The following is a 72,089-nucleotide window of genomic DNA, read 5'->3' as shown; positions in this document are numbered from 1 at the left end:
AAGTATTACAAATTTCCACAAGGCATTATGAGCAAAGACTACTTTGAATCCTTCTTCAACGAAGAACACAAACAATACCCCAACCCAAGTCCAATCTACCATCTCAACAACACCCCACATGAAGAATACCAACCCCCAAGACACTATCCGAACGTCCCCTATAACCCACCGAAGTCAAGTGTTGAGGCACCAAGGCACTCGAGCTATCATCCACCGACTATGCCAGTGTACCAGCCATCAAAAATACCAACATACCACCCATCAGAGATCCCTACCTATCAACCCACGGAGATACCACAATATTTCCCAACTGGTTATGTACCGCCAAATCCTCACCCATCGTATGCTTTCCTCTCCAACTTACCAATCAAGGAGGAACCCAAATCTCCCTCATCCGATTGGATGCAATGCCACTCCAACCACCGAAGGTGGCATACCGGCACATCAATCATGGATACCGCCAGCTCACAACACAACAATGAAGGACCCTCTCGAAAACCCAAAAATGAGGGTAATGATGCCATATGAAAAGATCCATGTGCCCGCAATGACTGAGGAGGAACTGGAAGAGAACCAAGAAGAAGAACCGGAAGAAGAAACCGAACCCGAGGAAGAATAGGAAGAGGAACCTGAGGAGGAGGCTAATCCTGAGGAAGAAGAATACCCGGACAACCCAAATGAAGTAACCACACCAGAGGAAGAACAACACTCCACCCCAAGCTATGGATCCGTTGACCCATACATGAAATTTCTCCAGGAACTCAAGGGTAAGGCTTCGTCAAGCTTCCCGCCATACCAAGGCGAAATCCCGTCCATTGAAGAACAAGCAAAGGAAATCCAAGAACAGAATGAGGCTGGTGATGCATTCTTCAACTACCAATCTGATGAGGCAGCAACTCCATACCCCGATCCTAAGAACCACTACGATGTTGTAATGATGGGTTACCTCGACCCACCTCCAAGATATGGGTATCTTACCGACATGCCTCAGTCCCACGAGGAGCATTTGGACCGAGCCCTGCAAGAGACGGACGAGTTGAGGAAGAAGATTCATGTGGATGAGAAAAGAAAGAAGATAGGAGATAAGCTTCTTCGCAAATGCAACAAGCTCATCAAAGTTGTAAAGAAGTTTATGAAGGATTAAGGAGAGAAAGTTTATGTGTGTAAAATAGTTGTATGATATGTGTATGATATGTATCATATGTATAGTAAGGATAGGATCTTATATGTCGTTACAAACGGTATATAAAGTATGTTGTAAAAATGATATACATATCGTTTATGATATGTATATGAATGTGAAATAAATAAAACTTGTATAATAAGAAAAGAAATGTGTTAATTTCAGATTTAAAAGAATAAAAAGATAAAAGAATGTCTAGACAAAGCGATAACCGTGAGATTTCACGAAAGTAAGTCGAAAGACGTGAAGTTAAAGGGAAAGGTCCTGAACAAGAGGAACCGATTCCCGACAAATACATGAATCAAATACAACAAATGATAAGAAAAGCCGTTCAAGAATAATCTGAAAATAGATCCCGATCTAGACAAACAAAACATACGCGTTCTGAAAATCCTTCCCACAAATCTGTTTCCAAACCTCGTACTCGACCTTCACGGGAGGAAGAGAGTGAACATGATTCAAACGCCGATGAGGGTGTTAGGAAAGAATTTAAGAAACTGAAAATAAGTGGATGCTCGTTCAAAGACTTTTAAGTACTACGGGCCGAAAGAATTTCACGGTGACAAGGGAGCCATCAATATCGTAAGGTGGCTTGAAGAAATGGAGACAATCGTCCTCACGAGCAAATGTTCAAAGGAAGAAAAGATCCAATACTCTGCTTTAATGTTTAAAGGCGAAGCGCTCGAATGGTGGAACGCATTACTGATGAGTAGAGGAAGGGAGGTGATGTACAAGTTGACCTGGAATGAATTCAAGGAGTTGATGTTGTCGAAGTTCTGTCCGATGCACGAAACGGACCAAATTCAAACCAAATTCTTGGCTCACAAGGTTGTTGGAACAAACCTTCGTGAGTACAATACAAATTTCCACGAATACTGTTGTTTGGTACCCCAGCTAGTCACACCCGAGTCTAGCAAAGTCACTCGTTATATATGGGGACTGCCTCGTGAAATTCGTGACATGGTGAGATCTCACCTGCCATAAACTGCCGACTCCGCGATGGAGTTGGCTGGATACTTGATGGGCAGAATGATCCGCAACAAGGAGGATAGAAAGGTTGTACCAGCACATGACTCAAGGAAAGGGGGAGATACCCGCTTCAAGGGTAAAGGAATTGACCAACGAAGGCCCAGCTCCAATTTTTGCGCCCCTCAATGCAAAACTTGCAAGAAATATCATCGGGGTAGATGCCATCTAGCTCCACGACTTTGTGAGTCATGTCACAAACCCGGCCACGCGGCGGCCGACTGTTGGAAAAAGAAAATGACCTGCTACAACTGTAAGGAAATGGGGCATCTTAGCTTTGAGTGTCCCAAGAATAAGCCCGCGACTGGTGGTGATGGTGGTAGCGGTCAAAAGAATGAGCCCAAGAAGGGCAATGCAAGAGTCTTCGTTCTCGACACGAAGAAAGCGGCCGACATGCCGGAAACCATCACCGGTTCGTTCCTTGTTAACAACGCTTATGCTAAAGTCTTGTTTGATTCAGGTGCCAACTTAAGTTTCATAGATTATAAGTTTTGTAGTCTATTAAACGAACCTTTAATCAAACTCAATAAAACTCTAAGCGTCGAGACCACTAATGGCGAAACAGTTAAAATTACCGAAGCCTTAGAAAATGGAAAGATCTTGTTAGCTGGTTATGTTTTGCCTATCCTATTATTACCTATGACTCTTGCGGGTTTTGATGTTGTATTGGGTATGGATTGGTTATCTAACAACCATGATCGTATCCTTTGCAATACCAAGACTGTTGAACTTCAAGCCCCTGATAAACGTACTATACGAATTGAAGGGGATAAAGACGCCGGCCAAGTTAGCCTAATCTCCATGATGAGAGCTAACAAATGTTTAAATCAAGGATGCTTAGCATTCATAGCCTACGTCACCGAGGAATCAAAACCCAAAGAAATCAAAGACGTTCCTGTTGTTTCTGATTATGCCGATGTATTTCCCGACGAACTCCCCGGCATTCCTCCCGATCGTGAAGTAGAGTTTAAGATCGATCTTATTCCCGGTACTGCTCCGATCGCTAAAGCGCCTTACCGCCTCGCGCCAACCGAGATGAAAGAACTGAAGAAACAATTGGACGAGCTTCTCAAGAAATGCTTTATTCGACCTAGTTCATCACCGTGGGGAGCGCCGATACTATTCGTAAAGAAGAAAGATGGATCCATGCGGATGTGCATCGACTACCGAGCTCTTAACAAAGTTACCATCAAGAATCGCTATCCACTTCCGCGTATCGATGACTTGTTCGATCAGCTTCAAGATGCTAGCTACTTTTCCAAAATCGATATTCGTTCCAGCTATCACCAACTTAAAGTTCAATCCAAAGACATACCGAAAACTGCTTTCCGAACAAGGTATGGACATTATGAGTTCACGGTCATGCCGTTTGGACTTACTAATGCCCCAGCTGCGTTTATGGATATGATGAACCGAATATGTAAGTCTTACTTGGATAAATTTTTTATCGTTTTCATCGACGACATACTTATTTATTCTTAGTCTAAGGACGATCATGAAAATCATCTTCGAACGTTACTTGAAATTTTAAGAACCGAGAAGTTGTACGCCAAGTTCTCAAAATGCGAGTTCTGGTTGCACGATGTGCAATTTCTTGGTCACATCATAAATGTTAACGGTATACAAGTGGACCCCGCTAAGATAGAAGCTATCTCTAAGTGGGAGGTCCCAAAGTCGCCAACCGAGATTCAAAGTTTCTTGGGATTGGCCGGCTACTACCGTAGATTCATCGAGAACTTTTCTCGAATCGCTGTTCCTCTAACTTCTCTAACTCGTAAGAATATCAAATATGAATGGGGAACAAAGCAACAAGAGGCGTTTGATATACTAAAGCAAAAGCTTACCCAAGCTCCAATACTGGCTTTGCCAGAAGGTGACGAAGATTTCGTTGTCTTTAGTGATGCATCCCATTCTGGTTTGGGATGTGTGCTAATGCAACGAAAGAAAGTAATCGCCTACGCCTCTCGTCAACTTAAGGTGCACGAAAAGAACTATACAACTCACGATCTAGAGTTAGGCGCCATAATCTTTGCACTTAAGATATGGAGGCACTACCTCTATGGAGTAAGATTCATCGTGTACACTGATCACAAAAGCTTGAAACACATCTTTGAGCAAAAAGAGCTTAATATGCGCCAACGACGCTGGATGGTAACTCTTAACGACTACGACTGCGAAATCATTTATCACGAAGGTAAGGCCAACGTTGTGGTCGATGCTTTAAGTCGTAAAGAGCACGAAAAGCCAAAAAGAGTCCGAGCGTTAAGGCTAGAACTCCAAATTGATCTTATCGACCAAATCAAATCCGCTCAAACTCAAGCGATCAATGAAAACAAGATCTCCAACGAAAAACGTAACGGCACCATTGACTCGTTAGTCAAGGGTGACGATGGTATCAAAGAATGGGGAACCGGATTTGGGTACCGATCATTGGAGACTTGCGAGAGAAAATCATGAACGAAGCTCACAAGTCTAAGTATATGATGCACCCCGGTAGCGATAAAATGTATCAAAATCTTAAGTCGAACTACTGGTGGAATGGTATGAAAAAGGACATCGCTTCGCATGTTGTGAAATGTTTAACTTGTTTAAAAGTCAAGTCTGAACACCAAAAGTCTTCGGGATTGCTTCAGCAACCCGAACTTCCTGTATGGAAGTGGGAGTTAATAACCATGGACTTCATAACCAAACTCCCGAAAACGACTCGACATCATAATGCTATATGGGTGATTGTGGATCGTTTAACAAAATCCGCACACTTTATTCCTATCAATGAGTCATATTCAATGGATAGATTAGCACGTATTTATGTGAACAACATTGTTGCTTTGCATGGAGTACCGCTATCTATAATCTTTGATCGAGATAGTCGCTTTACGTCTCACTTTTGGAAAAGCTTCCAACAAGCTCTCGGCACCAAGTTAAACCTTAGCACCGCCTATCACCCACAAACTGATGGGCAAAGCGAAAGGACAATCCAAACGTTGGAAGATATACTCCAAGCTTGTGTGATAGACTTAGGAGGAAGTTGGGATGACCACTTACCTCTAATGGAATTTTCGTATAATAATAGCTATCACTCGAGCATTCAAACCGCACCATTCGAGGCGTTATATGGTCGTAAGTGTAGAACGCCCGTGTGCTGGTCTGAAACCGGAGATAATCAATTATCTGGACCTGAAATAGTCCAAGAAACTACCGACAAGGTTCTTCAAATCCGCGAACGACTTAAGACGGCGCGTGAACGCCAAAAGAGTTACGTGGATGTCCGTCGTAAGCCGCTAGAGTTTAGTATCGGTGACAAAGTTCTTTTGAAAGTCTCGCCATGGAAAGGCGTAGTCCGATTCGGCAAAAAAGGCAAACTATGTCCTCGATTCGTTGGACCCTTCGAGGTACTCGAACGAATTGGTACCGTCGCATACCGTTTGCGACTACCCGAGGAAATGCAAGGGATACACAACGTATTCCATGTTTCGAACTTACGAAAATGCCTAGCCGACGAATCTCTTTCGATGCCCCTAAAGACGTAGAAATTAATGAAAACTTAAAATTTGTTGCACGTCCAATTCAAATAGAAGATTCGAAAATCAAGAAGCTTAAAATACGAACCTTGAAAATCGTGAAAGTACGATGGGATTCCCGAAGAGGACCCGAATATACTTGGGAACTCGAGTCCAAGACGAAAAAGAAAATACCCCCACTTATTCTCGTAAGAAATTTCGAGGACGAGATTTATTTCAAGGTGGGGAGGATGTAACATCACATAAAATTCGGGCAAAAAATGTCAAGTTTCCAAAGTCAAGGGAAAAATTCTGCCAAATTTCAAACCCCAAGGACTAAATTGCAATTTATGAAAATACTGACCCATCGCGCTACGCGATGGATCAGGGGATCACACCATCGCGTACCGCGATGGGGTAGCTGACACGCAGTGACACGTATGCCACGTGGCACACGGTGGCAACGCCTGCCGCCACGTGGCTCGGCGCCTGCCACGTGTCACCACGTGGCAGGTCTACGCTGTGACTCAGCAAGCCTACATCGCGCTACGCGATGGGCTTGCCAAGGGACCCATCGCGTAGCGCGATAGGGTCCAAAATTTTCTCTATAAATAGCAGCCACGGGTTCTTCACTTCCCTCACACCAAATCACACACTTTACTCTCTCTCTAACCTATCTCTAGACCTCGAAGTGCGTGCCATCGATCCTCCTCGATAAACGTGCCCGAAACCTCGTTTTCCGAACCCGTCACCTCGAATTCCGTGCCATCCTGAAGTGCTGCCTGACGACCCGGAGTTTACCTCGAAGTACGTGCCAAGTGTGTCTCGAAGTCCGTGCCAAGGTTATCTCGAGAAACGTGCCAAGTGTGGAAAGGAGTGTTGATCCAGTGAACGTTGAGAAGCGAGTAACGTCGAAGTGCTGCCCGAGTGTCAAGGGTATTCTAAGCCAAACAAGGTAGGCATAATGCCCGACTAAAATAATAATAAAATATTATAACGGCTTAATACCCAAGTCGAAGTTATGCTCGATGATAAACAAAGAAAGATATAACAAAGAAAATAAAGGAAAGAAAGATAATATATATATATATATATATATATATATATATATATATTCTTTGTTATGAAATATATTATTTAAGTATAATGAGTATACTTAAATAATAATAAAGAAAGAATACGTTTCTTAATTAAGAAGAAACGTCGGGTTTTATAAACTAAAGGTTTTAAAGTAAGATAATGAACTAAAGGTTCATCGAGATTAATAAGACTAGAGGTCTTAAAGCCGGATCGTGTATCCGACAAATGAATGTTATACTCGTACTATAGGTGCGAGATAGCAAAGGAGAACTAACGGACGGTGTTGGAAGCCGATCCTATTGAAAGGTGAATACGCCCCACTTTTACAAACTTGTTTTCAAACAAACAAACGTGTTATGTGTAAAACTTTACATGAGGCTACGTGTCTCTAAAACCATTATAAATAAGAGTATAAACCTAGCCCTCAGGCTGTGGTATACGTTTGTCTGGATCCTTACATATGTGGTATGCGGTGGTCACGACCTCCAGCCACGATGGGCCGGACCCAAGTATGTCCAAGTGAGAATGACCTTGTGTATATTTATGGTACCCAAGTATGTCGGAACGCTGCGGTGTTCTGCTAAGGTGACCTAGAGTAGAGACTCAAGTTTATGATGATTATTCCTAAGCCAAGATGGGCCGAGGCTTACGTGGCCTCGAGGGGTAATTAAGTAAATAAAATATTTTTGCGTCAGCATATTCACCAGCATTCGTTGCTGATGTATTTTAATAACATTTTGCAGGTAATCAAGATTAGAGCTTGCAAGACGAAGAAGCTCAAGAATCCGGTGGCTCGGATTATTTTGTGTAAATATAAAAATATGATGGTTTTGTAAAACTTATAAACAAGTAAACTTATATCGAGACTTTCGTCTCGATCTTTTGTAATGTAAATATATATAAATCGATCCTTATGTTTTATAAAGACTTTCGCTAATAACCCGCTACTCTGATTTATTCACAAATACGATACCAACTATGGATCACGCCCCTAGGCCTAGATTGGGGGTGTGACAGGTTGGTATCATAGCCATCGATCTTAGCGAATTGGGTCTTATAAAACAATACCCAAGCTTCGATTTAAGCATAGGAAATAATTACTTGTTTATTTGAATAGGGATAAGATTGGTTGGTAACCCTTTCTTTTCCCTCTCTACAATCTATACCACCCAAAAGATGTCTTATGAAGAATTGATGAAATATTATGACAAGGAAGCAAGAAGAGCAAATAAGTATTACAAATTTCCACAAGGCATTATGAGCAAATAGTCGATTAATTAAATGATATAACCAGAATAAACAACTTGTAATCTTAATGAAAAAGGAAGAAACTGAGTTAACCTGCACATACATGTGGATGAGGAGGCGTTGATGGTAATTGAACTCATCGATTGAATTGAATGAATCGATCCGGAACCGATTGTTCATTTACTATATGAACCTTGGATTATTCGAAACGGCCAGATAAAGAAAAAAACCCTAATTTATGAACATAGCAGCTAGCGCGAAGACGAACCTTAATTCTGAATAAGGTTTTCTATAGAAAGGGAATTTTGTTAATATTAATATTAATCACCCGTGGAATAGGAAATAGGAAAAACCCTAATAAAGAATGAGCGGGAAAATAAAAATCTGGGTGATTATTAAGGTGACAGCTGTCCCATAATGGTTTCCTTTATTATATATGTTAGATTATATATAAGAAGTTAAAGCCTGAAACTTACATAAAATAAATTATATATAAGAAACTTTACCAGAATTGGAGACAGCTTTCCAGCAGCCTTTGCAGCTATTAAAAAGACTATACTATTGCTAGGTGACTTTGTCTAAACACATAAATAGACTTAAAAAAATGCTTCTAACATATCTAACAATATTTGTAATGTTATTGATTTGCATTTTGCTCCCACTGATAAATTAGCGAGTTTTTTCATTGCCAACAACCATCATTCTTACAAAAGTGCAATATGATTATTTGGCAAAAAAACAAAAATTTGGATTAGCCATTTAATGAGCATAATGGGTCTTTATGCATTAGCAATCCCACAGTTTGTATAATATTATAAATTAATTCAATAAAGTGGCTTTTGACATCTTCACAAGAACAAATGTTGCTTGCAATGAAAAGTCTTTAATGACATATTAGATCCACCAAGCATATTGATTACTATTACATCATTTTAAAAAGTATTAAATAGTACCTTCAAGTTTGTATTCATAGTGCATCTTATTGCTAGAGAATACTTATTGTTAAAAGTAAACACGACCATCCATAGAAAATAATTCAGACAAAAGTTATGGTGATTGCTAAATCAATATACAGAGGACTGGGTCTTAGGAGCCGCGGGTGTATATAAACAAAGATTTTATATGAAATAATAACCTTATCAAGGCTCAAGCAAATCTTACTAAACTAAAAACAGAGATACTCATACAACCATAGTTGATTGTTGAGAAAATTGACTCCAATGCCAATGCAATGTTAAACCTTAAGGATTGGTTGTGTTGAGAAAAACATTGCCACATACCATAATTTTCTTCATCAAGTCCATAGGCGACTCCTAATTCAGTAAAAGTCAATGCTACCAGAAGGATGAAAGAACAAAGAATACGAAATAAACAATTTCAATGCAAAATGATGTACAATAAACATAAATAACACTTACCATATTCCAAAGTCATAAAACTTCTCAAAAAAACCAAACAAAAATTATAATAATGATTAATTGACTGATATGATGTTACCAAAATATGTCTCTCATGATTAAAGCAGGAAACCTGAATTAGGTCTCAAATAGTCGATTAATTAAACGATATAAACAGAATAACACAACTTGTAATCTTAATGAAAAAAGAAGAAACTGAGTTAACCTGCACATACATGTAGATGAGGAGGCGTTGATGGTAATTGAACTCATCGATTGAATTGAATGAATCGATCCGGAACCGATTGTTCATTTACTATATGAACCTTGGATTATTCGGAACGACCAGATAAAGAAAAAAACCCTAATTTTTGAACATAGCAGCTAGCGTGAAGACGAACCTTAATTCTGAATAAGGTTTTTCTATAGAAAGGGAATTTTGTTAATATTAATATTAATCACCTGTGGAATAGGAAATAAGAAAAACCCTAATAAAGAATGAGTGGGAAAAAAAAAATCTGGGTGATTATTAAGGTGACAGCTGTCCTATAATGGTTTCCTTTATTATATAGGTTAGATTTAATTAAAAGTAGAGGTGTGCAGATTCGGGTCTGACCCGAAATTACCTGAAGAACCGGACCGAAAAATGAGTTAACCGAACCGACCCTAAAGTACAGCAGAGAATTTCGGTCCTGGTTATTTTCACTTTCGGTTATTGGGTCGGTCTTCGGATCTGAACTAAGGGTAACCGAATTTTTCAAGACCGGACCGAATGAGATTAAACCAACAATCAGTTTGCAACCCAAGATAGGATATTTACATATGTAGGTTCAAGGAAATTCTAAACCTGTGAAACCGTGATAGCTTCCTCTTCCATGGAGATTGAAGACCATGTTCAAAGAGACGAAGAAAGTAACCAAAAGAAGACAAAAGAGTATGAAGTTAATATTTACTATATATTAAAAAAAATTATTTTAGTCTAGAAGTTTTGGCTTTTCTATGCGTTAGTAAACCATGGTTTTACTTTTTACCCATGGTTTTTACCAAACTTTTTATTTATAAAACTTAATAACACCTAAACATATCACTTGCCTTATTTGAATTGCTATAACGCTATAACTTTATATTACTTTCTAACAAATAAAATTTAGCATGATATTAAAAAATGGCTCAGTTAGTACATTTTCTTAGTAATTATATATTACTATCTGCGTGCCCGTGCGATGCAGCGAGGTATGCACGCAAACATGACATCAGATGCGTAACCGGTGTTACTGTCTCTATATGTGCGTGACTTCACAATAGTACGCGCGTAACCCGACGATAGTATGCTCGTATTGCGGCATTGGAATCTTAACTGATGTTAGTAAGCACGTCACACAAGGACTGTGGACGCTCAGTCAGGTGTTGGTGCGCACGTAACGCTACATTGAACTCGTCTTGTCCCGCAACTCGTTCCGCTTGATAATGTTCTGACCAAAATTTGTTATGACTTGACCCATTTCTACCCAAACCCATCCCGACTCAAACCAAATTAACCTTTTTGTATCAACTCACTCCAACCTTAAATTTTTAGACCCATGATCCAAATGGCCGAACCCGCCCGATTCGTTTTCCGTCTTTAATGGCAATCACGTAACACGTTAAGTTTATAAAATGAAAAAATTATAGCAATACCATACTCAAATAAAAAGAGAATAAAATACTCATTTTTATGGTATAATGTTTTAAAAAATATTAGCGTGTAAAAATGTTTTAAACGTTTAAACGCCGTCGGGGTAGTTGGTTTAGAATAAGGGGTATATATGTAACTATTATATAAATTAACAAAATGTGATTAAAGTTATGGTACCAAACTTGTAATTATATTTTAATAAATTAAAAATAAACCGTAACATGATTTTGCTTTTGCTAAAAGACAAAATTGTCCCTAAAATGTCTTAATTTTATGCATTATAGTTTGTACTAAAAACAAGAAGTTTGGTACCTATTAAAATTTAAGAGGTCCCTCACTCATGCTTTATATATAGTATAGATACATATATTTATGTACTTCAAAAAAATTACATTATTTAAAAATATAATTTTTATTATTGCTGTTATCTAACTTAACCATTACTTAGATTAAATACAATTATAATTAGTCAATATATTTTTAAATGTTTTAATGTTTACATACAAATAAAGAAAAGTTTGATTTAATAGCCGTTCAAAATTAAAGAAAAAAAACTTTTGATAAATCTTTACATTGAAAAGGTAAAATAATAAACCATTAACTTGGAAAGATAAAACAGAATTATTTAAATGGGGTGAACTTTTGTCTTCATTCTCAAGACCGTCTCCATCCTCAATGCCTTGTAATTTCCACCCTGTAAAAAAAATAGCAGCCGCAAATGCAAGGAATTCAAGTAAAACGTGCTTCACAGTTTGCATATGTTTCACACTCAAATTTACCTTCAAAGTAGGTCTCGGTTAGACACCAAAACCGAAGAACCGAACTCGAAAAAGACCGATACCCGAAATATACACCGGTCCGGTGCTCGGTCCTGGATTTTGTTATAATCTCGGTCTCGGGTCGGGTTTAACCCGGTTCGGTCCGGTCTTTGCTGTTTGTGCAGCCCTAATTAAAAGTATATTTTTTTAAAAATTTTATTTAACTTTTAAAAAACCTCTCACATCTAGCTTTTTATCTTTATCTGTATCTTACACATAAATACTTATTTTATTATTATTGTTTTTTTATACACTCATAACAAAATATAAAGAGTTGATTACTCTTTAAATTGTTCTCTATTATCAAAATTCCATTACAGTATATAGTGTTTTTTCTGTTTACTTCTATATATCATATAAAAAGTGTGGAGATATGGTTTTAATGTGAATGTAATGTGTGCATGTTAATATATATTTTTAGTGATTATTTTTAACACGATTTACCAAGGTTTTAAATTTAGGAAAATTGGTATCCTTATTGGTAAATGTCAATCCTAGCTTCACACTTGGCTAGTAGCGTGCTATTCCGGACACGTAAACCAGCCCACACTAGACTGTACTAGGCCCGTCACGTGAGAGGTAAATCATCCTCACTCAACGATAAGGTGATTGGCGCTTAGCTAAAGGTGTATTTGTTTTCAGCAGTTCGTGACTAACGGATGGTTAACGTCGTTAGTCTATTGCTTAGGTGGCACACCCAGCTATAAAAAATCTTATGTTGCACGATTATGTGGCATCGACTCTTTATAACCATCTTTTAAGCATTATAAAAACAAAAAATTGAACTCCATCTCTCCATAGAGTTCATGCCATGTAATCATGCCATATAAGATTTTTTTTTGACAGTTGACCGTGCTACGTAAGCAATAGACTAACAGAGTTAACCATTCGTTAGTCACGGACCGTTGAAAACATATACAACTTTAGTTCGGACCGCCAGGTGCCAAATGAAGTTGGGAGTGTTATTTGCCAATAGGAAATGGTTTTAGACTCGGCCCGCATATCGACCCGGACGCTTTACCGGGTCAAAGGTCAGACCAACCTGGGAGGACGGACCGGGTTTTGACCATATATATTGTCACACCCCAGCTTAGGGCCTAGGTGTGTGACCACAAGTTGGTACCTGTTTTGTAAATATATCAGAATTTTGGATTGTTTTTAGCGGAAGACGTTTAGGTTTGAATATAATATTAATTTACATTGAAAACTTACTCGGGAATTAAACACCCGAGTATGTGTTTACAAAATATATGTTCATATTACAAGGATTATTAGTTATAAAAAACGGAGCCATCCGATACGCGCATCTATCTTCATTATGACTCCAATCATTGCTATTGCTATTAATACTTAATTACCTGCAATGGGTTGAAAAATACGTCAGCTATATGCTGGTGAATACGTATGACTCGATAAAACATTTTGAATGACATTAGAATACAATTATAGTTTTTTGTACACTCAGCAGATGCACGGCCACATCTGGGATTTGTACCACTAACCTACACACACAAATGTTCTCCGGAGCTATGATGCCCCTGCAAGGAGAACTAGTCATGACTGTTAGCCCACGGCCACCTGGCCTTTGACTGATTAGGCTGAACAGTTATGTTTGGATCCAGACACATGTGTACTCGGTCTGAGTTGCTTTTATTTTCTATATTGTATTATAACGTTTTAGAGATCAAATGACCCCATGTAAACATTGATTGACTCGTTAAGAAAAACACCCGTTCGTCTCATTGAGTATAAATATGTTTTGACTGACTGAAAAGGTTAACGTATTCACCTGTACCGTTGGTGTTGAAAACCTTGACTGATTGATTGATTGTGAATACTTAACCTATACATAAATAGGTTCGTATGAATGTTTTGAATGATGTTAAGCTATGATTGTAAGCTTAACCTTGAAATCGTTTATCTTTGATTGTGAATGAAAACACTTGTTTTATGTGACGTTTGATATAGCATATCATATTAGAGGTTACTACGTTGGGTAAGTTTCTCCAGGAAAGTAATGGGTCCCTCGGTTGATTGGGGTTTATGCGAATACTTTCCTTAGGCAAGAAATAGACTACTAATGGTATTCCCTGACATGCCTTGTCAAAATATATCTTTCGTTTAACATTACTTCATCATGAAGTAACGTTTATGAAAACATGATTGTGATTGAATGTTTGTAAAATATGATCAAGGTTAAAGGCCATAGCCTCGATTGATAGTCTAAGCTATAATTCAAATAACTTAAACGTAACCCCTACCTTAATTCGGATGCTTAGATTGCTAATACGAAAAAGGCAAGATCTTGATCTACTCGCTTATATGATTGCTAGCTTGATTATGACCTTGTTTCTTGTACGAATATCGAGAAAACAGCACGTTGGCTCGTCACGGCTATCGGGCACGCTTCCCTAGGTTATGTGTGTGCATATGAAGGTGTTTCTGGGATGAATGAATCCTATGCCCGTCACCACCCTTTTATAGCCGATTTTTAACCCTATCGTGGTACGCGATGGGTTTCCTTTGCGGCCTGTCGCGTACCGCGACACCGCCTTATGCGGTGTTGACACGTGGCATGTCATATTGCGCCACGTGTCATCACGATACGACACGTGTCTGGCTGACTCACCAACCCTATCGCGGTACGCGATGGGTTGATTTTGTCACTCTGTCGCGTAGCGCGATGGGAGGAAATTTTCAGAATTTGCATTTTGGTCCTGTACTTTCTAAGTTAGTACATTTAAGCCTAAATTAAAAGGGCTAGGGACGTGGTGTTACATCCTCCCCACCTTTTGAATAATCTCGTCCTCGAGATTTTATGGAATAGATTGGGATACTTTTTCTTCATTTCTGACACGAGTTCCCACGTATACTCGAGTCTACGTCTTGAATCCCATTTGACTTTCACGAGCTTGTGTCATTTGTGTTTGAGAAACTTAATCATGCTATCCTCTATTTGTATTGGTTGTTCAACAAACTTGAGTTTCTCATTGATCTTGACATCTTTCAATGGCATAGAAAGAGTTTCATCGGCTAAACACTTGCGTAGATTGGATACGTGAAACACGTCATGAATGCCTTTCATCTCATCGGGTAACTCTAGCCGATAAGCAACTGCTCCGATTCTTTCGAGTATCTTGAATGGTCCAACGAACCTTGGACTTAACTTTCCTTTCTTTCCAAATCGGACAACACCTTTCCAAGGCGATACTTTTAGTAACACTTTGTCGCCTTCTTTGAATTCTAAAGGCTTGCGGCGAATGTCCGCATAATTCTTTTGTCTATCTCTGGCCGTTTTCAGTCGTTCTCGGATTTGTATAACTTGGTCAGTAGTTCTTTGAACAATTTCAGGTCCGGACAACTGACTATCACCTGTTTCTGACCAACATACAGGTGTTCTACATTTGCGTCCATACAATGCTTCGAATGGTGTTGCTTGGATACTCGTATGATAACTATTGTTGTACGAGAATTCCATCAGTGCTAGATGAGTGTCTCAACTTCCTCCTAAGTCAATAACACAAGCACGAAGCATATCTTCCAAGGTTTGAATTGTGCGTTCACATTGGCAATCAGTTTGGGGATGGTATGCAGTACTTAGATTTAGTCGAGTCCCCATAGCCTTTTGAAAACTTGACCAAAAATTTGAAGTGAAACGACTATCTCTATCGGATATGATGGATAGCGGCACACCATGTAAGGATACAATGTTTTCGACGTATAAGTGCGCTAACTTATCCATGCTAAATGTTTCTTGAATTGGAATGAAATGAGTGGACTTGGTAAGTCTATCTACAATAACCCAGATTGCATCATTTTGGCGTGAAGTCTTTGGTAATTTCATGATGAAATCCATTGTTATCATATCCCACTTCCATATCAGGATTTCCGGTTGTTGTAGTAATCCTAACGGCTTTTGATGTTTAGCTTTCACTTTTGAACACGTCAGGCACTTAGCTACATATAAGGCAAGGTCTTTCTTCATCCCGATCCACCAGTAATCATCCTTTAGATTGTGATACATCTTGTCACTACCTGGATGCATCATGTACTTTGACTTGTGTGCTTCTTCGAGAATCTTGTCTCTTAGATTTCCGACCATTGGTACCCAAATTCTTGTACCTAATCCAAGAATTTCATCATTTCCTTTGACTAGTTGATCGATTGTACCATTCTCTTTTTCGGTTTTAATGTTTCCTTCATCTAATGCCAACTTCTGAGCTTCTTTGATTTGACTTGCTAAATCAACTTTAAGTTCCAATCTAAGAGCTCGGACTCTCTTTGGCTTCTCATGTTCTTTCCTACTTAAGGCGTCAGCCACTACATTGGCTTTTCCTTCATGATATACGATCTCATAGTCGTAATCATTAAGTGTTTCCATCCAACGCCTTTGTCTCATATTCAACTCTTTTTGATCGAATATATGCTTCAAGCTTTTGTGGTCAGTGTATATTGTGAACCTTACACCATATAAATAGTGTCGCCATAACTTCAATGCGAAAATTATAGCGCCTAATTCAAGATCATGTGTGGTGTAATTCTTTTCATGAACTTTCAATTGTCTCGAAGCGTAAGCAATCACTTTCTTTCCTTGCATCAAAACACATCCCATTCCCGTGTGCAAAGCATCACAGTAAATGGTAAAGTTTTCCAATCCATCTGGCAAGGCCAGAATAGGTGCGTTAGTTAACTTTTGTTTGAGTGTTTCGAATGCTTCATCTTGTTTCTGTCCACATTCAAACTTAATTGCTTTTCTTGTGAGTGAAGTTAATGGAATAACTATTCGGGAGAAATTTTGAATGAATCTTCGGTAGTAACCGGCTAAGCCTAGAAAACTTCGGACTTGAGTCGGTGTCTTGGGTTTCTCCCACTTGGTTATGGCCTCAATCTTTGTTGGGTCTACTTGAATACCCTTCTTATTTATAACATGTCCAAGACAATGTACTTCGGATAACCAAAATTCACATTTGGAGAACTTGGCGCATAATTTCTCGTTTCTTAGGGTTTCAAGTATGATTTTAAGATGAACTTGATGATCGTCTTTGGATTTTGAATAAACAAGGATGTCATCAATGAACACGATAACAAACTTGTCCAAGTACGGCTTACAAATCCGATTCATCATGTCCATAAAAGCTGCTGGAACATTAGTGAGTCCAAAAGGCATAACGGTGAACTCATAATGTCCATATCGGGTTCTAAATGTTGTTTTAGGTATATCTTCTTCTTGCACTTTCAATTGATGATAACCCGATCTAAGATCAATCTTTGAAAAACAACTGGCTCCTTGGAGCTGATCAAATAAGTCGTCAATTCTAGGTAATGGGTATTTATTCTTGATTGTGACTTTATTTAGCTCTCGGTAATCTATACACATCCTCATTGATCCGCCCTTCTTCTTTACAAACAGTATTGGAGCTCCCCAAGGTGATGAACTTGGTCGTATGAATCCTTTCTCCAATAACTCGTCCAACTGCTTCTTCAATTCCTTCATTTCCGTAGGTGCTAGGCGATAAGGTGATTTTGCTATTGGTGATGTTCCTGGAACGAGGTCGATTTTAAATTCTACTTCTCTGTTAGGAGGGGCTCCTGGTAGTTCATCAGGAAATACATCTTGAAATTCAGACATGATCGGCACTTCCTCCATCTTCTTGGGTTCGGGTTCCTTGGTTACATAGGCCATAAATGCGAGGCATCCTTTACCTATGCAATGACTTGCTTTGATCTTGAAAATAATTCCTACCTTTCCTCCTTCTTTATCGCCGATTATACGAATAGTTTTGTTATTGGGTGTTTGAATGTCAATGGCTTTGTCATTACATATGATATGGGCTTGATTAAATGATAACCAGTCCATACTTAATACTACATCAAAACCTGTTAATGTCATGGGTAACAATCATACAGGTATGACGTGATTGGTTAAAGATATTATGGCATTTTCTAAAGCCTCGGTTATTCTACTTATACTTCCATCAGCAGTTTCTACTTCAAAATGTTTATCTAGTTTAACTAAGGGCTCATTTGATAGATTACAAAATTTATAATCTATAAAACTTTGGTTTGCACCCGAGTCAAATAAAATTCTAGCATAAACATTATTTATAGGAAACGTACCGTTGATCACGTCCGGTATATCTGCTGCTTTCTGGGTGTCTAGCATAAAGACACGAGCATTTCCTTTCTTGGCATCTGTCTGCACCCCGCTGCCACTTGCGCCAACTGTTGCTGCCGTTTGCCTCTTCTTTGGACACTCCGTACTAAAATGCCCCTTTTCACCACATTCAAAACACACTACTGCTTTCTTTTTGCAGTCTGCTTCGATATGACCCGGCCTTTTGCAAAAATTACATATAATGGTACTTAAGGGTCGTTGACATCTCCCGAAATGTCTTCTGCCACATGTCTTACAAACAGGGCGAGTATACACGAACGCTCCTTCCCTTTTCTTCTCATTTTTCTTAATCTTTCCTCCAACTGGCCTCTTGCCATCATCTCTCTTTTTCTCGTCTCGATTTCTTATCATCCCATCCATTAGATATCCGGCCAACTCCATGGCTGATTTCGTCGAAGACGGCATATGTGAACTTACTAAATCACGGATCTCAATGGGTAGTCCGTAAATATATCGTGTCACCTTATTGATTTCTGGAGTGACCAGATGAGGCACAATCCTACAGTACTCAAGGAACTTGGTGTTGTATTCCTTGAGATTTGTTCCCACAACTTTGTGGTTCCATAGCTTGGTTTGAATCTGATCCATTTCATTGATTGGACAGAATTTCTTCAATACCATAGCCTTGAATGTTTCCCAATCCAAATTGTATAGGTTATCTCTACCCTTGATTCCGATCAGGGTATTCCACCATTCCAACGCTTCTCCCTTGAACATCTGGGAGGTATACTGCACCTTCTCGCTTTCCGTACACTTGCTTATTAGCACAATCGATTCCATTTCCTCCAACCATCGGAGGGTATGTATTGCTCCCTTGTCCCCGTGAAATTCTTTGGGGTTGTAAACCTTGAACACTTTGAAATCACAACCTTCATGTATCTTAAGTTTCTTTGTTTTAATATGAAGATTGTTTTCAGCAGTCGAGCTTTCATCACTTGTTTCTTTCTTTTTCGGTTCTTTCTCTTTCTTACTTTCTTTCTTTTCTGATTCCTTCTTAGATTCTTTTTTAGATTCTCTCTTTGAAGTAGCAGTTTCACTTCTACTTGCTCTTTTGTTAGATTGAGAGGCAGTACGACTTTGATCATGTTTCAAGATTTCATAAATAGGACCTACAGCCTCTTTTATTAGATCGCGGATACCAAGCACATAATTTTGTGGTATGGCTTGTATGTTTTCCACGGTCGCTTTTTCTTGTAAAATTTACTCGATTGTCTTTCCTTTATTGTTAACTTGAGTTTCTTGATTACTATTTGCTTTAGACATGCTGTTACATGAATAAAACAAGATTTCAGAAAAGACATACTTTATATTACATTATTTATCTTACAAGAAAAGATCATAACAACAAACAACTGTACATAACAACGATTCCTAATCCTTAATCCACTTTGTAACAAGATTTTTCATCTTGTCACATTTCTTAGCTATTGTCCTTCCTATTTTCTTCTTGTCCACTTTCTCGTTCCTCAGCTCGTCCATCACTGAATTTGGTGGGTTCGGATATCCCGTTGGTGCGGATGCGGCTGGAAAGAGATAAGCGTTCTCTTGGGGATATAGATGTGGGTTAGCAACGTATGCATGCATTTCTTCATCGGGAATGTTGTTGGTATAAAATTCCTCGACGAGATTTGCTTCTTCTCGAATCTCTCTTGCTTGTTGTGAAATCGAAGGTCTTGATCCTAGATATGAAGGGAAATAAGGATTTTCATTCTCTTCATCCTCTTCGTCTGGATCCTCCTCGGATTCATAAGGGTTCTTGATTGGTGAATTAAACCTCTTTTTGTATGGCATGCTAACCCTCATTTTTGGTTTGTGACTGAGTTCTACAGATGCTGGTGGAGTCTCGTATTGATAGTTCAATGGTGGCGATCCAAATTGCCATCTCCTTTTATCAGAGTGACAATTCATCCAGCTTGATGACTCTGATTCAGTCCCCTGCTTGATTTTGTTTTGCACTTCCTGTTCTTCGGAAGGATGGTATGTTGGAATGTCGGATGGGAAATACTGGGGAACGTTGTCCTCGGTATTATCAGAGATTTCGATTGGACATTGTTGACTGCCTGGGAGATACACGGGTTGGCTCCCATAGGGTATTGCCGGATTGATTGGTTGATTATGATTAAAAAAGCTGGTATAATAACTATTGCTACTCTCCATATCAGATGGTTCGTAGTTGATTGTTGGTTTTGATCGATTGGCTACTCGGTGTCTATGACCAAAGTAGTTAATATAAGACATCTGCACTTTTAGTTAGATTAGGGATATGAGGTTTACCAATCCTATCTTATCCCTATGAATAGTAATAACAATAATAATAATAATGGTTAAAGCCTAGGTACTAATGTTTTAATACCTAATTCGCTAAAACCGATGGCTCTGATACCAACCTGTCACACCCCAGCTTAGGGCCTAGGTGTGTGACCACAAGTTGGTACATGTTTTGTAAATATATCAGAGTTTTGGATTGTTTTTAGCGGAAGACGTTTAGGTTTGAATATAATATTAATTTATATTGAAAACTTACGCGGGAATTAAACACCCTAGTATGTGTTTACAAAATATATGTTCATATTACAAGGATTATTAGTTATCAAAAAACGGAGCCATCCGATACGCGCATCTATCTTCATTATGACTACAATCCTTGCTATTGCTATTAATACTTAATTACCTGCAATGGGTTGAAAAATACGTCAGCTATATGCTGGTGAATACGTATGACTCGATAAAACATTTTGAATGACATTAGAATACAATTATAGTTTTTTGTACACTCAGCAGATGCACGGCCACATCTGGGATTTGTACCACTACCCTACACACACAAATGTTCTCCCGAGCTATGATGCCCCTGCAAGGAGAACTAGTCATGACCGTTAGCCCACGGCCACCTGGCCTTTGACTGATTAGGCTGAACAGTTATGTTTGGATCCAGACACATGTGTACTCGGTCTGAGTTGCTTTTATTTTCTATATTGTATTATAACGTTTTAGAGATCAAATGACCCCATGTAAACATTGATTGACTCGTTAAAAAAAACACCCGTTCGTCTCATTGAGTATAAATATGTTTTGACTGACTGAAAAGGTTAACGTATTCACCTGTACCGTCGGTGTTGAAAACCTTGACTGATTGATTGATTGTGAATACTTAACCTATACATAAATAGGTTCGTATGAATGTTTTGAATGATGTTAAGCTATGATTGTAAGCTTAACCTTGAAATCGTTTATCTTTGATTGTGAATGAAAACACTTGTTTTATGTGACGTTTGATATAGCATATCATATTAGAGGTTACCACGTTGGGTAAGTTTCTCCAGGAAAGTAATGGGTCCCTCGGTTTAGAGGTTACCACGTTGGGTAAGTTTCTCCAGGAAAGTAATGGGTCCCTCGGTTGATTGGGGTTTATGCGAATACTTTCCTTAGGCAAGAAATAGACTACTAATGGTATTCCCCGACATGCCCGTCAAAATATATCTTTCGTTTAACATTACTTCATCATGAAGTAACGTTTATGAAAACATGATTGTGATTGAATGTTTGTAAAATACGATCAAGGTTAAAGGCCATAGCCTCGATTGATAGTCTAAGCTATAATTCAAATAACTTAAATGTAACCCCTACCTTAATTCGAATGCTTAGATTGCTAATACGAAAAAGGCAAGATCTTCATCTACTCGCTTATATGATTGTTAGCTTGATTATGACCTTGTTTCTTGTACGAACATCGAGAAAACAGCACGTCGGCTCGTCACGGCTATCGGGCACGCTTCCCTAGGTTATGTGTGTGCATATGAAGGTGTTTCTCGGATGAATGAAGCCTATGCCCGTCACCACCCTTTTATAGCCGATTTTTAACCCCATCGCGGTACGCGATGGATTTCCTTTGCGGCCTGTCGCGTACCGCGCCGCCGCCTTATGTGGTGTTGACACGTGGCATGTCATATTGCGCCACGTGTCATCACGATACGACACGTGTCTGGATGACTTACCAACCCTATCGCGGTACGCGATGGGTTGATTTTGTCACCCTGTCGCGTAGCGCGATGGGAGGAAATTTTCAGAATTTGCATTTTGGTCCATGTACTTTCTAAGTTAGTACATTTAATCCTAAATTAAAAGGGCTAGGGACGTGGTGTTACATATATATAGGGGATGAATCTTGCGAGAAGTGATATTACAGCGAGAAATGCGAGAAGTGATGTATAACTCCATTAATCCCTAATTTCACTCTCTTTCATATGATGTTACATACATATATGAAGGTTGGTTGTATTTATATCTTAATTATACATTCAAACCTACCTACAAACATATAAATGCACCGAGTCACATTCAAACCTATGTACCTACATACATACAAACATACATACACATATACAAACATACGTACCTATACACATACATATGCACCTACACATAAGAAAGAGAGTGAAATTAGGGATTAATGGAGTTACACCTTCACTTCTTGTTGTAAAAAAACTTCTGAAGTGATCCAATATCTATATATATAGAGCAAGGTTAAAATAAAAAAACACTTTTTCCTAAAAAATGTAAGAAGAAATCTGAACTGTTAGATGCAGTATAACACATAGGGTAGATGCAGTATAACACATAGGGGCATGATAGTAATTGATCAAATATTTTAATTATGGATTTAAAATCACAATTGTTAGTGTGATCCCTAATTGTTTGCTAATATACCGGACATTATGGAAGAATTTTATTATTTGAAATGGTTACCACTTTTAATCAAGATATTTCTCCAATATAATCCTAAACAATCATATCGAAACAACCAAAAAAATCAAAAAAATAAAAATAAACACTTCAAATAAAACAACATATAAAAAATCTACACACATAAACCAAAACAACATTGTACACAGACCATCCAAGCATCCTACTAGCAAACAACATAACACACCATCTCAATACAACAACTCAATATAACACAATCATCCACACAAAATCCAACTTCAATGCCATATACTCTTTTGGTGTGTTTTTGTATCACACATCCTTTCACCGGTGTTTGTTTTGCTGGGGCAAACACACCGTCCGCCATCCTCCGTTCAACACACAAAATCTTAGAAATTGGGGATTCTTCAATTGAAGCCTAATTAAGAACATTAACACTAGAACACACCTTGATTCTTCATAACGCATTACTCGGTGTCTTCTTCTCCATTCTTTCCGACTACAAAATCAACATAACAGAGGTACTTAATCACACCGGATAATTGACCGGAATAACACTCCGACGATACCAAACAACGAATATGTTGAAGACCTTCAACCAAAAATTGCTTAAGAAGACTAACAATTTCTCGGTTTCTGATCTCTTACGTTGTGTGTCTCTGAACAACTTCAGCCAATCTTCAAAACAATGAAATAGAACACTTTGTAAATCACGCTACAAACTAGAGAGAGACTTATAAATTATAATGATTGCATAAAAATAGGACTTTCCATTGATATTCGGTTGACTAATCTGCATGTTCAAAAAACTACATGACTATTTTACCCCTTAATGCATACTATTAAACCATTATATTAAAACACACCCATAAAAATCTCAATAATTGGATCACCACATCCAACGCTCTAGATACCTTCCTATGCTTTTTAGACACACTGTCCTTTTTAGAATAACCTAACCATATATATATATATATAGAGAGAGAGAGAGAGAGCAAGGTTAAAATAAGAAGTAAAACTATCCTAAGAAGTGTAAGAAGTGTTGTTTACCCTTAAAAAAATAAAACACACCGAACTAACAAAATAAAACACACCGCACAAAAAACACACTAACAATATCCACCATCAGATGATCACATCAAACGCCCGATGTTACTTCTTACACTTCATACAAATAACTCACTTCTTATTCTAACCTCACCCTATATATATATAACGATAATCACGGGGTAAAGTCTAAACATTCGTTAAAAATTTAATTGATTATTGAACACATAGTTATTGTTATATTCTATATCAAGCATGGAGATATTCTCTCCTAAAGTCACAGTTAATGAGCATCTATAATGCTTGTTTGATTTTATTGCAGTTTCAAAAACATCACTAAGGCTTGGTGGGTTGGTTGTTGGTTGTGTGTTAAGCTACAAACTAGGCAGTTGGCCTGGGTTTGATTCCCTTAATGAAATTAGTGAACACTGTTTTTGATTTAATAAAAACCAAGGTTTTACCGGTTGAGCAATGGCTCACCGGTTTCGGTCGGACCACAAACCGTTAAGCAAGGCCGAATTATGTAAGGCCCTGGTCCCGGTGCTCTACGATGGTGTTGGATTTACTCATAAACACAGTTCTAAATATCATAGTTAATTAAAACATTTCGCGGAATATAAAACCTCAAACATATATTACATAATCAATTAAATCTTTCCAAAATAACAACTTTTGTCTTTAAACATAATTTAATAAGTCATATAGAAACATCACAACATTCTTTTAAAGATACCAGCCTTTTGAATCCAATGTCATATGTCTTCACTCAAGCCTGCTGCCTTAGCCTATTTACCTGCGTGCAGACTAAAAGTCAGCTACGCTGAGTGAGTTCTAGTTAATAAGGCAACATACAATACGTTCATATATTACATACTTATCATACTTTACTTTCTTTGGTACATACATAAGTATATACCTTCATTCGTACTTTCATATTTTATCTTACTTTACATACATACTCATACGTTTTAAAGAGCATTTCGCCCTACTTTCCTCGAGTATTATTAGGGCCTGGTTCCCTCTTGCCTCAGATATTATTAGGGTCCGGTTCCCTCTTGCCTTGAATATTATTAGGGTCTGGTTCCCTTGTTCGGCGACTATCCATACAACCATACCATAACCATACATGAATCCATATACCTTTACTTGTTTACCTTTAATTCTTTTACCTTCAACATCATTCAAATTTCATTCATAAAACATTCATATAGTATATATACAACATCACAACTTTCATATATCATACACTTACCACTTAAGGTAAGTGTATTAACTAAACACATCGAGTATGCACATAACTCCGAAACATAGCAATGAAGTGGGACTAGAAACTCACATGGGTCTTGTTTCTTTGTGAGTTTATAGTAATACCTTTATTTAGTTGTGCACGGCTAATTGTATAATAATTACAAGTATCAATTAACTATCTCTAACTATATCATACCTCTAAGTTATTGTAACCCCTCAACGAACGGGGTCCGGGAGCAACACCCATGGCATCGGGGTTCTAGGGGCGGCAGCCCCTAGCGGGTTCCAAGGGGCAGTGCCCTGGCTGAGGTTAAGCTGCTATAAATTTTCATGAATAACATTTAATATATTATTTACGTTAGAAGAATTAATTGAGTTAGTAGAATAATAATGATAATAAGATAATAATAAAGATAGAGGATGATAGGCTTTAAAGATGAAATTAATTATGGACAAAAAATGAAAGATGAGCCAAAGGTCAATGGGCCTAAGAGAGTATAGACACCTCTTAAACCTTATTCCTTTCCATTTCCATCTATCTCTACACCATAGCCTACACACTCAAAACACACACAAAAACCCTCTCTTCCATTTTCGGATCTAAAGCTGAGGAAGAACCGGAGCTTCTTGGTGTTCGAGCATCTAGACGAGCGAGACACACACCAAGATTTGATTGTGTTCGCAAAACCAATCCATCTAAGGTACATTTCGTAACAAAAAGATTATTCATTTATGCTCGGCTCGTTTTAGTATTTATAGATCTAGCTAAATCGGGTTTTAAAATAGATAAAGGTTCGAACTTTATCTAAAACGAGCTAGATCTTTTTTGAGTGTAATAGTAGAAATAATAATGGTCATAACTTTGGTGACAATAACAGAAAATAATAATAATAATAATAATAATAATAATAATAACAACAACCTAGCAACATGAGAGTAAATAATAATAATAACATAAATGGGCACCTCTACATGAATGTTAAGGCTAAGGGTAATGAGCTTCGTTGAGCCCCAAGTAATCCAATCAAACCCGACATATAGGTGATGACATGGCCCTGGATCAAGCCCCTCAATCAAGCCCCAGAGGGTGTAATGGTCCAGGTGATCCAGGGCTTGATTGAATTATTTATTTATTTTTTATTTTTTGTCATGCACACAATTATAAATTAAAATACTTCATTAAAACATAAATAAAAAGGAAAATAAAAACATAAATTTAAAATACATAAAAATAGCGTTTTTATTTTTTTCCCGTCAATTTCTTCCGAATAAGATCTTTTTCTTCCTCTATTATCGCTTGGTCAGATATCGGTAGGTGGCTAAAGTCTTTAGCTAAAAATGCCAAACTCTTGAACCGATTTTTTGTATGTCAAGTTTCACCAATCGAGCGGAGGGTACTTGACAATTCGTTAAATTTAGCTCGAGCTTCACCAATCCCGCTTCTCCTGTTTTCTTCTCCTTACCTTTTTGGGATGGTTCTGCGGGTTTAGCCGGCTCCGGTTGTGTGTTGATATTACCGTAACCCGAGCCCGACATGGTTTTAAATATGAGAAACTTAGAGAGGTTGTTAAATTATTAGAAAGAAATGTAGTGAGAATGGTATGTTATTGTTATAAAATGGGGTGGTTATTTATATTGAGTTTGAATTAAAATAAATCACATTTAAAGCCAACGGCTATCTTTTAAAAATTTAACCAGCCAACGGCTAGTTAATCGCCCCGCGGTTCCGTCCACGGGGCTCGTCCACGTCCCTGACCACTTAATGGGTGTAGTGGTGTTCGCGTGCCACCTCACCGCCACCTGGACCACGCCCCTTCCTTCACTCCCATTACCCACAGCCTAATAATAATATATCAATAATAATAAATGTATGGAATGAGAGTTTGCAGCAACGTCCCATATGAATAATAATAATAATAATTAGTTTTTTACCCAACGCGTTGAGCGCAGCCGGTTTTAATAAGTGTTACATGACCATTCGTGTTACAAGCTGATCAACAAAAAACAGCTAACTACTATTACTTATGTTGAAAAGAACTGCCATGAACTAAATAGTGTCAAACGCCATAAAAACACCAGCACGCCAATCAACCTGCATCACATGAAAATAAAATCAAATTGTTGCACAATATATATACACACACACAAAAGCAAGTATCCAAAAACATCAACCAAAATGACACCAACAACAAAAACCAACCTTGTACTTTAAAGTCTTATAACCAAACATCAACAACCATAAAGTCAAAAACAATCAACACCCATTGCCCTCTTCACCCTTAAGGGTGATAATTATAATGAACTTAACACGTGTAGATCATGTTAACAGAAAATGCATAAAATATTCACAGTTAAAATTATGTGGAAGTAAAACAAAATGTAATAACCTTAAAACAACATTTTAGATGGCTTTTAAGTTGTATTATAGTCACTTTTTTTTCTGTTTCTAATAAAAATCACACTTTGGTCTTTATTTAAAGCACCGTAGTTCGTTCACAATTCTTGAGCAAAAGGCAATTGTGACAATTTAATGACGACCCAAAGCAAGACATGAAATGATCATTCTTTGGGTTGACATGACATATAACCCGATTTCTAGAGCGGTCGTGTTCGATAATGTTATTAATAGGGAAAGTTTTGACCTTGGAATGACGCCAAAAAAGATGTCATGTTCCAAACATTTGTAATAGAGTGCCCATAGACAAAATGCAAAACTATTAAGTTGGTTTCCTATGTTTATAACATTTACCTTATAGTACGAAATTTGAGCGATTAGACGAAAATGAACATGCATAACATCACACAAAAAAACGAAGATAAGAGCTCATGAGTTTAACAAAAAAAAATCCCTAACATTACTCCTATAATCGTCGACAACCTGATCATGAGCTTCTGAATCTGAAATGTTTATTGAACGCGAATCAGAATCTGAGCCCATTCTAGACCTTTTTCTTGAAAGCTTAGGTTCGTTAATTTCAATAGACATCTACAATATTAGTTACTTAAAAGCTCTACAACAATTACATATCAAAATCGCTAGTGTGCACATACATTATTAAAGCTTTGAATAACTTAATTGTCTTTCACGAAACTCTTATAGCAAATTTGTTTCACATAAAACCTACAACATTAATTCTATAGTACACCCTAAATCGCAGAGATAATCAAGCACACATAAGCAACCCAAAATACACAACATTAGTGGCTAAATCTGAAAATCATACCTTCTATTGCATTGTATAAAGCACCTTGGAAGAAATCGATCTGCTAAGATCAGAACCTGCAAAAAACAACCAAAAAAAATATAAAAGTAAAGGCAAGCTTCAAACCTCAAATCTGATAAATACAGTTACTAGTTATACATATAACTAAATCAACATAACAAACTCTATAATAAAAATATAAGTCAACATAACAATTCTACATTGTACAGACACAAATGTTTTGATTCTTAATCATCATCATCATCGTACTCAGTAAATCCCACCAATAGCAAAGCTATGGTAGGGTCTGAGGAAGGTAAGATGTAGACAGCCTTACCTCTACCCTTTAGGAATAGAGAGGCTGCTTCCGGTGAGACCCCCGGCTCGATAGTAGTTTTGCATCAAGCCTTGGACATAAGGCACATAACACTCAACCATTGGGACACCGGCCAATTGGTGCATGCACCCTTGTCTTTCGGCTATCAACGCTACCACATGATGCCTGATTAACCTTCCGCCACTTTTAAAGTTATTTTCACAATTCTTGATGATTATTTACAATAACCTCTCTCCTTTTTTATACCACATGTAAACCACTAACAGAACTGCTGACCAGAGAACGCATTACCTACAATATCATCTGTTTTTTCGACCACAAGTAAATCACCAACTGAACTATAAAACAGATAACGAAACTGCAGCATAAGACACAAACATGAACAAAAACGTAACATGCAAAACTTGCAGCACAAGGGGATTACCTAACATAGTTACTTTCCTATAATTTGCAAACCAACATATATTACCAGGTACCGGTAACCAAACCTGCAATTAGAATCCTTAAAACACAAACCAACATCAAACATAAATTAATTCAAAACTTAAACCCAAACAACAACACAAACCTAACTAACTAATTGACAGACGCAGTCATCACCGGGAATCGCAATTGGCGACCACCACAAAAAGGTAAAGGATTATCAAATCAGTACCGCCAAACCCTAACACATGGATATAGCCACCGTTACGACTGATTTAAGTCATTGACACCAACCACAGCTAAAATCGACACCGGTATATGGTCACCGGATGTCTAAAGGCCACCGACAAAACCCACCATTAGGCACAATTGTCACCATGAATCGCAAACGGTGACTACCACAGAAACATTAGTCACTTTAAGAGACCACCACCACCCAACTGCCACCTAGGGTTCGGCAACAATCGGAGTTACGGAAGCAGTCGTCGCCTCAGCAGACAACGACCACACAATCGCCACCTAGGGTTCGAAAAAGAACCCGACAATAGATGGTGGAAAACAGGTTCTATAACCCCTAAATCCAAATGTTCATTGGTAAACACTTTCAAGCGTACAATTAAGTTACATAGAGGCCATCAACAGAATGATTTCCATGCAGATTTGTGGATAACTTTCAATTGAAGAAGCAAGATGAAGACCGATGAGCTTTCAGATGGATTGAAGCAAAAATTATCTGACATGGAAAGAAAAAGGAGATATATGATGTGTGGGCAACCAGGAAGAAGAAAACACCTCTCAAGTTCACGCGTCAAACGAAAAACACGCCCACAAAAACCAAAATTAAAATAAATAGAAACTTAACATCAATAAAAAAACCTCATAGTTTGGGGTAGTAAAGGCTCGAACCCGGGTGTACACATGAAACAACTATTTTCTTAAAGGTAACAACACAACCACTCAGCCAGCAACAAAACCACTTTCTGGCACCAAACTTCTCATTTATACTAACTAGATTTCACCCGGCGCAACGGCAGTTGGTAAAAACCTCAACGTTGAAACCCGGGTGTTGGTAAAACCAAAGCATTACGTCGGTGAATTGACACGAATTCAGTTAGTATCGTTTGTGTTGTTTACGATATAGACATCATTGGTAAAACATTAGCGTCCAAAAAATATATATTCGTCAAATTAACATACAAAAATAAAATATTTAAAACGACATTTTTTTGGTCGGTAAACCTGGGCGCTGCAAGCGTTGTCGGTCCCAGACATTAATTGGACACGAATTCAGTCGGTTTTGGCTACGTTTGTTACGATGCCGAAGCTAAATAAAGGAAAAATATATATATAAATTGAGTGGACAAATGTGGTGGTGTCGGTCGGTAAACTTGGTCGTTGGTAAAGCTGAGCGTTATCGGTCTTGGGGGTTGAGACGTTGAGTCTATGCAATTAGGTCGGTTTTCGTCACATTCGTTATGATTTCGGAATTAAAAAAACAAAAGAAAAAAGAAAATTATCATTCAGCAAGCTTCCGTAATGCTCGTTATGGTATCGGAACGAGAAAAAACAAATTGCTTTGGACAAGTAGGTTTCACATCCGTTGATGGTGTAGTGAATAAAAAAAATAAATTCGTCACCGTAAAAAAATCAGTCGGTATCGAACTACAATACTAAAACTAAAAAACAGTAACAAAACCCCGTGACAAACAAAAAAAACACCACGCTCGTTGCGGCTGCATAACGACGCAAATTCTGTCAGTATCGAAGTCGATAACATTAATAAGGGGGGAAACACAACAATTAATAATAACCAACACTTAGCGGCCGCTAACCGATGTGAATTTGGCCGACATCAACACGAATTTGGTCGGTATCAATTTACGATACCGAAAGTAAAAAAATAAACAAAAATTGACAACAAAACTCACAGCGGAAGATAAAAACTTGCGCCTTACGACTACGAACAAGCACAAATTTGATTGGTGTCGGTTACGTTTGTTACGGTTTAAACAAGTTTTAAAATAGCAAGAACACACAAAATATAAATAATAAAAAAGATGTTTTTCATGTGCAGCTCTAGCTTGTACAATGTGCTTTGATGTTTGTAGAAAGCGTTGGACACTAATAATCAGAAATAAGTGACTTATACCTTCACAAAACAAATGGCTGCAAAAGAATACCAAAAGATTAAATAAATAACATGTGCAAAAAGGTCTCAGGAATCGAACCTGAGCTGAGGTCAAGACTCGTGTTTCCACATTGTACTCCTAACCACTAGAGCAATGCATCACGATTGTTTGCTTTTCACTATTATTAAATATAACCTTTTTAACCTTTTTCACTATCATTAAATTTTAATATATAGTATAATAATATAATAATTGCAGTTGGTAGTAATCTGGTCAAGGAAAGATCATTTGGTACAACAATGATATAAGATATAAACAATTTTTACTATAGAAATAACATCCACATACTATAGCAGCCTGGTGGATGTGTGGTTGTGTGAGTGAGGGATCCCAGGTTCGAGTCCGGCCCTCTCAAACAATTCTTGCGATTTGTGAGATTCGATTGGCCTGGTTCGATTCGAATAGAAGGGTTCATTCGATTGGACCAACACCCAGTTCAAATCTTGTTGGGCCAAGACTCTAATGGCCCTATTCTAGTCAAGCCTATGGACTGAATTAGCCTATTCCCTAATTAACTCAAGTGGGTTCATCATAATAAACCAACCTCATCAACTCCGTTAAGTCCTATTAAATTTTTATGGACAAGTTCGTCGACAATAATATATATATATACATATGCTAGTTTTTATTCCCCGTATTATGGAGTTGTTTTATATTATTTGAATAAATATTTATTTATTTTTGAATTTATATTTTAATGTATGAAAGTTAATAATATACTTATGGTTTGGTGATAAATTGTTTCACAAATAAATGAGATGTTATAATCTGATTTAAAAGCTATATGGTTTTGATGAGACTCAAGACCCGTTTATTTCTTTTACTATAAAATTGGTTTTTTAATTATAGATAATATTTATGAAAGTTAATAATATACTTATGGTTCGATGATATCCAAGACCCATTTATTTTTTTACTATAAAATTGGTTTTTTAATTTAAATAATATATATATCTTTTTTAAAATAAATAAGATATTAATTTTTAGTATATCCTAGTTTTTATCCCCCGTATTATGGGGGCTGTTTCACATTACTCGTTTTTAATATTTATATACTTTTTTGGGTTAAATTTATTTATTGTAATGAAATTTATAATATACTTAGAGTTTGATGATAAAAAGGTTTCATAAGTAACTAAGATATTATAACCCGGTTTAAAAGTTATTTAGTTTTGATAATACCCAAGACTCGTTTATTTTTTTACTATAAAATTGTTTTTTAATTATAAATAATATTTTTTAAAAAAATCATATAATAATTTTTAGTATATCCTATTTTATAGGATTTTCACATCAATAATTTGGTGAGATTGATTTTTAATTTAATGAGATGTTATGACCCGTTTAAGGAATATCTGGGTTTAGTAAGACCCTTACCCGTGAATTCGGGTCAAATGCGTGAGAAGCCTACATTTAAAAATCAAGCAAATCTGGTGACTCCAAAAAAAGGGGGAGCGACCACATCGCGACACCTAAGATTTTTGGGTTTTCGTTTATATATATATATTATATATATATATATATATATATATATATATATATATAATAAAGATTAGCACACTTAATCAATAAAAGAAAAACATACCTTTGTTAAACAACGTAACCCGGTAGATCTGTTGTACGTTAGTTAACAAATACCAACTTAATTAGTTACATGGTTACTTAACAAATATATATGCTTAGCAGTTAACCGTGCACAACTAAGGAAAGCTACTACAGTTAACTCCGACGGTAACCGTATCCAGGTGAGTTTCTAGCCCCATTTTCTTGTTATATTTTCGGGGCTGTGTGCATACTCGATGTGAAATGTTAATACACTTACCTTAAGTGGTAATTGTATGCCATATATGAGTTATGTGATAGTTATTATATTAAGGTTATGAGTGAATGCTTGTCGGTGCGTGAATGATCTTCAGATATTGCACGTGTCGCAAGGGCGGGTGAATGTTAGAAGACTAATGCGAAGGATGCCCAGAGTGTCCGTATGTTATGATGTAATGCTTGTTTACGTTGGTACGCTCTACGTCCGACAGAGTAAGTTAGGATGACAAATCCCTCTAACTTTTATTGGACACAGACGTGGGAAGTGATAGTATAGATAAGGACTGTAGACCTTATTAGTGTTCCTTAGATGGATATTAATTAATAAAATATATGCTTCTTAAATGGATAATAAATGTTGAACCTTCTATGGATGACACATAGAGATAATAGATACTGTTCCTTTCATGGTTAATATATAATATTCCTTCTATGGATAATGCATGATGTTCATTCTATGGATAATATATAGTGTTCATTCAATGAATAATATAGAGTTCCTTCTATGGATAATGTATAGTGTTCCTTTTATGGATAATATATAGATTGTTCCTTCTATGGATAATGTATAGATTGTTCCTTTTTTGGAAAGTATATAGTATGGATGATAGTAAAGACTCTTTTGATGGATATTATGTAACGTTACTCTTATGAATATTTATAAAAGGTTAAATAAGTAATGCATATCTTCGGATACAAATGAGTAAGTATGTGAATGTTTTGTATGTTACCTGATTAACTAGAACTTACTCAGCGTAGCTGAGTTTTAGTATGCACGCAGGTAAACATGTTGAAATAGCTAGCATGAGGTTGGCACATGGCATGGATTGAATGAATGGCATCCAAAGATGAAGGAAATGATGTTTTAACACGATGTTTTATGTTTTGTTTTAAAGACGAGAATTTAAATGTTTTGTAATGATTGGTTAAAGTTTTATATTATGCGAAAGTTTTTAATTAACTCTGATTGTAGAAATGTGTTCATGAGTAAATCCGACGTCTAAAGTAGGGCACCGGGTTCGGGTCCTTACAAGTTGGTATCAGAGCATAAGTTCGAGAGAAATAAGAACCCGACATGCTTAGAATCGAACAGAGAATGGGACTTAAATAAGAAAAGAAAGAAGATGCTAGTTCAAGAAAGCCATGTGTCACTCATGAAAGCTAAATAAAGGTAAGGTATATGATAAATTTCATGTGTAATGTTAGAATGTGTGAGGAAGTTAACTTAATTGCTAGATATAAGAGTATATAATTACATGAATTGTTTGATTGTCTAATTGTTTAAAAGTAGAACTAGCACAAGTGGACTCACAAAAGGAAGTGTGTAGGACAAGAAAAGTAACGTGATCAGCTAATCACAGTTGGTCACTGTTATTACCTGTTAGCCTTACTATCCTTGTACTAAACAGTTCCTTGAGTGATGACGTTTCTATTTCCTTCTTATAGAATACGAATGGCGGGCTCTAGGAACGTTCTCGAACTAGGAGGTCGCACGGGACACCGTGGTAGGCCGCTTGTTAACCTGATACCTTCTAAAGAACCAGTTACCAACACAAGGGAAGAAGGAGGTGAAATTGAGCGAGATCAGAGTAACAGTGAAGGGTATCAACTCGATCCTGATGTACAAGCTGCCATTGCTCAAGCTATAGCTGTTGCCGTGAAGAACCTGCATCCTGAAGGATCTGAGGGAAGCCGTGCAAGAACTGCTGAGAGGCTTGGGGAAAGTGGCAAGAAAGGTGATGAAAATGGTGAAGGTGACTCGAGTGAGGTTAGATCTGTGAAGGTTGATGAGAGGAGGAGGAGGAGGAGGGGTCGAGGTGGCTGTAACTACAAATCGTTCAAAGGATGTGACCCACCGAAGTTAACTAGCTTGTAAGATGCGACAACTACTCTCCAATGGATAACTGCTATGGACAGCATTATCTGAATCAGTGAATGTCGTCCTGAATGTCGTCCTGATCAACATTATCTTGATAGATGAGGATGAGATACCAACCACCAAACATAAAATAAACAATTAAGCACATAGAGCATTATCATAGAGCATGCAAGAATCACACATAAACATATATTAAATTATGTTATGAATAGATAAGTAAATAAAAATGAGTAATTTAAATAGGGTAACATGCCACCCCCAAAATTTAAAAGATGAAAAAGGGGGATATGTAAACTCACCTTTGAGATTAAAGCAAAACTTAAAATGACAACCGAAAGAACGTTAAAGAAAATGAACGATCGAACCTCACGAACTATAAATAAACAAAATATAATAATTAAAGACTAACTAATGGGATTGGAAAGTTTAAAGAATATTAAATCTAATGTATAAATAATAAGATAAAAAACAAGGAAAATATCAAAAAGGAAGATGAAATACAAAATCAATTTTTGGACAACAAACGGTTCTGTTTTGATTAAGGTATTTAAAATATCAAACAATTTTATTATAAATCAAGAATTTCCAGTCTACTAAATTAGAATGTTTTTAACGACTTTCATTTAGAAAAGTTTTGCAAATTCGTAACATAAATAGGCCAAAACAGCCATGTAAAATCAGGGGGTACGAATCTGCGCACTGTTTTTAAAATATTTATTGTGAATTCATATTAATGAATTAAAATGCGTAAATATAGTTTTTAGAACCGTATTTCATTGAAGAATATCATAGATTTTGGTGTTGCACTTTTTCAATTTGTTATAAACAAGATATGCTTCTTTCTTTGACAGCTATATCTAATGTCAAAACTGAAATATTGCTAAAAGCAATATTCTAAAGATTTCGAAAAGGATTTTGATGAAATAAAATTATGGACTTTTTTGGATATGATTATATAACATTTATTAGCATATATCATCATAAATCCTTGGGTCCTTTGAACAAAAAAAATAATGATTCAAAACAGAAAAATAAAGATGTAAGAACGTTTCAAGTGCGACCTTCGTGTAATCGATCATCTCCTTGTGTTCTTTGTCTCATCCACCCTAAAAATAAAATACATTTAGGTAAAAATATATGTGACATAACTTGATTAAAATGATGTACTTTGGTTATGCATCAATAATGTTATTATGTGATAATTGAATAAAGAAAATAATCATGAGTGTTATAATTTTTATTTATATACATATTAGTAATCATTAATATTATTAAATAACTTTAAGAAAGAAAAGCTATTACGTATAAAATATGTAACATATGGGTATTAACTGAATCACATCGAAAATTTTAAACGAGTAGGGTTTTCGGGTTTTGTAAAACAATTTTAGAAAGGGGTGACATACTTCACGTTCGGGTAATGCAATAAACTGAACAATTATAACTTCTATCAATTGGATAGTCACATAGAAATGACTCGTCAACTAAGATTGATAAATAATTACTAGACATGGTGGTTTGATCGTGCTATTTCATAGAACTAATCCAATAAATTGACACAACTGAACTTAGTCTACCTAACTATCAGTTCGTTAATATAAAGCCCAACATTATTCTATGCTTAATGGTAAACAGTTCAATGACTATAAGAACTTAATCATAAATGTTGATGAACAAAAACCAAATATTATAAACGAGAACCCCAGAAAAACAACTATTTAATCAATCAAACAAACATAAAGCTAGATTAAACGAATGATTAATCTAAACTCAATCCAATTGTAGATAGAAATCACAAAAGCATTCGGTTCATACAAACCCTACACATAAGGTGATCACAAGTGGTTTAGCCTAGACTTTGCATGACAAATAGATCGCTTACGGGTTGGAAGGATGAAACCATTGAAGCTTTAATGATCCGAGAACTTTGGGGTGGTGCAAAATCACCCTCTAAGTGTTCTACAACCGCTGGAATATATGATAGGTCGAATGGGGGATTTAAAACAACTATAATATCATCTAGGGCCTTTTTATCGTTTTATTAGGTCCTTCGCGTGCCGCGAAGGAAAAAATAGTCGTGACGTCTTCAGGAGTCATTTGTGTGCCACGAAGGAGTGGTCTCCTGTGGCTCGAGCGTCGCGAGGGAATGGTAGTTCAGAATTTTATTTTCTTTCACTCGTATAAGCTCCGAAACACACGCACACATAACAACCCCGATCATCCCGAGACGCTAATATAAGCTTGTAACTAGCCCTACTAAGCATCTTTAATGTTCAACAACTTGAAATACAAAAGCGTGCTTGAAGTACCATAGTTCCCACTAAAAAACTTAATAAAAATAAACAGTTAATACCATAAAATACACTTTTAGACCCAACCATCAGTGGTGGCTGCTATGGTGGTGGTGATTCAATCTGCCATATAAGCACACCATGTATATGCCACATAAGAAAGTTTTGACGCGCAAGCATGTCACGTCGTAAAAAACCAACGACGTCAGGATTCCGTTAGGGTTTATTGGTTTCAAAAAATATAAAATGTGGGACTCTCACCAACACCAACCATTTGTTAGTTCAGGCCGACGATGACCAAAATGTGATATCAGAGATTATTTAAAACCAATATACCTTTAATCAAATGGACTATGCGATTCATAATTTAATCCAAACTTGCAAATTGCAATTGTAAAAAATTAAAACAAAAGTAAACCAACAAAAAATAGCAACAACTTCATCTATGATCATAAACGATTCAATACAATATACGAATTATACTATATATAAAGATAAACCTAATGCTTTAGTGTTTTTAGTGTATGTCCAATAAGTGGCTGCCGTGTGACAGCCATTGATTTTTTTTAATTCCCGATATTACTTTATTTATTTATTTATTGATTTGAGACTATACTTTAACACAAAATGTAGGCTGGTCTGGTGGTCCGACTGTAATGTTATAATCCATAGATCTTGAGTTTGAACATGTCGTTGGCCGATTTTTAGGTTTTATTTTAAGGTCTATGTATTTATATATTCCATACTAATTTGTTTTTAAGATCTATGTATTTATATTTTCCATACTAAATCAAGCAATGGAAAAATGAGGTGATGTGATGGTAAAGTAGTGTTCAATTTATATTTTAAGTTTTAAAAGAAACTGACGCAACGCGCAGATGTCAACCTCTAGCTATATATTAACGTAACTGCTATAGTTGGACGATAAGTTGTCAAACTTTGATTAAATTTTTGTTGTTTGCCGTTAGTTAATTAATTGTTTTTTATGGCTTTAGTTTAATTTAATTTTGTTTATCTTTGCTTAATTATTCTTTTTCTTTGGTTTATTTTAACTTTTTTCACAAACAGAACACGTGTCAAGATATTTTTTGGTATACTAGGATTTTATTTTTTGAGTTTTCTTTTTCATTTTTCTTTGAAATATAAGTAAGGTATGCCTTTTTTATTGTGGCATATATCACAACTATATTTTTTGGGTGGTTTTTTCCTTTCGATTGCTATACTGAGTATCGTACCATATTGATACTGTAATTTATTAAGTAGATATCGTTCGAATTCCCATTGTAACACACGGTGGTAACTTACTAGTTCTTATATATGCAACAACACAGAGATATTATTGACATCATGATTGTGATGTTAATTCTTCATTCTTCAAGGCAACATCAAAGAATGAAAACTAAATTCAAATAACATACTTATTTATTATCAAGGATGGAGATAAACACATGTGGATTGAACCGTTGCAATCGACGCATCTAAGCAAGAACTGAAGACTTGGGTACAGTTTGAGATTGCAAGAAATGAAGACCTGCGAACATTTACAATTTACAAGAGAAAATTATATTAGAGTTTTAATTAGGAGGTCATCGGTGTTTGTTAACAAATAGTCCATTTCTTTGTATTGACTCGTGAATATGAAAAACCCATTAAAATGAAGAGGTATTAATGTTCAAATATTCCGGCTCTTCGGTTTCACGTCTTGAGCCTTCGGTTTTACTGGGAACTGAACTGAGAACCAAATAATTGAGAATCAGAAAACGTAATTTAACACACTTTGTTGATTCTGATACACCGGTTAGGTGCAGTTTCCTCAGCTATGGTGGCTTCGGATCGTTTCTTGCTCATCGCTAATGGTTACCGGTGTGATGAACTGTGTTAACTTTCGTTTTTTTTTTTCAATTTTAAAAGTGAAGTAGGTAATAAAATCTGCCTCGCTGCGGCGGTGTAGCGATGCAATTTTGGTCGGCATTGGTTAGGTTCGTTACGGTAACGACAATAAACCCAGAAAGTAAACAAGTTAGTATCGACACTTGTATAAATAATGATAAAAAATGTTTAAAATGACGTCTAATTAGTTGGTAAAATCCACGAAGTGCGGCTGTGAGTTGATGCAAAATCAATCGTTACGGAGTTTTGGCACCGGAACTAGACAAAAAAATAAAATTGCAAATGACCAAATACAACAAATTAACATAATAATAAAAAAATTTGGGCGTTGCGACAGCAAACTGACACGAATTCGATCATTGTTGAAGATATCAACACTAAATCGTAAACACAATTTAATAAGCTTAATAAAATTACAATAAGAGAGAAAAAACACTAAAGAGAAAATATTGACATGGCATAACCTTGCTTTGTTATGTGGTTCTACGAGGCTCTTGCAACGTCGCCCATGGCTTTTTATTTTATTTTGACAGAATTACAGAAATTGTCTTTTATTTTTGTACTTAATTTGTTTGTCCTTTATCTTCAAATTGACGTGTTTTATCCTTTATGTTTCAAAATCCAACAGTGTTTGTAAGGCCCCGGTCCCGGTGCCCTACTTTCACGTTGGATTTACTCATAAACATAGTTCTAAATATCATAGTGAATTAAAATTTTTCGCGTAATATAAAACTTCAACCATATATTACATAACCATTCAAATCTTTCCATAACAAAGCAAAATTTTGTCTTTAAACATAATATAAAAGTCATATTAAACTTCATAGCATTCTTCTAAAGATGCCAGTCTTTTCAGTCCAATGTCATGTGTCTTCGTTCAAGCTAGATGTCTTAGCCTATTTACCTGCGTGCATACTAAAAGTCAGCTACGCTGAGTGAGTTCTAATTAATCAAGCAACATACGTTACGTTCACATACTTCATACATTCATGCTTTACCTTCTTTTATACATACGTAAGTATATATCTTCATTCTTACCTTCTTACTTTCCTTCTTTCATACTTCATATTTTTATCATACTTTACATATATAATTATACATTTTAAAGAGCCTTTCGCCCTATAACCTTTCAGATATTATAAGGGTCTGGTCTCTATCCTCTCCAATATTATAAGGGTCTGGTCCTTATCCTTTCAGATATTATAAGGGTCTGGTCCCTCCTTTCCATTTAATCATACCTTCATACATATATTTCTCCACTCTCATTCATACAATTACATACATACCTTTTTATATCATTCATACATACTTTATAAAGATTCACATAACATACACTTGCCACTTATGGTAATTGTATTAACTAATCACATAGAGTATGCACACAGCCCTGAAAACATAACAAGGTAATGGGGCTAGAAACTCACCTAGTTTCGGTTCCTTTCAGAGTTAATGGTAATTCATTTCCTTAACTAGGTGCGGCTAACTGTATAATAATCACAAGCATCAATTAACTATCCCTACCCATCTCATATTTCTAGTTCAATAAAACCCTCAAAAAACGGGGGTCTGGGGGCAGCGCCCCTGGAAGCGGGGTCTAGGGCAGCAGCCTCTAGCAGGGTCCAAGGGGCTGCCCTTGGCTGGGGTTGAGCTAATCTAATCGAATCTCAATTCTAATCGAATGGCAAGTTCTAATCGAATAACAAATTCTAATCAAATGGAAATTCTAATCGAATGACCAATCGATTCGATTACTTTTTCTATTTGATTCGATTACTTTCTCAACTCGATTCGATTACTTTTTCAACTCGATTCGATTACGTTTTCAACTCGATTCGATTACTTTTTCGACTAAATCAGGTTTCTTAAGGATTCAATTCATATATGGTTTCCGTTCTTATCCCTGTCCAGCCTTTCCTTTAGACTCGTTTTGCCCGTTTAAACGATACAAAGGGTTATGAGCCATAACGAGTTCTTTTTCTTCCTTTAACTTGGCCCAAACGTCATCCGTATTACCCATTTCATATTGACATCTCGTTTACGTTCAAGTTTATATTTTTCTTGTATAAAAATGACCGATTTGCCTTAGTATCAAATCTTAGGGCAAACCAACCTTAAAAACGTAACCTTTAATCTAAAACATACCTTTTTGGTTCACTTCTAGCTTCGGGTTTGGTTCAACACGTGAACCTAGCGTGCTTCTTTCTTGTATGACGAAAATCTAACACAAACCCTTCTTGGTTCGGATTCAAATCTTATCCGTAAAGTATAGTGATGCTTGTGTGTGTTTTTGAGTGTGTATGGAGGCTAGGAGATGGAAATGAGGGTTCTAAGGTTTTAGGGAGGTTTAAGGGGTTTATATACCCTTAAGCCCATGGACATAAGGCCCATCACCATCCCTTATTCCATCTTATATTGACCAAGCCCACACTCTATTATTTTATTTAACTTAACCAGATATTAACACACCCTTAAGTAAACGAAATTTCTTTATTTATTATTATCAAAAGTAAGATGTTACAGTGTTTGTCCTTTGACCCTATCCCAGTTAAATATTTTTGTTAAGTCACGTCATGTGCCTTGCACATGAGGGCAAGTTAGCCATTTTACCCATTTATTTAAATTATTATTTTAATAAATACAATATATGTATATATTATATACTAGTTTGAGGCCCGTGTATTACACGGGTAATTTATGAAATTTTTAAACGTTAACCATTAAGTGAAATACAATCAACGACATGATCATATATTGTTAATAAAATTAAAATATACATTAAAATTACAAATTTTACATAACTAAGATTACATAAATATGTTACAAATAAGTAAAACCTTCTTTGTACACTACATGTTTTTATTGCGTTGGCCAGTATACATTGTTTATTAAAAATCAAAATCTTTAGTACACGTCTGTTTGTAACTCTTGATAAGGTAGCATATAGCTCTGCTTATAACTCCAATGTGTGACAAGTAAGGTTCTTCAAGTACATACAAACTATAGATAAATGAAACTAACAAAAAAATATTCAGACACATAAAATATCATATCTTTTAATCATTTAATATGATGTCATTTGAGATCATCTACTCATATTTATCCAAAAAATCATGATTATCCCAAAAGCCAGATTACCTTAACTTTGATGAGATAATCATCCTTAGAATCTTAAGAATATGGAATTGATTAATCATGATAAAATTGATGTTGGCAAACGAAAACAGTGGAATGAGATTGAAACAATTTTTTTGGTTTGACATTTTAAAGGTTTTTTTTGTTAACTAATTTGTCTTATAAGAAATATTAAATTAAATATATTAAAAAGTATTAATCAAGCCATAAAATATATATTTTTAAGCATTTTAGTCTGAGTTATGAAAGAAAATATTGAAAACTAAATATTGATCTTCTTATCGCTGAAACCATTTATACTACAGAAAAAAGTCATATAAATATATGACAAATGATTCATATAGTAAATCTTTATACATATGGATTATAATTATAATGTTAAAGATATATATAATAGTTATTCTTCATGTTTGCGATATTTATACAAAATGTTCGGAGAAAATTAAGAAAAATACATAATATTCTGAGTTCAAATGCTTATTAGAAAATTTTAAATCCAAATTTAAAACCAACCTTATATAAAAAAATTATGCATTGCGGCTCGAATCTCAATTTAAAAACAATTTGTAATTTCCATACAAATTTGAATTCTTCGACAACAGCACCGGCCCTATCATACAACCAAACCAAGCCAGGGCTAGAGGCCCCCAATTTTAGAAGGCCCCCATATTTTGGAATATAGGGTTTGCCGGTTGCCACTAATAGGAAGAGATCGAGAGGAGAAGAGATGAAGAGATCAGGAGGAGAAGGTAGAGAGAGTACAAGCATGTCACAGAGTTCCAATGCTTTCAATTTCACAGGTGAAGTCTTTTTTTAAATACAATAATAAATGATGAATGAAAGTAGATGAGGTGTTATGTTTTCATGTTACAATTTTATGCTTTTATTCAAGTATATTTTCATGTTACAATTTTATAGTTCTGGTGTCGGTGGTTAGTTTTGGTGAGCATTTATTCACTATTTTAATTTGTTTCAGTTTCCTTAGGGTGTGGCTTTGTTGGAAGACAAGACACATTTATCATTGCCATTAAAAATTGCATTTTCTTTGTTAATGAATAAACCCCGCCTTTAAAGCGTTCCAGCTTTACTATGTCTCATGACATTTGTTATTGCCTCATTTGTTTCATGTCTATATAATATCTTAAAGGTGTGTAAACCATGAGTAAAAATCAATATCAAAGTTGGTTTAAAATTTAGTAATTAAAGTCTATAACTGTCGGTAACTGTCACGATAAAAATGTGTGTCGATAACAATAAAATTTGTTAAAGGCCTCAATGTTTCGACTTGCTTTAGGCCTCCAAAAACGTCGGGCCGGCCGTGTTCGACAATGATGGACCTTTATTTTATTTAATTTGCAATTACATGTGACTTTAAAAATTTATTCTAATAGGCTTACAACTTCAATTTTGATATTTCCTCATTTTCTTATTTCACAAGTAATGTTAATACATGAATGAGTTAAGATTTACATTTAATAAAAGTTGAATTCATATATTGAAATGACTTAAAAGCTAAGGACCATATATTGAAATTGGTTGAAATAAAGGTGAGGATGGATAAGAAATTGACAAGTGACAAGAATAAGTAGTCTTTTATTATAATAGATAGATAAGTTTCTCTCTTCTCTCCCATCCGCAAAAATCAAAACACAACCACCACCAAGTCACCAATGACCAACCTCCCATCACCCACCTGGAGACCTCGACCACCATCCCACCATCCATCTCTTTAACCACCACTAATCCAATTGACTGCGACGACGGCGGCCTCTAGGGTTTCGCCTAGCACCGTCACCATAAGAAATTTCATGGTAATTGATGCCATCTTCGAAGCCGTTCGTATCCCACAGCAAAACATCAAACCATTTCCAATAGGGCTTTTACAAAATAGCTGAGTTGGGGGTTTTAATAAACCAGTAGACGCGATTGCGTTAGGGGTTCACAATTGTCACAAACGGTCGATGGATTTGTGCATAATAAATCAATTTTGTTGATGAATTTGTACAGAAATCCAGTGAATTTCTCTCAAGGATGTCAAATTAATTTTAATTTGGTGAAAAAAGTGGAGGAGATCAGAGACGGCGTTGGTTTCAGGTGGGGGTCGTTGCAGAGTTGGTGGTCTAAATTAAATTGTTCACCTACAACCTTAAATCGACCCTAAATAATAGTTGTGGTTGTCTTCTTATTTGATTAGATTCAAGATTCAACTAGTAACCTAAATTGGCCCTTATTTCGTGTCTGCTAAAGTTCGATTCAGATGGATATGTGAGGCCTTTCATCAGTTTCCATCGGTTAAGATGCAAACATGAGATTTACATATGGTGATTGAAAGAGTTGCATGTGGTGGTGGTTGTTGTTTGATTTTCACAAGTGAGAAGAAAGAGAGACTTATATATATATATATATATATGGGAGGGATATTTTGAGAACCATGTTGAGTTTTAAGAACTTAAGAACTCAATTCTAGGCCACACATTTAATAAAATGGATTGAAATATGTGGTTGAGATTAAATCTGGCAAAAAAGTCAAAGTAGGAGAGAGAATAAATATGTAAGTGGTTACACTAACTTTTACGTCCGTTACACATGTGTAAAAAGTCGACTCGGTGCGTAAAAAATTATGTAATTTTTTTACGTGTATATAACTTACATATATTACGCATGTGTAAAAAAAAATTCGAAAAAAAAATCGTTACACTTAGTTCTTTCGAGTTCTTAAAACTCAAAGAGGTTCTTAATTGAAATCTTCCCTATATATATATATATATAAGAGATCCAATATGAAAATTGTTTATCGTACATTACGTACGCGACACCCTCAACCCTAGATTTCAAAAAACACGCGGTTACAAATTTGTAAATTATTTCAAATCGTTTCCATCCTAATTAATCGTTGCATCGATTCAACCATCGTCATCAGCGTCATTTGCATACACACATTTCAATTGATTTTGAATTGAAATACGCTATTTGCATAAACCTAGTTGCAAACGTTCCATATTGGTTTATATGATCGAATTGATGATCAAATTGACGGTCGATTGATAATTGTTTGATGATTACGAGATTATATGAAATGATTTTAGTGTTCAATTTCATGTTATAGGTGTTTATTTCTTTTGTTAGTTTAGAAGTTATGTTTAGAAGTTCAGAACTTTTAAACTTTTTTGAACACCCAGAACTTCTTTGAACGTATTAGAACATTTAAATATGTTCATTTTTTTAACACCCAGAACTTCCTTGAACGTATTAGAACGTTTAAATATGTTTATTTTTTTAACACTTAGAACTTCTTTGAACGTATTAGAACGTTTAAAGATGTTCTTTTTTGGTCAGAACGTTTAAAGGTCTTCAGTTTTGTTTCAGAACGTTTAAACATAATATTTTGAACCTTAATCAGAGCTCGATTGAGTGCATTATTTCTGCAATTCCATAATCGATTGATGAATGTAAATACTTCTAGACATCAATTCGATTGATTAAATCATCATTTTTTTGATAAATTTTGAAGATTTTTTTAATGTTCAACGTTATTCGATTTTGATTTGGTTTTTGACTTTAGAGATTTCATACTTTAAGCTGTGATTAGAGTTTAGAAATTGGATTAGATTGAGCGACGTGTTCCGAATTTGGATCAGAGTGGATTTGTAATCGACGAATTTTGATCGCGAACTACTGTTGAGTTATTTACGAAATTGTCATCGCGAGTTTTTTAATCTAACGCTCTGGAAGGTCGCGTACGTAATGTACGATAAGCCATTATTGTACGTTAGCCCACCCCTATATATATATATAGTTTATTTATTAAAATGATTTTTTTTAATAAATGGGTAAAATGTTCAACTTGCCCTCATCTTCAAGGCACATGACATGACTTAACAGAAAAAACTAACTGGATTAGGACCAAAGGACAAAAGATGTTGGATTTTGAAACGTAAAAGATAAAACACAACAATTTTAAAGATAAATGATAAGCAATGAAATTTAGTATAAAAACATAAAAGACAATTTCTGTAATTCTATCTTTTATTTTTGAAAATTTTATATTCATCCTTTTAGTTATAAAGTAAACATTAATAACCCTTTAGTTTTCATTTGAATTTATAAAACTCCAATTTTAATGTCCAACTTTTCATTTGAACACTTTAAGTTTTATTTTAATTTTAAGAAATCCAATATATCAATATTAATAGGTCCGATAAAAAAACAATTCTATAGAATTCAATAAAAAGGAAAATCCATTGTATAGGTAATGCAATTCTATGTTTTTATATTTTTAAAAAAAATTAGTTTAGATAAAATTTAGTTTATTTTTATTTTATTATAATTTAAGTAGTAAAATTTAAAGAAAAATGGGTAATGAGATGGTAGCTGAGTAGTCAGCTAAGGGCACCTAAGGGCTCATTTACCATTTGAGATGAAATTGAGTTTTTTGAAAAATTTGTAAAATTATGATATGATAGCTGACTAAACTGATAAGGCACACAAGGGCTCTCTTAGATTGAAGATAGTCTTAGGTATATATCTAACGTGACAATATTTCAATTTGTGAAGTTAGAATGATTGAATACATGTGGTATAGTGGTCACTCTCCATAAAATGGTGTGGATCCAAATAACTGTACGTGCAATGTTTGATAAGTTTTAGTTAAAAAAAGAAATTTATGTTAAAAAGAAAAGGTTAATTGGATTATAATAATTCATATTGAATGGTATTGGCCGATAATAATCCCTATCATTTTACCACAACTAGCGATATCAAATGTAATAAAGTTGGCCCTCAATGGTCCCCCGTTAAAAAGGATTTAACGACATTATACTTTTTTCCAAATTTCAAACTAATGTTTTAGGACTTTTGATTGAAAGAAGGATACGAGTCTATTGATGTAAAACTTAGTTCGACACAGTGCTCCAAAACGACGAAATAGTGTTTCAATTCGAGTGTCTGGACTTACAATTAACAAAAATCAAGCCGTTTGGATCACCGCTTCAAGCTAAGCTTTATATCAATCGATTCGTATCCTCCTTCCGATCAAATTCTCTAAAATATTAGTTTGAAATTTGGAAAAAAGTATAAAGCCGTTAAGTTTTTTTTAACGGGAGACCACTGGGACCAAAAGTTTGGACCGCCAGTGACAATGAAATAAATAAAGATTATTATCGACAATACTGTTCGATAGGGATTATTAAATCTAATAAAACAAAAAAAAACACATGTTTAGTTGTTGTTTTTGACAATTTCTATAATTTATATAATAAATAGGGTGCAGTTTAAAAATACTCCATAAAATACTTTCTTCCATAAAATTCTTCCTCCAACACGTACAATAAGGGTACAACCTTAAAAACCAAATCGGAACACATGGATCAACACCAAAATACCATTGGTAGCGATGGTGTTTCATCTATAGTTAAATCTTTATAAATTAATAAACTCAATAAAATTAATAATTTGCCTAGTTCTAATTTGGGAACTGTATAAAATTGAACCCCAATTATAGGTGGACCCCTAGGGGCTCCGTCCGTCCGGACTAACGGCCGGCTTGGGCTACCTTTAGCCAATGGGGTCGTGTACGAAGTACCCGATGTTATTTAGTTGGTCGTTCAAAAAATTTGATAAAATAATAAGATAATGATTTTTTTTAAATCTCAATTTATATAATATACAAATTAATAATTACTAAAAGATTCCAAATTCTAATATCGTCTAGTAAAATATAAATCTATAGTCACTTGTTTTTGTTGAACTTTAAATATATATTGAGTTCATCTTAAAATCTATTCATTGCACTTAAGAATTAGGATATTATCATCTCGTAGTCAAAAATGAAATAAAAAAGGTTTACATTTGACATTTTATAGTGATAAGATGTTATGAAGAAGAGATGTGCTTTGAAACTTGTTTTTGTAATTTAGTTTTTTTTACCATGAGCTAAGTTTTACTTATTCAAAATCAATGACCAAAACAAATTCAATTAATTTGTGAATATATATTGCACTTAGGAAATTTAAAGGTCTTATGTAAAACCTCTTTAAATTAATTATTAATTTATCGATATAAAAATATCTCGGTCCCGACATTATAAACTTATAGAGGTTTACAATATACCTAAACCACCCGAATGTATTCCGACCAATCATATACACACACACATTCATTCATTAATTCATCTTAACCGATTCGGATTCATGAAACCAAATTTCTTAACCGATTTGCTAGGGGTACTTTTGGAGAAGAAGCTAATGAAACCTATGGGGGAACCAGAAGGGTGCGCCTAGTTCTAAGGATGTTACTTTCTAGTGGCGAAGCTACCCTTTCGGGGCCGGATTTGCCCAAACCCAGTCTATTTTCAGTTTTATATACACGTATACTATCGTATTAATGATCGAACCCATTATGAATTAAATTAAAAAAAGTCTTTGGCGGAATACCATTATGAATTATTCTTAGAGGAGACCCAAAAGGCAAAAGTCTTTCCTAAAGCAAGCAGACAATGTGAGTATGTGACCAACTGACCACTGTCCATGATTATAAAAACACATAATTAATACTTTTCTCTACTCATATAACCATCATGTTAACCTTAAGTTTACCCTTCTTTTATGTGGCTCTACTCTTCGCGTTCACCACCACCACTACCACTGCACAATCATACAATGCCACCGACCGCTTCTTCCTCGACTGCGGTTCACCCTCCTGACCACCACTATTGAAGACCGGAGATGGGAGAGTGATCAGAATTCCAAATTCGTGCCTTCCAATATCATCACCACCACCACCTCCTTTTCAGCCACACCCTTACAACTGGACCACATCCCTTATTCTTCTGCTAGAGTTTTTAACACTTCTTCCTTCACTTACACTTTCCCGGTCTCTGAAGGCCCCAAATTCCTCCGTTTATATTTCTATCCTGCCACCTATTCCAACTTCAATCCAAACCAATCTTATTTCTCAGTATCATCCAATGGCTACTCTCTCTTAACCAACTTCAGTGCTTTCCTAACCGCGAAATATCTTGCAAAGATCCGATCCGATGCAGGAATCAACGGACCCCAAGTTCCAAGCTTTGTCAAAGAATTCATCATCTCTGTAACAGATGCACAAGCCTTAAATGTTACCTTTACACCCTCACCCAACTCATATGCCTTCATCAACGGTATTGAAATCGTTTCAATGCCGGACGATCTGTATTACAACTCTAAGAACCTGAAACCTGTTGGTATGACTTCAGCACCTGATGTTACTAATGACCAGGCGCTTGAGAATATTTACAGGTTAAACATAGGAGGGAAACAAATAGCTGGTAATGAAGATACCGGTATGTACCGGTCATGGGATCCAGATGATAACTACATATTTGGAGCAGCATTTGGGTTGACACCTGAATATAATAAAACGAAGCAGATTATGTATACCACGGAGATCCCGAATTTTACTGCACCTGAGCTCCTTTATCGAACCCAACGGAGTATGGGAACTCTGTCTGGTATGTACAATCTGACTTGGATACTTCCCGTTGATTCTGGGTTTTATTACTACCTCAGGCTCCACTTTTGCAACATTATACCACAATACAATAGAAGTGGTCAGGTGGTTTTCAGAATCTTCATTAATAATCAAACCGCTAAGCAGGAAATTGATGTGTTCGAATTAGCTCGAGGTAGTGGGTATCCTATATACAGAGATTACGTTGTGTTTGTCGCTGACCCGGATCACAGCAGAGGCAAGCAAGATTTGTGGGTCTTGCTGCAACCTTATCCTCGTACTACTGAAGACTATGTAGATGCTTTTTTGAACGGTTTAGAAGCCTTCAAGAAGAGCATGAATGGAAATCTTTCCAGCCCAAATCCGGAACTTAGTTCTGCAGCCCCATCAAGTCCACCAACTACTGGAAAAAGGAACAAGAACAAAACTTCGTATGCCGTGATAATTGGAAGCATTGGAGGAGCTTTAGTCTTGTTGTCCATCTTAGTTCTTATAGCTTTCCAGCAACGAAAGCGAGTTAAACACAACGATGCGACTGATGAAAAGACATCATACGGCCGAGCAGATGGTGAATCGAAGTCTACACATTCAACTCTGCCGTCAGACCGATGCCGGCGCTTCTCACTTTTAGAAGTAAGAGCAGCTACTAATGAGTTTAACGAAGATTTTGTCATAGGCGTCGGAGGGTTTGGTAAGGTGTATAAAGGGTGTATGGACAACACTGCAACCGCTGTTGCAATCAAACGTCTCAATGAATCATCCAATCAGGGTTTCCTAGAATTCCACACGGAAATAGGGTTGTTGTCTAAACTACGCCATGTCCAATTAGTATCCCTGATTGGATACTGTGAAGATGAGGGAGAGATGATATTGGTCTACGATTACATGGCTAACGGAACACTACGAGAACATTTATACAAGACAAACCAGCCTCCTCTGCCATGGAAAAGACGTCTCCAAATTTGCATCGGTGCAGCCAAAGGGTTGCACTATCTTCACACAGGTGCGAAACGTGCAATAATTCATCGTGATGTCAAGTCCACAAATATCTTACTTGATGAAAATTGGGTTGCTAAGGTGTCTGATTTTGGTTTGTCAAAGCTAGGCCCTAAAGACGAAGCACAAAACCATGTTAGCACGGCGGTAAAGGGTAGTGTCGGGTATGTGGACCCAGAATATTACCGAAACCAACAACTCACGGAGAAATCTGATGTGTACTCATTTGGAGTTGTTCTGCTTGAAGTGTTGTGTGCAAGACCTGTTATCATTCAAGGGTTGCCGGACGAACAAGTGAGTCTGACAGAGTGGGGGAAGTCTTGTTATCGGACGGGGACTCTGAACAAAATAATTGATCCAAAACTAAGTGTGATTGCATTTGATTGCTTAAGGCAGTTTGGAGATGTGGTGTTTAGTTGTTTGAAAGAGCAAGGAAGTGAAAGGCCAGCCATGGATGAAGTAGTTTGGGGGCTAGAGTTTGCATTGGAGCTACAAGAAGCTGCTGAGAAGACGCTTGGTGATGCCGTGCATGAAAATCAAGAATTTCCGTTTATGATGCGAGAAGAGACAACAACAGACGATGATGTGTTCTCAGGATCAAGTGCGATAAGAAATGGCACATCATCGATTAGTAGCAGCGAAGCAGGGTTCAAGTCAGATACAGTTTTCTCCGAAATTCAGATGCCAGCTGGAAGATGATATGAATGCTGGATTTTTTTAGCCAAACCAAGAAACAGTCAATTATATGATATTGTGTTTTGTTAAATTTGATTTTTGATGATTGGATTAGTACAATATATTGCATGTGATAAAAATTTTATGTAATGCGCCATCCTGATGTACAATAGCCATCCTGTAATGAATAATCATACAATTGTAATATCGTCCCTGAAAACTAAAAACTAAAGCTCTGTTATTATTACTTGTAATTAAGGTGTTTTCGGTTTGCACTACTACTAACCGTTGTCAAGTGAGGGATTTTACGGATATTCTAATTTACGAAATGGCTCGTGATTAGCAAATGAACTAACATTGAAGCCAGTGTATGATAGTATCAAGATTATGCTCACTATGTAGTGATGTAACAGATGAAAATACGCAATAAAAAAGTCATCAAAACAAGCCCAGTTCATCCTATTTGGCCAATCCTGTAATCCTAACTTATAGCGACATCCATTCATAAATAAACGCAGTCGACAAGTCAGTTAGTCATATTTGGTATGCATATGTATATGCAGCGATGTTTCCTCTCAAGTAATACGTTTAACATAATTATTTACGATTATTAAATAATATGTATCATTAAATAAGATAAAGTAATGAAGGTAGTTATGAAAATATCTATATATACAGGCAACTTCGCAGGTAGTTCGAATGATATGCAACCGATGAATGATTCAATCCATCAATGAAAGAAAATTCCAATGACGTCTATATCTAGTTTTGGCACAACTTAGAAGACTTTTCAAGTCAAGCAGCCAATCCAATTAGTTTTAAGTTTTAACTGTGGCTACTATTCTGCTTTATAAAAGAACCTATCATTTTACCTCTCTTTTCTTTGTTCCTCCTCCACTCTTTCCCCCCTCCGACCATCACAACCGCGCAACCATACATAGCAACCGACATAGCAACCGACTATTATTAAGGATGTTACTAAAAGATAAATAATTGTTGTGATTGATATGAAATTAAAAACTTTTCATCATTTTTTTTAAACCATTATATGGAATCAGGGCATCCATTGCTCTAACGAGTATTTTAACATTATTTCTTTAAACAGTGTAAGTTACCGAATTTCAATGTCAACCACGTGATTTAAACCCTCGCCACATGGAAAGGCAAAAACTTATCTAACACATTGATGCCGCTAGGTCAAAGACCCCTTTGGTCCAAAATGTCACTATCTAGACAGCATAAAACACCAATAAAAATCGAAATCTAAACTATGGACGGCTTCTTGAATCTGTTGCAAGGGTTTGTTCAGATCATTCTACAGCAGGATTGTTGACAGGAATCAATCAATTGATTTTGTATAAATCATAGACCAGTTTATATATAAGAGATTGACCCTAGATATAGTAGGATTGGATTACCTATTTAAAATACAAATATCCTATATTCTAGAGATATATATTTTTTAAGGATAAAGGTCAAAGAGGCATTTCGGGCAGGTTAAAATTCAGAAGGTTTTAGACATAGTGTACGAAAACATTAAAGGCAGCAGGTCACAGTTTTGCTAACGGGTCGTTGTGAATTTTTTGTTTAGTTTGGATCAGCTTTACTTCAAGTTTCGTATCAGGGGCATTTTAAGAACACAAATTAAGTTTTGCTGCTGATTACGGGCCAGATTGCAGGTCACAGATTGTTGTAGTTTACGGGTCAGAACTTTAGAGGATAACTTGTTGGTTCGTTTCGATACGAGACAGCCTTTAATTAAGTAAAAGGGCTGCACATTTGTTTTGTTATAAGGGGCAGTTTTCGAATCATTTAGTCTCAGTGCAGATCAATTAAAGAATTAATTCAGCTTCAGGTGTGGCTATAGGCCGTGTTACAGATTATCATCAAAGGACAGTTTTGGGTCACAATCTTGTTAATACAAAAAGGATTATTAACAGGTCAAGTAACGGGATATTTTGATAATGAGAAGTGATAAAATGAATCCCAACATCTAAGTAAACATAGTTATCAAGAACAAATTGATAAATAGAAACACAACAGGCAACATCCACAGCTGCAACTAGCAAAACAATCTTATTATATTGGTGTATATAGGCTAAACAGTTAGGCTTTCTCAAAAATAAAACATGGGGCCTAAGAAAGATTCCCAAAAAATTTCTGCCTTTGGAATTTGGCAAGTTGTTTGCCCCCCCTCCTCTCTAATCAACTACCATATTGGTGGCTGTAATATTGTCGGCGACGGGTAGGTGATGGAGACAAGCAATAAATTACACGAACTATCAGTGCATTTAGCCCGAGATTTAATGTTCTGGTACTCATGAGTACTACCCATGCGCCGTCTAATCCTGCATTGTCATCTCAATTCTATCCTCAAGTACCCACAAACCACATCACTGACAACATCTACCCACAAATACCATAAAAAAAATATATTTGTTTTTTAGTTCTTCAAGTACAATAAATGTAAAAAAATTAATCAATTTTATGTGGCAAACATTTGCATGGAATGAAGCTATGCACCCTATCTATATGGGGTGACGGCGGTATTGCCATGTGGTTTGGAAGCTATCACAGAGAAACCATATTGGTTTCTCGTCCTGTCTAATAGGGCCACTTCAAAATTATTTTGTTATTATTATTATTATTTTTATTTTAACTCGGTGCATTTATTGGAAATATTTTTGCTTAAGATCTTAACACGTGAGAATATGATTAAGCACATTTTTTGTATACGGTTAGAAAAATTCACAAAGACACACATTTCTAACAAAATTAGAAAGAAATAATTGAAAAAGAACGTAATCGACCCGTAAAAAAATGGCGGGCCTAAACTTCAGTTTATTTCTTTCTATAGTTGAGCCGTCCCTATATGCAGTATTGGAAAAATCGCTAGTCACTAGTCGGGCGGTAGGGTGGAGACTAGCGATTAATCGGGATTAATTAAAATTAATCGGATCAAACTTTAATGCATAATTTTCAATTATATATATACAGACATACATTTTTATATGTAATTTTCAGTTTTATAAATACATAAACACATTTTGGTCCGAAATGTGTCGGTATCTTACTAGACACCGCTGTTTTTGATGGAATCTCGCTGGAAACCGCTGATTTTGGTTAGAATCTCGCCGAAAACCGTTGATTTTAGTCGGATTTGACCATTGACCCATTAATTGGCCGATTAACCCAAAATTAATCAGTGAATTGGGGACTAGCGATTAATCGGCACATAGTCGAGATTTTTGCAACACTGCCTATATGATAACATATTACCTGGACTTACATTTCACACAGTAAAAGTTATATACTCGAAATTTGTTGGTGTTTTATGCCGTCTAAATTAGAGGTGGCAATGTGAATGGGTTGGGTTGGATTTGGGTGATGGGTTAGAATGGGTATGGGTCATGATGAATTTTTAAAATAGAGGTTAGTAAAAAATTAAAAAAATAATAACTCAAAATATAAATCAAAAACACAAAATGTAAAATAACTAAAATGTTTCTCCCCTCGTCCTCGTTCATTTAAAAAAAAGAAAAAGAAAAAGAAAATCTCGGTTTTGTATCTGTCCAGGTTCGCTTTTTCGGGTTTTTTTCCGTTTCAGTTTTGCTTTTTTTCATTTCGGTCGGTTTTGATTTCTCAATTTCTATTCGGTTTCGTGGGTTTTGTTTGAAATAAAATTGGATGGAGCTTGTTTTAGTTCATTCTAACCAATAACCAAAAGTCACTAGCATTTTCCCAATCTATCTTGACCTCAATGGAAAATTCTTTTGATCCATCATGACCCATCCAGTTTTAAAAGTTATCTATATTAACCCAAAACAACCCATTTGTGTTTGTTTTGCCACCTCTAGCTCTGATGCACGGAAACATGACCTAAGTGCCGTACCCCGTCCCGGAAACACGCTGGGGACGGAAACGCCGTCGGGGACGGCAGGAAACGTTTCTTGACCGTTTCTGTAAAGTTGGGGACGACCGTTGACCATTTCGAAAATTCAAACTGTGTTTCAAAACGTTTCCAGAACTTTGGGGACGATTTTTAAACGTTTCCGGAAGTTAAAGGGTGTTTCCAGACCGTATCCGATGAATTCCGGCACCACACTAAGCAGTTAATGCCGAAAAATATTGGATATCGGTCGAGGACCGATATTTGAGATATCGATTATCTCGGTGAGATATCGGTGGGATATCGGTAATTTTAATATCATGCGGAATTTATATATATAGCACTTTAACACTAACAATTCAGTATATTTTCCTATTATTAAAAAATTATCCTTTTTGCAACTTGCAAAACACTAACAATTGTAGCATGTAGGAACTGATTAAGACTCGAAACACCAACAATTAAACACTAAAAGCTGAAAATTAAGACTTAAAACACTGATATGGGAAATATCGGTGAAATATCGGTCAATATCGCCGATATTATCGGTACTGATATTCTGACCGATATTTCACATGAGGGCCGATAACCGAGATACCACCGATATACCACCGAGATTGACTGCATAGGCACCCCATACACTATTCCAGCAAAGAATTCCGGCGCCGGAATATGGATGAAGAAGAAGAAGATGAAGAAGAAGGGCGGCTAGAATATAAGTTTAGGTTATAATATAAGTTTAGGTTTAAACAATAAACCCCTTGATCTTTTAATTGCTAGCATATAGTCCCTAAACTTTGTTAACATTTACATAAATAGTATTAAATTAGGTTATGCATTTTAACATTTAACCCTCACTATTTAGACTAGCTTACATTTGGTCCTCAACTTGTAATTTTATACATAAAATGTTTAAATGACATTATACAGTAGAAACTCGATAAATTAATACTCGATTATTTAATAAACTCTTTAAGATAATATTTTTTGCCGGTCCCGACTCGGGGATAGGGTGCTAAGTTAATAATTCGCTAAAATTATAAGATAATACATTTTTGATAATTTCTTTAGACCCCATATAAAATATAAATTAATAATTCCTTATATATAGCATATTACATGAATGATTTATGAAGGTTTCTTGAAAAATGACTCAATTGACTTTTGTTTTTTATTGAAATCAATTTCCCCTCGAATCTCGTCTCTAATTTTCATTAGTGTAACATCATGAAAATAACGAGATAAAAATACCAAGTTTCAATAGTACAAGGACTTAAAATATAAATTTTGGTTTCTTGTCTGGTCGCGATACGCGACGTCACAGAAACAAGCCCATCGCGTATCGCGATGGGTATATTTTCAAAACGCAAGAAATGGGAAGACAACGATACGCGACGGACCAAAACCCAACGTCATCGCGATACGCCATGACATGGACCGACAACGTGACACGTGTCCTGCCACGTGTCACATGGTGGCATCATGCTCATGCCACGTGTCACCACGTGGCGTAAAGGCATGACGTGTCCTGCCACGTGTCACCACGTGGTATCACGTGGCACCGCGTCCGTCACGTGGCAAACCTACCCGTGACTCATCATGCCTACATCACGATACGCGATGGCATGATTAACGGACCATCGCGTATCGCGATGGGTCCTGTCTATAAATACCAATCTCCACCCTTTCATTTCTCACGCCCATTTCACACACTCTTTCTCTCTCTAACATCTCTCTAAAATCACCTCGATAAATGTACCGACCACATCGTTTTCCGTAACCATAAAACTCCGACATTATACCTTGTAATCCGTGCCATAAACCGACGATACCCCAAAGTACCGGCGACAATATCTCGAAGTACGTGCCAACCCGGTACGACCCGACGTTCCACCTCGAAGTACGTGCCGACCCGAGACAACCCGGCGTTCCATCCGAGACGACCCGACGTTCCGCCTCGAAGTACGTGCCGACCCGGTAAGACCCGACGTTCCGCCTCGAAGTACGTGCCGACCTGAAACGAACCGAAGACCCGCCCCGAAGTGCGTACCGACGAGACTTGAAGACCGACGCGTCTCGATTGCGTGCCAAGGAGGTGTTGAACAAGATTCTCAATATACGTGCCAACGTCGAAGTGGTGCCCGTGAGTTTAGAAAATAATAAGTCGAACAAGGTAGGCATGATGCCCAAATGAAATATTAATAAAATAATAAAGGCTTAGACCTTAGTCAATACCTCGAAAACAAACAAAAAGAAAATAAAACAAAGAAAGTATAAAGATAAAGATAAAAGTATAAAATATTTATTATAAATAAAGAATGATTATTATTTAAAATAATAATAAAAAGAAAAAAAATAAAGAAATAATAAAAGAATCTTTATTAATAAATAAAGATAAAAATATTATATATTGTTTATAATTATTAATATTAAACTAAATGATATACGTTGTTAAACGTAGATTTAGCAACGAAAATATGATGGACTAAAGGTCCGAATATAAGAATAAGAGATATATGATTTGAACTATAGGTTCAAACATGTTATAAAAAGAAAAGGAAAAGAAAAGTAGAAGATAGTTATGGTCGAAAATATTATTTAAGTTTATTATTCTTAAATAATAAGTAAAAAAAAATATACGTTTCTTAATAAAAAAAAAGGAAACGTAAAGTTTAAGAAAAAGAAAACAAGTTAAACTAGAGGTTTATCTTGTGAAAGAAACAAGTTAAAAATAAAGAGTTTTAACTTGAAAAAGAAAGAAAAGAAATAATATTTTAAACTAAAGGTTTAAAAAAATAAAGAAAAGATGTTTTGAACTAAAGGTTCATAAAGAAATTAAAATCGAGGTAAAGATTTTACAAAAGAGACTAGAGGTCTTAAGCCGGATTGTATATCCGACTAACAAAAAGTTATACTCGTACTATTGGTGCGAGATAACAAAGAAGAGGAAAATACCCTCGGACAGTGTATTGAAGCTGATCCAAAAGAAAAGACTATACTCGTACTATAGGTGCGAGGTAGTAACGGGAAAGACCCTCAGACATGTATTGAAGCTGATCCAAGAAAGGCTATACTCGTACTATAGGTGCGAGGTAGTAACGGGAAAGACCCTCAGACATGTATTGAAGCTGATCCAAGAAAGGCTATACTCGTACTATAGGTGCGAGGTAGTAACGGGAAAGACCCTCGGACGGTGTTTGAAGCCGATCCAAATCAAAAGGTGAATACGCCCCCAAACTTTTACAAACTTATTTTAAAATGAGTCAAACGTGTTATATGAAATTATTTACAAGGAACTACGTGTTCCTAAAACCGTTATAAATAAGGGTATAAGCCTAGCCCTCCGACTGTAGTATATATGTGTCTGGATCCTTACATATGTGGTAGTACGCGGTGGGCACATCGCACCACGCATGGTCGTAGGACGCTTTCCCGCAGGAAGCACGACCATGTGTATACATACGGGTACTTAACTAAGTCGGACGCTGCGGTGTTGTTGAGGTGACATAGTGTAGAGACTCGAATTTATAAATGTGTTGTTTTAACTGTGTTATTCCTAAGCCACGATGGGCCGAGGCAGGCGTAGTCTCGAGGGGTAATAAAGTAAAAGAAAATATTTTTAGCATCAGCGTATTCACCAGCTTATCGCTGACGTATTTTCTAACATTTCAGGAAATACAGTATCAAGAATTGGAGCCATTCATGAAGTAGATGTTCGCAAGGTAGAGATGACTCATAGTTTTAATTGAATAAAATATTGAAAAGAATATTTAAACAAGTTTTATAAACTCGAAACAAGGTTTATAAATCAACCACTTGGATATTTATTATCCGAGAAGTTTTCTAATAAATAAAAATGTTACATTAAGGTGTACAAATAAGCTAATGTTTAAATATATATATATATATATATATATATTATTTTATTATAAATAAAAGTTTATAAATAAATTAATATTTCAAAATATACTTTTTAAAGACTTCCGTTGAACTCTGATATATTTACAAAACCGGTACCAACTGTTGGTCACACGCCTAGGCCGTAAGTCGGGGTGTGACAATTAGCATGGTAAGAACTTCCGGTGTTGTTTTCTCATAGCTCAACAAGAAATTGTTCAATGTGATTGCCGCTTTAATAGCTTCGTTTCGCGAAGGGGGCTCCATTGTAGAACTTTCATCATCTTCTTCATTGATATCGTCTTTATTAATTCCAATAACGCTTTCAATAATTTCTTCATCAGCCAACAACTGTGTAACTACATTTTCTTCTGGGTGAGTCAGAACATCTTCGACATCCATTGCATTGTATTCTACTATAAATTAATAAAATATTAATTAATATATAAATTAATAATTATTAATTTATCGATTAATTAATAACTCTTTTAATTAATAAATTTTGGTGGTCCCAAGTTATTAGGACTGATATTTTCTCTGCTGAGGATATATTATCCTTGAAGATATGTTTGGATCAATTATTTTCTCGAAGAGCTCCAGAACCATGTCGAAGATCAAGGATCCTCAGAGGTTAATATAAGTAACAATTGTTTCATGTGTGTAGGTTATTGTTCAGCAGAAGTAACGGCTATGTGACTTGGTCCACCTTAAATCTCACTACTGGAAGCTACCAGCACGTGGTTAATGAACGTTGGAAGACTAGTGGAATAGTGGCGGATAGACAGGACTTATTATTTTATTTATTTTCTTTATAAACATCGAGATATGATCGATTAGATATATCACTTGTACTCACACACTCTTAGAGCAGAACTGACTATTCTCTCTATACACGTTAGCTACTATTGTAACATCTGTCTAATCTCCACAACCATTGTAACCCTTTTTTGATATTAATAAATTGGTGATCGACGAGTTGTCATCACCCGGGTTTTTTTCTTTTGATCTGAACAAGATCAAAGGGTTTTTCCTCGCAACAAATCTCGGTGTTCACTCCATTTCAATCATATATTCGTTGTTACCATTTTAGCAATAGACCTCACACTACAAATTTGGATACATTATCCTTAGCAGATTTTTATCCAAAACACAAGTGTATTATTTTAAAGAGTTTCTAATGTATATAAATAAAAATTATATATTTATTTATATGATTAAATGACATTATAATTTTTTATATGTATTTATTGCCGTACCCGTTTCTTGACTATTTGAGTTTTGCCGTTTCCCGTTCCCGTACACGTGCTCGTTTCTCGTTCTCGTACTAGTTCTCGTGCAACATAGACCTCTAGTCTAGATAATGCCATTTTGCAATGTTGTTGAAACCGGACCGGTCTGACCGGGATTCGCTCTATTGACCGCTCCGGTTATGGTAGTTCGCTCGGTTATTAGGGAACCGGCCGGTCCGAACTGGTTAAACCGGTCCGATCGAAAAACCGGACTAGTTGAACCGGTTTTACTATAAAAAATATTTTTTTTTTGAAAATTTTTTTTTTCAACCCTAACCATCATTTTTAGACGAAAATTGCTAGGCCGGTCGGACCTGTTCAACCGGTTGACCGGTGAATCACTTACCTGTCCGGTTCATTGTCCGATCCGGTTATAAAAACATTGCCATTTTGGACTAAAGGGGTCTTTGATCTAGTGACATCAATGTATTAGATAAGTTTTTGTTTTCAATGTGGTTTGGTTTTAAATTACGCAGGTGACAAAGAAATTATGTAACTTGAGTTGTTCCAAAAATAATAATGTCATTTTGGCGGGGTCAGTTCATTCCATTGCCATACAATATGTTATCCTGTTCTGTTATTGACTCGTTCAAGTGGATTTTTCACTACGATATATTGTAACTGAAAGTGATGTAAACATCTCCGTTTAATAATATTGTAGAAACGGACTAGGGTCCTAGACTTCGTTTTCTTCTTTATTAGTTTTGAATTTTACTAAAATATCTAACTTTACAATATTTGAATCTATTTGAATCTCGAAAGTTTAATGGGTAACAAATAACTAGGTACCACTAATTAAATGTGGTACCGCTAATACGCACAAAGTATACGTTACTTTGGAGAAGACTTTCAGGTCTACGCTTTGCTTTAAGTAACCAGACAAGTCTTCCACTGCTGCTACATGATTTATAAAAAGACCAATAATCAAATATTATTCAAGCAATCACACCACTCTTCAACCATCATGTTAACCTTCATGTTACCCTTCTTGTCTGTGTTCCTACTCTTCGCCTTCACCACCAATGCACAACCATACATCGCCACTGATCGCATCTTCCTCGCCTGCGGTTCACCCACAACCACCACCACGACTTTGGACCCAAGATGGGAGAGTGATGAGAATCTCAAATACGTGCCTTCCAATATCATCACCTCTTCGTTTTCTTCGGCACCTTTCCAACCAGATGCTTTGGTATCTGGAAAACTCCCATATTCTTCTGCTAGAATTTTTAACACTTCTTCGTTCACTTACACAATTCCGGTCTCCAAAGGCCCCAAATTCCTTCGCCTCTATTTCTACCCTGCCACATATTCCAACCTCAAGCCTGAACAATCCTTCTTCTCGGTATCATCCAATGGTTTCTCTCTGTTAACCAACTTTAGCCCTTTCCTAACCGCCTCCTATCTGGCAAAGACCCCATCCAATGTAGAAATCTGTTGGGTTCGTAGGCCTTGTTGGCCCGGTTTATTATATGAAGTCAAAAGAGGAGACGGGTGTGGGCGGTCGGGCCCAAGCCCGGCCCGGTTTAGATTTCTTGCATAATAATTTACTAACCCTAGTTCAGTCTCTATATAAACAACATTATGTACTTGTAATATTTGGTCACTCAATAAAGATATACCTAGTTGCCACCCGTGGACGTAGGTCAGTTTAGACCGAACCACGTTAAATCCTCGTGTTCGTTTATTGCTTTCGTGTGTGTGTTCGGTTTCGTGTGTGCGTTTAATCCTAACAAGTGGTATCTAGAGCTTAGGTTCGGATCACACGAAGAACACGGTGAACCAGTTCCGCGTGTCGCCGCCGCACCAGTGATCGGGGCTAGGGTTCCACCGCGTTACCGCTAACTGCTGCTAGGGTTTCGCTGCCACCAGTTGCCACAGGTCAGATTCAGGTTGTCGATCTAGGTTTTCGGTGTTGGCAGCTAGCCGACGTATCCAGCGATCGACCGGAAGGTTGAAAAGGTCAGCTCTAGTTTTTTTTTTTTTTGGGTTTCGTAAAAATAAGGTGTTTGGGAATTTGGTGCTACGTGAGATTATACATAGGCAGATAACATAGCCGCCACCCACCTTTGCAATTGGCTTCATATATTGGTTTTTACAACAGAAAAAGACAAAAGGAAACAGTAGGTATTTTTTTTTGGTTGCTGTGTTTCATTGTCAAGGCAGAAAGTAATATATTTGATTACTTTGCTTGTGTTCACACCAATAAAAGAAGGCAGAAGTTTTGCGAGTCGAGATCCTACTTTGCAAAGTACGAGTCAATAACAGCGAATCAAGATCCTATTTTCGTTGAAGAATAGTTTCAAGTCAGAAGAAATTTAAAGAAACTTAGAACCAGTGCCAACCGCGTTTGTCAGGTTTATCGTTTCAGTTTAAAGTTTCGGTTTCTGATTTACAGTTCGTTATTCCGCTGCGGGTTAAATAGGTTGATTGTTTAACAGAGTTCAGTAGAACAATCGTTAAGTTCAGGCTCGTGTTGCTGTGTCTGTCTCTGTTTTTTTTATCCAGTTTTTCGTTTTAGTCATTGTTATGGCAGAAGACGGAAAGGTTTCGATACATAAGTTTGACGGACAGAAGTTCGGTTGGTGGAAGATGCAGATTGAGGCACTACTTTGTCAGAAAGACTTGGATGTAGTGCTTGAGGATGAAAAACCAGAAAAGTTGTCAGAAGCAGATTGGAAGAAGTTAGACAAGAAAGCTAGGGCTTGTATTACTTTGTCGTTGTCGGAAGATGTGGCGTTTAACATCATGAAAGAAACCACAGCACGTGGTATGATGGAGGCGCTATCCAACATGTATGAGAAGCCTTCGGCAGCGAATAAAGTCTATCTTATCCGAGAGCTAGTGACAACAAGAATGAAAGAGGGTGGGTCAGTTACAACTCATATCAATAATCTTAATTCGATCTTGTCCCGCTTAGTGTCAGTTGACATTAAGTTTGATGATGAAGTTCAAGGCCACGTGTTATTATCCTCTTTGCCCGACAGTTGGTCGCAAACAGTGACTCCAGTTTGTAGTTCGTCTACAAATATTACTTTCGATGGGATTTGAGATCTGATTCTGGGAGAAGATTCAAGACGCAGAAGTTCAGGTGAATCATCAGGCAATATGCTAGTCACAGAAGGTAGAGGTAGGGAAAACAGCGAGGCAGTGGGAGCAGGAAGAGGAGTCAGTCTAAGACTCGTAAGGATATTGAATGTTGGGGTTGTAAAGAGAAAGGACACTTCAGGAATCAGTGTCCGAATGGTAAGAAAGAGGTGAACGTTACAGAAGACGACACAGATGACGGGTCAGTAGTGATGAGGCTTTGGTTTGTAGTGTTGAGAGTAGCGTTGATGCTTGGGTGATGGATTCTGGTGCATCGTTTCATGCCACTCACTGTAGTGAAACGATGAAGAATCTTAAAATTGGGGATTTTGGAAAGGTTCGACTAGCGAATGATGATATTTTAGAGGTTACGGGTATGGGAGACGTTGATTTGATAACTTCAGCCGGTACTTCTTGGACTTTGAAAGACGTGAGGGTTATTCCAAGTTTGAAGAAACGTTTGATTTCAGTTGGGCAGTTGGATGACCAAGGGCACGATGTTAAGTTCGGGAATGGGCAGTGGAAAGTAGTCAAAGGGAATCTCGTTGTTGCTCGTGGAAAGAAAATTGGTTCATTGTATATGGTCGGCATGTCATCGAAAGGAGTGGATCCAGTTTTGGTGAAAGACAAAATCCGGTTCACAGAATCTCGTGGGCAGAAGAAGGTTCGTTTTGCAAGTAACAAACCCAGAGCCAAAGTGAAGATTCAGGATGAACGAGCTAGGAAGGTTAAATCAGTTGGGGGACATCGTGACAGTGGGAGCACAGGTCGTGTTTCAGTTACAGTTCCAGGTCGACAGTGGATTAAGAAAACCAGTATTCCAGCTGTAAAAGTCTCTCCAGTGAATTACTTGCTGAATATGGAGAGTGTTTGTTCTCAGAGTATCTCGGGATCCGGTAGTTTGTTTCAGTGGGAGCCGGTAGGGACAGAGAACGGGTCAGGGGCAGTTTTAGCCGTGACTGACGTGTTGGAGCTCCGGGGAGCTTCAACGGGCCTTCAGGTTAATTGATGAGAAGGCGGTGGCAACTAGAAGAAGTTTAATGTTCAGATTACAGAAGTACAATCAGGAGTGCAGACGAGAGTACTCAAGGCCTCCGAGTGGGAGATTGTTGGGTTCGTAGGCCTTGTTGGCCCGGTTTATTATATGAAGTCAAAAGAGGAGACGGGTGTGGGCGGTCGGGCCCAAGCCCGGCCCGGTTTAGATTTCTTGCATAATAATTTACTAACCCTAGTTCAGTCTCTATATAAACAACATTATGTACTTGTAATATTTGGTCACTCAATAAAGATATACCTAGTTGCCACCCGTGGACGTAGGTCAGTTTAGACCGAACCACGTTAAATCCTCGTGTTCGTTTATTTCTTTCGTGTGTGTGTTCGGTTTCGTGTGTGCGTTTAATCCTAACAAAATCAACGGACCCCAGGTTCCAAACTTTGTCAAAGAATTCATCATCTATGTAACAGATGCACAAATCCTAAATGTTACCTTTACACCCGAACCCAACTCATATGCCTTCATCAACGGAATTGAAATTGTTTCAATGCCGGAAGATCTCTACTTTAACTCTAAGAACCTGAAATCTGTTGGGACTACTACAGCACCTGATATTAATAGCAAGCTGGCGCTTGAAAATCTTTACAGGTTAAACATGGGTGGGCGAACATTATCTGGTAATGAAGATACAGGGATGTACCGCTCATGGGATCAAGATAATAGCTACCTATTTGGAGCAGCAATTGGGTTGATACCTGAATATAATAAAACGAAGCAGATTATGTATACCACGGAGACACCAAATTATACCGCACCTGAGCTAGTTTATCGAACCCAAAGGAGTATGGGCAAGCTGTCTAATCACTATAATCTGACTTGGAGACTTCCTGTTGACTCTGAGTTTTTTTACAGCCTCAGGTTCCATCTCTGCAACATTATACCACAATATAATAAAAGTAGTCAGGTGATTTTCAAAATCTTCATTAATAATCAAACTGCTGATGATGAAATTGATCTACTCTCCTTAACACGAGGTAGTGGGTATCCTGCATTCAAGGATTACATTTTGTTTGTCAATGACCCTGACGGTAACAGAGGCAAACAAGATTTGTGGGTAGCGTTGCATCCTAATCCCTATTCGCAACTATATCTTGACGCTTATTTGAACGGTTTGGAAGTCTTCAAGTTGAGCATGGTTGGTAGTCTTGCTAGCCCAAACCCAAATGTTAGTCCAACAACCCCACCAACAGTTACAACCGGAAAAAGAAACAATAAACCTCCTTATGCCATTATAATTGGAGGCATTGGAGGCGCGTTAGTGTTGTTGTCTATCTTAGTTCTCATAGTTTTCCACCAACGAAGGCGAGTCAAGTCATCATACGGCCCAGCATATGGTGAACCGAAGTCTTCACATTCCACACTGCGAACAGATCGTTGCCGCCGTTTTTCACTTAAAGAAGTGAGAGCAGCAACGGGTGAATTTAATGACGATTTCATCATAGGCATTGGAGGATTCGGTAAGGTGTACAAAGGGCAGATCGATAACGTCGCTGTTGCAATCAAACGGCTCAATGAGTCATCCAATCAAGGTTTTATAGAATTCCATACGGAAATTGGGATGCTGTCTAAACTACGCCATGTCCAATTAGTGTCCCTGATTGGATACTGTGATGATGAGAGAGAGATGATATTAGTCTATGATTACATGTCTCACGGAACTCTACGAGAACATCTCTACAAGACAAACAAGCCACCTTTGCCATGGAAAAGGCGCCTCCATATTTGCATAGGTGCAGCCAAAGGGTTACACTATCTTCACACGGGTGCAAAACGTGCAATAATTCATCGGGATGTCAAGTCCACAAATATCTTACTGGATGAAAATTGGGTTGCCAAGGTGTCTGATTTTGGTCTGTCAAAGCTAGGCCCTAGAGACCAAGCGCAAAACCATGTTAGCACAGTAGTGAAGGGTAGCGTCGGGTATGTGGATCCAGAATATTACCGAACCCAGCAACTTACGGAGAAGTCTGACGTGTACTCATTTGGAGTTGTTCTGTTGGAAGTGTTGTGTGCACGCCCTGTTATGAATATCGGGCTTCCCAAAGAACAAGTGAGTTTGGCAGAGTGGGGGAAGTCTTGTTATGCGAATGAAAGCCTGGAGGAAATAATTGATCCAAAAGTAAAGGGTGCGATCGCACCCGAGCGTTTAAGGCAGTTTGGAGATGTGGCAGTTAGGTGCTTGAAAGAGCAAGGGTGTGACAGGCCAGCCATGGATGAAGTGGTCTGGGGGCTAGAGTTTGCATTGGAGCTACAAGAAGCTGTTGAGAAAAAGTGTTTATGTATTAAATTTCGATTATGATTGCATTAGTAGAATAGTAATGTTAAATAGGCGTCACGTAATGAATAAAGTAATTATCATATGATCATAAATTCATAATCATTTATTTGTGAAAATCTGTTACCGGGATGCAGACAGCTGTGGAGGACAAAAAATGATCACACTGCAGTAAAACCAGTAAAAAAGCTGCAGAAAAAAGTAGATCCGAGTTAAAAAAAATGCGGTGAAACTATAATTTGGTATAAATATTATTATCTCATTCCATGGTTAACCAATAAATACAGATTAAAAAGAATTAAACTAAAAACGATATCTCCAAAAAACATGTTGTATTTAGGTTGTTGATTTTTGGGTCTTTTTTGCAAACAACCTGTTTCGTATTTTTGTCAAAACCCGTTCTGAGTCAAACCAATTAACGATTTCTTTAAAAAGACACATCCCGACCCAGTTGTTCTGACCCGACATGTTGCCCTGCCGACCGACCCACCCATTTTGCAAGGTCTACTTGTCGCTGTCAAGTGAGAGATTTATACCAAGATTCTAATCTACAAAACCGCAAAACGATTTTCAAATGAAAACATTGAACCCAATGTATAATTGTATCAAGATGTATGTTCACTATGTTAGGGTCCTTAGGGATGTAATAAAGATGGAACTACAAAGAAACCTGCCATCCAGTAATATATTATACTCCAATGTCTGAAGATGTCATCAATACAATCCTGTAATCCTAACTTCACTCTCATCAAGTTTTACTACAACGTTCTTTAGGAGTTTGAAAATCAACTTAAAAAGACATCCATTCATAAGTAAACGCAGCCAACAAGTCGAACTTGGTATGCATATATGCACAGCTAGCGATGCTTGCTCTCATGAATAATATATATAACATTATATATTATATATTTATAAAACTTATTTACGAGTATTAAATATAATATATATCATTAAAATAAGATAAACTAATAAAATCCAGTTATTCATCCATTTCAAACTAGATTAAACTAATAAAAACCAGTTATTCATCCATAACAAAATCATCAAAAATTTATATATACAAGCAACTTCGCAGGTAGTTCAAATGATAGATACGTAAGTGTTGAATGAATCCATCAATGAAAGAAAATCCAGACGCCGTCTACATCTCATTATATGGTACAACTCCTATTGGACAAGGTATTAATCACTGGATTATTCCTACTGGCCAGTAGCATACTTTTCAAGTCAACCAGCCAATCTTTTTAGTTTTAAGTTTCAACTGTAACCACTGATATGATTTATTTACATTAAACTATAAAAGACACCTATTATTATTAATATTATTGATTATATCCTAAATCAACAAGGAAAGATATCAAGCATTATGCTCACGTTCATTTTACCTCTTTTCTTTTCTCTTTTCCACCACAACAACCGCACAACCTTACAAAGCAACCGGTTATTACCTCTTGAACTGTGGTTCCACCTCCACCACCACCGCTTCTGACCGGATATGGGATAGTGATCAACGTTCCAACTTTGTAACCTCTAACATCAGCACCACCTCCTTTGCATCCACCCCCCTTCACCAAGATCCTTCAGTCCCCCAAATACCATACTCCACCGCCCGAGTCTTTAACACTTCTTCATTCACCTACACATTTCCAGTCTCCCAAGGGCCCAAGTTCCTACACCTATATTTCTATCCCGCAACCTATTCTGACCTCAACCCAAACCAATCTTATTTCTCAGTATCATCCAATGGCTACTCTCTCTTAAACAACTTCAATGCTTTCCTAACAACCCCCTTTATGGCAACGGCCCGGTTCGATGCAGGAGTCCAAGTTCCTAACTTTGTTAAAGAATTCATCATATATGTAAAAGATACACAAATCCTAAATGTTACCTTTACACCTTCACCCAACTCATATGCCTTTATAAACGGCATATAAATTCTTTCAATGCCCGAAAATCACTACTTTAATTCTAAGAACCTTAAACCAGTTGGGATGACTAATGGACCCGTTATCACTAACGACACAGCGCTTGAAAATATTTACAGGTTAAACATGGGTGGGGGATATGTATCTGGTACTCAAGATACCGGTATGTACCGGTCATGGGATCGTGATGATAGCTACATATACTCAGCAGCAATTGGATTGACACCAGTTTATGATTTGCCAAAGCCGATTGTTTATACCACAGAGACACCGAATTATACTGCACCTGAGCTAGTTTATCAAACCCAAAGAAGTATGGGCAAGCAGTCCGATAAGTATAATCTGACTTGGATACTTCCTGTTGATTCTCAGTTCTATTACAAGATCAGGTTCCATTTCTGCAATATTATACCACAATACACAAAAAGAGGTCAGGTGGTTTTCAAGATCTTCATTAATAATCAAACTGCTGACAATGAAATTGATCTGTTCTACTTAACTCAAGGTAGCGGGTATCCTGTATACAAGGATTACATGGTGTTTGTCGATGACCCGGATGACAGAAGAGGCAAGCAAGATTTGTGGGTCGCGATGCATCCTAATCCCAATTCTTAAATATATCAAGATGCTTATTTGAACGGTTTGGAAGCCTTCAAGTTGAGCATGGATGGTACTCTTGCTAGCCAAAACCCAGAACTTAGTACTGAATACCAAAAACCAAGGGTCGCATCTCCCACAATACAGAACACAAAGAATGTTCTGCCATATGCCCCCGTAATAGGAGGTGTTGGCGGAGGGTTTGTCTTGTTGATTGTTTTAGTTCTTGTAGTTTTCCTGAGAACAAGATTTACCAAGCCTTGCCGTCCATTGTTACCATTAGATCGATGTCGTCACTTTTCACTTATGGAAGTGAAAGTCGCTACATGTGGATTTAATGCCAAATGTGTTATAGGCAGAGGAGGATTTGGTATGGTGTATAAAGGGTGCATTGACAATGGTAAAACAACTGTTGCAATCAAAAGGCTCGACTCATCATCCAAACAAGGTTTTCGTGAATTCAGAACAGAAATAGGGTTTCTATCAAAGCTGCGCCATGTCCAACTAGTGTCCCTGATTGGATATTGTGATGATGAGCATGAGATGATACTTGTTTATGATTACATGCCAAACGGAACTCTAAGGGAACATCTATACATGAAAAACAATCCTCCTTTGTCATGGAAAAGACGCCTTCATATTTGCATTGGTGCAGCCAAAGGGTTGCATTATCTCCACACTGGTGCAAACCGTTCAATAATTCATCGTGATGTCAAGTCCACAAATATCTTACTAGATGAAAACTGGGTTGCTAAATTATCTGACTTCGGATTGTCAAAGCTAGGCCCTAAAGACCAAACAGAAAATCATGTTAGCACAATGGTGAAGGGTACCATAGGTTATCTGGATCCTGAATATTATCGTAGGTGACAACTAACTAACAAATCTGATGTGTACTCCTTTGGAGTCGTTCTGCTTGAAGTGTTGTGTGGAAGACCTGTTATTAATCTAGGGTTACCTGATGAACAAATGAATCTGGTAGAATTGGGAAAGTCTTGTTATCGGAAGGGAGCCCTACATGAGATAATCGATCTGAACCTAAGTGGTGAGATTACCGCCAAGTGCTTAACGAAGTTTGGAGAGGTAGCACGTAGTTGCTTGAAAGAGCAAGGATTTGCACGCCCAACTATGGATGATGTGGTTTGGGGACTAGAGTTTGCATTGCAACTGCAAGAAGATGCTGAGAAAACAGGTGGAATGGTCGGTGAGGCCGTGTTAGAACATTGTTTATTATAGTTATAATTAGTGATTTAATATTGTAAAATTGTATATAGCTAATGAGCCAGGTTAGCTTCTCTAGGGTTTCACTTGTATATATTGAGGGTTCACCGGTCATAATAGTTATTCAGATATCTCCCATTCTCTTTACATGGTGTGTTAGAGCTAATTAAGACTATTGGCACAACATATATACTAGGTAGCCGCCGCAGTCAGGTGCCCCTGTTTCTGTTACCAGTCCCTATTATCAACCTATTACCATGTGGAGTTACTACTCATTGACCATTAACATGAATCTACTATTTATGGGTACTATTCACACACAATTAGTTCACAATGTTTATTGTTGACGTGTGGTTCCTGTACACAAGCCGATTGCTGCTAATATTTACCATTCCGATCATTTTCCAGAACTGCCCCACTGCCACCGGCCAGACCTAGCGTTGTTGTGTTCATCAGTTCTAGCATCGATACTTCTGTCGTGTTCAGTCCGATTTCCAAAAGGAATCACACTTTACTTTCACCAAGGAAGAGCATAATTTGCTGTGATAGTTGCTTGCCTCCAAGTCAACTGCCACTAGTCCTCAAACCGTATGTTGGCACACTCAGCTACATTCTATAGCCTTGACTCGTCAATGTCATGCATGTTAGGTCATCCCTATGCAGTGGTTCTAAAACAAATGAGACTGGACTTTCCTGTTCCATTTCACTCTTAAAATCTTATGTGCAGATAATGCAAAAAAAAGTACTTATTCATTGAATTCTCTACTTATTTAAAAACACAAAACATTATTAACGAACCTTCATGTGTGTACACCCCTCAACAATCAATGACAGACTCAGTAGCTAATCTGTGGCATAACATTCTACAAGAACTATAGTGTTTTTGAAAGAAATTGATACTAAAAAGCATGTTTCATTTGGATAGTGTGATTTAGTGTCCATTTTGAATCATTACATTCCCAAACTAACCAAGCCAATTCTAAAAGTTCCAGAATGGCCATTTTCTATTCTGTTGGATCCAAACGAATAAATCTGTCACCTGACCGATTAGACTGTCAGCCGACGGGTTTTGCAAACACCCACAATCTGACACGTGCACTTCAATATGGTGAGCCCCAAAAACTATTTAAACAACTGACCGAACTCTAAAAAACCGACCTCATAAAAAAAACCAACCGTTTACTAAACACTCGGGCCAGGCCAACCTTTTTTTTATTAATTTTTTTCTCTCAGAAATTATTTTATGAGTATGTTAGATTTGTTGGCCGGCAATATAGTTCAATCGGCCACCATGATAGATTTGCCGGCCGACAATATAGTTCAATCGGCGTTGCTTTTAAGAAATTGATGGTCGCTTTTTTAGGGTGAAGTTAAAATACAAAGGGTGACAAAAATGAGAAGTGTGAGAAGGATTTGTGATAACACAAAAAAAA

The 72,089-nt window shown here is 36.8% G+C and overlaps 3 pseudogenes across 1 annotated transcript; all 3 read left to right on the top strand.

The window, feature by feature from the left end:
- The first annotated feature begins 48,840 nt into the window (after positions 1-48,840).
- Positions 48,841-51,676, top strand: LOC143596124 (receptor-like protein kinase FERONIA pseudogene; annotated as a pseudogene).
- On the top strand, positions 49,452-70,671 carry LOC143596424 (putative receptor-like protein kinase At5g39000 pseudogene; annotated as a pseudogene). The gene is made up of 2 exons (XR_013146709.1): positions 49,452-49,540; positions 68,958-70,671. The product of XR_013146709.1 is annotated as a putative receptor-like protein kinase At5g39000 pseudogene (transcript).
- Positions 61,395-66,937, top strand: LOC143596434 (receptor-like protein kinase FERONIA pseudogene; annotated as a pseudogene).
- Positions 70,672-72,089: the final 1,418 nt, after the last annotated feature.

This window comes from Bidens hawaiensis, unplaced genomic scaffold (genome assembly GCF_021521415.1).
Source record: "Bidens hawaiensis isolate Kalapana, Puna unplaced genomic scaffold, B.hawaiensis_p1.1 tig00001721_1, whole genome shotgun sequence".
Lineage (NCBI taxonomy): Eukaryota > Viridiplantae > Streptophyta > Magnoliopsida > Asterales > Asteraceae > Bidens > Bidens hawaiensis.
This window is presented reverse-complemented; position numbering and strand designations above follow the sequence as displayed.